We start from the raw sequence: 72,089 nt of genomic DNA, 5'->3' as shown, positions 1-72,089 counted from the left end.
CGCGTCTGGAGCTTGTGCTCTGCAACAAGTGAGGCCACGACAGTGAGAGGCCCGCGCACCGCGATGAAGAGTGGCCCCCGTTTGCCGCAACTAGAGAAAGCCCTCACACAGAAACGAAGACCCAACACAGCCAAAAATAAAATAAATAAATAAATAAAATTTTTTTTAAATAGTAAATATATATTAATATTAAAAAAAAAAAAAGAGACCAGTCAGCAAGGTGATGTTTTTCTCCAGACCTGTTCAGTCGTATGATGGTAGGTCCTAATAAATGAGAGTTGGCTTCAACCAGCATTGGGATTAACAAAATAGGAAAATGCTCACAACTTTGTAAAAAAGAAAAACAGGAGATTTTATAGAGAGTATGATTATAGCACTTCTATAGGAACAAAACAGACTGAAAGGAAATGTTTACATTGGGTATGACTTTACAGGCAATTTGAATTTCTTACATATTCTCTAAATTTTTTTGCAAAAATCAAAGCTCACTCAATCTATCTTAAACAAGCTAGTATTCGGGACCATCGCATATAACCAAAGACAGAAAGCAGGGCCAGGTCTCACAAGAAATTTAAATCTGAAAGCAATAAAACAGGACAACAATTCTTTTTGTCCCTGCTCTCACTGAGCACATCACCTCTTACTCTCTTACGCTTCCTTCTGGGAATCTGAATCATTCCTTTGATTTCCTCTGCTTGTGGATCAATGCACAGGATCCCAATGTGGCTGCTTTTGTCTCAGCCCGTAGTTCCAGAGACCACCATCACCTGACTGTTTGTCTCCCTCAGATACACAATAGGCAAGCTGATTGGCTCAGCTTGAATTAGGGCTCCGTGTTTGGTTCAATCAGCTGGGACCAGGAATGGGAAGTCAGCTGTTCAAAATAAGACGGGCACCCAACCCCTTTCTTCCAAATGTCAGGAACAGAGGTAACTCCAATAAAACAGGCCAAGCAGGACCCCAAATATATCTCTAAGAAAGCACATATGACTTTAATAAGAAAAATACTTTAAAATAAATACTTCTAAAGAAGAGATCAGGGCTTCCCTGGTGGCGCAGTGGTTGAGAATCTGCCTGCCAATGCAGGGGACATGGGTTCGAGCCCTGCTCTGGGAAGATCCCACGTGCCGTGGAGCAGCTGGGCCCGTGAGCCACAATTACTGAGCCTGCGCGTCTGGAGCCTGTGCTCCGCATCAAGAGAGGCCGCGATAGTGAGAGGCCCGCGCACCGCGATGAAGAGTGGCCCCCGCTTGCCACAACTAAAGAAAGCCCTCGCACAGAAACGAAGACCCAACACAGGCATAAATAAATAAATAAATAAATAAATAAATACATACATACATACATACATACATACATACATACATACATACATACATACTTAAAAAAAAAAAAACCACTACCCCAACCCTGGGTCTCCTCCTCCAGGGTTCCCTCCATGACTAACTGCCATCAACCTCCACCCTTTTAAAAAAAAAAAAAGAGAGATCAAAAGGAGATATTAAATATTAAACACTTAGTTTCCCCTTTTTTTGTCAAATATTCCTTCTCTGTTTCAGGTAGGTTTTTCATCATTGTAACATCCAAAAAGTTTCTATTGAGTGCTTATTAGCACAAGGCACCATGTCCTCCACTGCACAGAATGAGTCTGACAGGCATAAAATCATATTTAACAGTAAAATTTAATTTTTGAAGAAAACATTGAGAACCTGGAATGCATCCCTAACTACAAAATGGAACTGTTGATAACATCAAATATTCTGAAGGTTCCCTTCCTTCATCATTATTTTCCTGCAGTTATTAGATTTGAATGTTATACTGGAGGTGAAAATAGCAGAATAAAACTGAAATGTAAGTCTATTTGTGGCATTCTAGCCTAAGGTTATTTTTAGATATTTTTATGCATATTTAGTTATTTTTAGTTGCACAAATTATACACGATACATGTTTGTGTATATAAAATTCAAGTAAATACAGAAGCATATAGAGACAAAGAAAAGGCTTCTTTGTCTTCCCTCTCTCACCCCTGAGTAACCCCAATTCCATAGCCCTTTGCAGAGGAAAACACAGGTAACAGTATTCTTTCAATTGTTTTTCAAGGTTCGTTTTATTACTATTTTGTTATTAAGCCTTTTCTTTTTCATTTTTAAACTTGCCTTTCTTTCTTTATGCAGATGACTTCCTGTCAGTATTCCTGGTAAGTTATATACCCCAGTGGCCTTGCATCCAGGTTCTATAAAGACATTTTTAATAATATCCCAATGATCTAATCTTTTAAGGCTCTAATATTTCACCCGTTTTTTTAAAAGCAGACATTTTATGGACTGGTGAAGAGCAGTCATTAGAAACATACATCTCTGAAGCCATAATAGTTTTATAATTTGTTCTGCCTCACAAATAACCACAGCCAGTCTTCCAAGAGCACAATCCTTTAAACCAAATCTCTAACATTACAGCGGCTTATGGCTATTTCAGATAATGGGAGCTGTCCAGTGTGTGATGTGTTCAGTCTCTTCCATTTAGGGAGGGTCTGTTGTACTAATAATCAACTTGAAAATGAGCTCTGCACTAGAAATTCAGCAGTGAATAATGGAAATAAGTGAGCTTACAAAATTTATTGGAAATTTTTTTCTGAAGGTCAGAGAACATATCAAGCACAACAGCAAATGTGCATTTTTAATAGTATATCATATTCTTACGAGACTCTGCTGTAAAGCTTATTGTACTTCCCTGTCAAAAAAACTGGTTAGGGACTTCCCTGGTGGTCCAGTGGGACCTGGGCTCCCAATGCAGGGGGCCCAGGTTCGATCCCTGGTCAGGGAACTAGATCCCGCATGCTGCAACTGAAGATCCCACACGCGGCAACAAAGATCCGACATGCTGCAACTAAGACCTGGTTCAGCCAAGATAAATAAATTAATTTAAAAAAAAAAAACTGGTTAAAGAGACTTTAATCAACACCTACTTTGTAGATTTGTCTAAATTTCTGGAATAATAAATTAGATGTAATAAAAGAAAAAAATCTCTGGATTTTTTTCCCTAAAAAAAGAAAAATCTCCCAAAATATGTCCTTTGTGGACCTTGTCATGAGTCATATGTGTATAGAAACACACTTTATCACTTAAAAGCTATGTCATCTTGAACAGGAATGAGAATTTGTCTGATTCTCGGTTTCCCCATTTTTAAACTGGAAATAATAATGTCTATTTCGCAAGTATTATATAATGCATGCATAGCAGAGGCTTTGCCATGTGCCTGGTCCATCACTGATTCCAACTGGTGGTAGATAATTCCCATGCTGATGGCAAAACTCTACCCCAAGTGTCTGTCTTATTTCTCAACTTTTCTGCCTCAGGACTTGTTCTGAAGATGTAAAATTTTTCATCCTTCTGAGAACATTCCAGAAACATGGAGCAGTTAACAACCAGAGCGGCAACCCTCAACCAATGAGGAATGGGAGTCAGTGGATAAATGCCTCAGTCTTCCATTTTTGAAGGGACAATTCTGAAGCCCATTCTATACAGTTGTTTGGAGGGTCCGCAGTAGAATTGAGCACCAGTTGCCCATAGCAAAACTGGCTCAATAATGTACCCTTAATTAGCTTCCTGGAGTCATCTCTCTAATAGATTACCTTCTCCCAAATGCTTATCTCAGACTCCGCTTTGAGGAAAAAAGAAAATGAACTAGAGGGCTTTTAACAGTGCAAGTACATAATATGTGGTTGGTACATGATGGTTCCCTTCCCTGCATCTCTTCTTAAATGCCATTCACTCTACTGATGAATCAGTTTTCCAGTCCTTATCAAGGACTTACTCTTGGCAAAATAATGCTCTAGACACAACTATCCAATATGGCAACCGCTAGTGACACATGGCTATGGAGGACTTAAAACGTGGGTAGTCCAAATTAAGAGGTGCTGACAGTGTAAGCTATACAACAGATTTTGAAAACTTAGAATCAAAAAAGAATGTAAACTATCTTATTAATAATTGTATGTTGATTAGTTGAAATCATAGTATTTTCACACACTGAGTTAAATAAAATGTATTATTAACATTAATTTCATGTTTGCTTTTACTTTTTATAATGTAGCCACATTACTAAAATTTTTTAATTACATTAGTAATTCAGCCTGCCTGAATTAGAAAAAGTGCATAGAGGTATGAAACCTATCAAAGTAATAAGCACTCCCACTGTTTCCTTAGTTTCTTGTTGGTCACAGTTCTTCTCATTAAGAATCTTTCACCATTGTAAAGCAATTATACTCCAATAAAGATGTTAAAAAAAAAAAAAAAAGAATCTTTCAGTCTGAGTGAAATCTTTCGCCCATTTCCCAGTGTCCAGAACATAGTAAGTATTCAGTGTTTTCTTCTGCACAAATAGAGATTTCATTACAAGAAGAAATAGGAGGTGAATTTTATAAAATAGGTTGGTGTTGGACTATACAGGATGTCGATGTAATTTATTTCAGAGGCAATATAACATCCTTGAAGGTTTTGGTACTATTTATTAGAAAGATTCATGTGGAATCAGTATGTAGGATGCAAAAGACAGTCAGACTAAAGCCTAGCTGGAAGGCTATTGCAAAATGCTGGAGAGGCCACTAGAAGGGAGTAGCCATGGCAATGGAAGAGAATCAGATCATAAGATAAAATTAAGAAAATGCTAGAACCTGATTGGTTCTTGGTGGAGAAAGAAGAGAGGAAGGAATGTTTTCATGTCTTCATTGCAGTATGAAATCCATTAAAAATCCATGCTCTATAATTACTATTGTAAAAAAAAAAAAGTTGCCCCAAGAACTTTCCCTCACTCTATTCATTCTAAGGCATCTTCTAACTCAGGAAAAGAAAAATTACTGCAGAACAGCAGAAAAGGATGTCATATTCTTTACTTTTAGCTTCAAAAGCAGTGTTCCAGGACAACAAAGACATTGCAAAAGTACTTGCAGAAAGAGACTACATCATTCCTCTCCACTGAAGCTTCCATGCCCAGAAGATAAGAGCCTTCTGATTAGGAAGTCATGAGGGAGAAGCAAAGGGGTTAAACCCACACATGAGGAGCACTGGAACAGGATCTTCTTTCCCAAGTGTGTAGCTTAGGGAGACAGAAGGTTGGAGAAAAGTGTGGTGTTCTAGATCTACCACTTCAATTTGGTACCCCAGGACAGAAATGATGGTGTGGGTCTCTCTACACCATAATGACATCAAGCCAACAATTACACACAGCTGGGTATGACATAAGGGAACAATGAGGCTCTGATTCTACCTTAAACTCGCCACCGAGAAGTGGACAAATAAACTTTCCCCACTTCCCCAAGAAGGGCTCAGATGTTTGTTGAAGGAGACAGCTGAGGGCCAAAGGGGCTTAAATTTGTAACCCAAATGCCAGTGTGAATCATGGAACTGAGGTTTTTACAAGCGCAGAGATTTCAGAAGGTGACCTTAGGAAGAGTGACAAATACTATGACCACCAAAGAGCAGATACTCTCTCTCCCTGACTTCCCACCTCAACTTCAATCCTGTCATTATCATAAATATGCCTTGGAACAGGAGTGCCACCCTAAAGAGAAGGAGAGGAAGGTAAAATCCAGAACTGACACAATTTTAAGCTTGACTGAAAAAGTACGACAAAGACTGAGTTCACCTGGAAACGACTAGATATAGTTTTATAGCATCAGGAGAAATCAGGCATATAATAGAAACTAAATGTAAAAATGGGAAAATAAAATGTTACCTGTTTTGCATATATGATTTCAGGGCCCACGAAAATTATACTTACAGCAGGTATAAAGGAATTTACTGCATTCTTAAGAGGATTAACAACTCTCTTTGGGGAACTATAACATATTTTATAAAAAAAAAAAACAATAAATCATTGACTGAAATGCTTTGACACTAAATTGAAATTAACAAAGTGAACTGCTATCTTCCTCATGCCTGGTCTTCCCTCTGAGGCATGGTCTGATTCTAATTTAGTGCTAAGTTTGAATAACTAAGGTGATAAGGGTCACTAACCAGTATTCTTAAGTACAGGGTATTCCAAAGATTTCCAGGCCATTCTTGGATCAAAGTCTAAAGGACTCCAAAAAAAAAAAAATGCATTAGGTATTGAAGGTAACCTGATAGTTAAGATAAACTCTAGAGAAGTGGTTCTTAATGGAGAAGATGGGGGAGAGGCAGCAGGTAGTTGGTGGGGGAGGGGGGAAGGAGGAAGGGGGTGGCACTCCATGGGACAGTTGGCAATGTCTAGAGATAGTTTTGGTTGTCATAACTGAGGGTGGTGCCACGGGCACCTAGTGGGTAGAGGCCAGAGATGCTGCTAAACATCCTACAATGCATAGACAGTCCCCACAACAATCAATAGTCAAAATGTCAATAATGTCAAGGTTGAGAGACCTGCTCTAGAGGTGAGTGAGAAGCCTAACCATGCTGAGGATCCTGGCAGCTTCATAAAGTTGACCTATCACTTTGAATTGTTAATATAAAAACTTTATTGTTCACCAGATCTTTTGTTCTGGGAAGAGCTTGGACAGAACTTCTAGAATTTTTACAAAAAATACTTTTTCTTTTAAAGGGCTCTTGATGATGACCATGATAAAATTCAGGTGAACTTAGTTCTAGTCATAGTTCAGAGCAAGAAAGACACAGATAACAATCTACTCATCTGTCTATTTTGGATTCTATATTCTGGGCACTTAAATACAGGTATCAGGGGAAGGACAGAAAAGAGGGAAAGGAAGAAGTCTGTAAGAGAAAGAAGCTCAATATTATCATTTCTATTATACTGGGGAATGAATAACTAGGTCATTTAGTAATATTAGCTTTGAAAAATATAAACTTCAAATTTTAAAACGGTCATTAGATTGTTTTAAGAAATATTTTAAATTCTAAATAAAAATAAAAATAGTCTTTAAATACTTTCCTCCTTTGACTGTAGAATTCAATTAATCAATAAATAAATACATCACCTCCCTCTTAATTTCAGCAATCTGTTCTTGAATAGTTCAGTAAAAAATACTTACTGTGAACCTAATTACCATGATTTTAACGGGAAAAATTATAATGTATATGTCAACCACAAACCCACAGCCAATTTCCTAAAACGCAGTAAAAGACCCCTAAAAAATTAACGAACTATCACGTTAGAACATAAAATGCTTAAAACATTACTTCCCAATAACCAATAAATCAATATAGCTAATAATTTAGCAATATACTGAACATCTTGTCTCTGAAGACTCAAGAGCTTTTCAAATATCAACATGTGGGTCTGATGTTGCGGCTGAAATAACTCAAAAACACTCCTATACATTGTTTCATTGGAAATATTTTGTTGATTTTTCATTTCACTGACAATTAACAGTGCTATGTACTTTTTCATGTACTTACAGGGTATTTGTATATCTTCCTTTGTTAAATTCTGTTCAAGTATTTTAGCTGTTTCTTTTATTTAATTGTATGTATTTTTACTATTGAGATATAAGAGTTGCGTATATATTCAAGTCCTTTGTCAAATATAGGTACTGTGAATATTTTTCCCCAGTTTATAGTTTGCTTTTCATTTTTTAAGTATCTTTCAAAGAGCAGAAGCTTTTAATGAATCCAATTATTTAATTTTTACTTTTATGGTTAGTGGTTTTTATAAGAAATTTTTACCTACCTCTAGGTCACAAAGATATTCTCATGTTTCTTTCTTCCAGAAGCTTTATACATACTAGAATGGCTGAAAATAAAGGTTGACAACACCTAACATAGGCAAGGATGTGGAGCAACCAGATCTTTCATAAATTGCTGCTGAGAATGCAAAATGGAACGAGTACTTTGGAAAATTGCTTGGCAGGTTCTTAGGTTGTGAAACTGTTCAACGTATACCTACTCTATGACCCAGCAATTCTAGGTATTTACTCAAGAGAAGTGAAAACAAGTCCATCAAAAGTTTATACAGAAACACTTACAGCGACCATATTCATAATAGCTTAGAACTGGAAGCCACACAATTGTCCAACAAGAGGTAGCAGAAAAACATATTGCAGTACTGTATATTCATACAATGATAAATGAACTACTGCTACAAACAATAATATAGATGAATCTCAAAAATATGATGAGCAAAAGAAGCCAGACACAAAAGAGTTCATACTTTATGGTTCCACTTATATGAATTTCAAAACAGGTAAAACTAATTGATATTGATAGAAATTAGAATAGTGATTGCCTTGGGGTAGGGGGAAAGATAGGGGATTGAACAGGAAGGGATACAAGGGAACTTTCTAAGGTAGTGAAAATGTTTTATATTTTGACAGTGGTGTGGATTGCCTGGGTGTATTGATTTATTATTGACTTGTGTACTTGAAATTTGTGTGTGCATTTCACCACATGTAAATTACACCGAAAAAATATAGAGCATATTATATTTTAGAAGCACAAGTATAAATTTTTCTTACAGCTGAGATACGTATACTTTATGACATATTAAAAGTCACAGGCATTCTACTAGAAAAATGTTAAACTAGGAGAAATCCTGTTGGGGTATGCCTGTATTTCCTACATGCCTGGGAAGATCTGTCTTTGTCTATGCCCTTTTAGATGTATTAAGTAGAGAGTCAGATTATGTGCTGAAGGTTGTTTCACTCTGGATTACAACATTTTAACTCAGTGGGAACTCCTAACAGTGGGGCTGTGTTCTCCACTACGTTTGATCTGTACTACTGGGCAAGTGCCAAGAGTTAATTCAATCTCTACCGAAAGTTGTAAATACAAAACATGGAATAACAGGGTTTTATTTATAAAATAACAAGGTTGGAAAATATTTTTGTTAGCTATAAAATTACACGTAACCCACTCCAGCTTTTCAAGAACCAGGGTGAGTGTACACTTGATCAGTGACCAAGATCTGCTAAGACTCCAACTCAGTCTTAATAGTCCAGAAGAGACTACATAACTGCAGGTAAAGCATTAACAAAACCTCTTGTCCTTTATGAGCAAACTTGACCCTGGTTAACTTTACAGCACTGTTTCCCTGGAAACCTGAAAAAGGTAGAATGGAAGTGGTGCTACTAGGCAATATTTCTTATGATAAAAAAATTATAAATTGCATCTGGCAGGAGAGAAACTATACATGAACTATAAAAACCTGGTGGGAAACCACAGTTTGGGGCTCCCTGCATGTGATGACTCTCATAACTATGTAGGCCCCTTGCAGGGACTCTAGAATTTATGATTGGGAAATTCACTGCTGTTAGACTCATTCTCATCTCTGTCCCACAGATAAGTCATTCTTCAAGGCCACAACATAAAGTGGAGATAGCATCTGCTCCTGTACAACAGTAGGAATGTCATGAACATGAAATAATATATGAAATACTTTGACCTCCTCAGAAGAAAATCAAAACATGTTTTGGTACAGGCATAGCTGCTAGCCTTATGTCCCCGGACATTTTTGACAATATTCTATTTTTTGTTTTCCTCTCAGATATATACATAAGCAGTTCCTCTTTTTAAAATACGAAGTTTATGTGTATCAAAGATGAAAATTATAATCTCTCCCCTACATCTGGTTAACTGAACCTAACCATTAAATATCACAAAGAAGAAGCAAACAAAGGGAAGAGTCAAATACCATTAGAGAAGTTAGTGACCAGAGAGTAGACAGAAACAAAGAATGGAAATCCCCAAACGATTCTAAAGCAGACAGAAAAAAATTAAGGATATTTAGACTTAAAGGTACTTGATACAAACTTTAAATAAATAAACTAAGAGTAGCTTCTGAACAGTTTCCCATGAGCATATAAATTAATCTATCTGTTAAGTCTATCAGAAATCAGTATAATACTCTAAGTCACTACCTTTTTTAGAGTTTTGCTATATAAACCTTTTTCCTACAGAAACTTTTAATGAGCCCAACATAAAAAGTAAGCCAATGAACCTAATATTATGATGCACTGTAGAGAGACTGAGACTCATCCTGAGAAAACATGAATTTGTCATTTGAACTTTAATTATGAAAAAGAGCTGGATATAGTCTTCTCTTACTGAGTTCCAGATAGAAAGCCCACATCCTCATTTGTCAGCTAACATTACCATTTGCACATATTGAATGACTTTGCAAAAAAAAAAAAGTTCAATGTATCAATGACTAGATAGCTACTTTGGGCGGATAAAGCTGCAGGGCTTTTTTTGTTTTGTTTTATTTTTGAAGACAAAAAACCACTACAGTTTTCCAGATGATTAAACTGAAATATTTAACAATCTGAAATTCTAATTTATTTTCTAGGCATACATGCAAATTTTACCAATAGCCTGTAGCAAAGTACTTAAGCTGCCACAAATTGATCAACACATTCTAGCCAGAGTCAGTTCCATTCTCCTGGGTGTTTAAGAAGTATCTAGGGGTAGAGATGGAGGAGAAAGAGGAAAACTAACCCACCGAACTCCTTAACCCTATAATCTTCTCCACCAATGAGTTTATGTCTGAGTGGATAAGAAATAAACAATATGGCCAAAATTGTCTACACTGGTGTCACTCCTTCTATGGCAATAGAAAAGAGCCTCTCTCAAATGGTGCCTTATAGTAGAATCCACGTGGGCCCATTGCAGAGATGACAGGATAGACTACCTCTATCCAACTAGGAGTGCCTAAAAGACTAACCAGTTCCACTAGTTATACTGAATTTGAATGCTAATCAGCACTTGCTCTGTGATAATAGTGTGCTAGATAGATGACTCTGTGATTATTCATTTGTACCCTTATTGTCAATTCCTCAAGGATCTGCATGAACAGAATAGTGGTCAGTTAGTCTCAGCAGCTACTGAAGATACTGCTACTCTATCAATTAGGATGTTTTCAGCTACAATCAACAAGTAACAGAATAGCAGACCAAAAATGGATTAAATGAAGTTGACATTATTATCTTATTTTAAAAAAGGTGAATCCAAGGTTGCTGCAGTGATTCAATTATGTCACATGGGTCCAGGTCCTTTCTATCTCTCCACTCTTCTAACCTCAGTATGTTAGCAATGTCTGCCTTCATGGTCACAAGATGGCAGGTAAAGCTTCAACATCACATCAACACAAGAGTAAAGAATAGCCAAAGCAAAAAGAAGGGGGTGAGCAGAATTTTTTTTTTATTTCCAGAGGTTTTTCCATTCTACCACATTTTTGCTTACCTCTCACTTGCCAAGACTGAAACTTGTCCATTGTTAGACTAGATGAAGAAGAATGGAATTTCCATAACTGGCATAGAAGAGTTCTCTATGGCTAGAGAACAGAGAACAAAGATGGATCCTCCCTGCCCTATTCTACCAATGAACAAAATGAGGATTCTGTTTACATGGAAGAGGAGGAAATGGCTATAACCAGCAGTATCTGCATAGCTCATTAACAAAATAGTATACAGCAGATCCTGAAAAGTCAGCACACTCTCAAATCATTCATTCATTCATTTATTCATTCAACAAATATTTGGCAGGCACTATTGTCTGTCCCTGAGATATATGAGAGAAGAAAATATAACTTCCAAACCTCATGGAATTTACATGCTAGAGGAGGAAGACAGACAATAAACAATAAGTATGATAAACACGATAAATGTATCTCATATATACATATTTCATATATACATGAAAGTAATGATTTTTTTTAAAGATTGGGGCAAGGTGGGACTGAGTGGAAGCTTTAAGTAGGGTGATCAGAGAAGGCCTCCGAAGGGAGTGATAGTGATTAAACAGCAAAAGGTCAGACTGTTGCCTTCCCAGTCCACCCTAATTTTTCAGATGGCCTCAAGATAACTGCGACTAAATTAAAAGAACATGTCAGAGGAAGAAGAAGAAAGCAAAAACTGAAGTACCGTATAGAATATATCCAGAAAAAAATTTGATTGTGCTTACAGACATATTGGAAGCAAATAAACTAAGAGCTTACTAAGATTGCGGAAATTGTGTTGGTAAAGAATCTATAAGCCTGAGAACCAAAGAGCCATCTGACTCTGAGCCTTAAAATAACCTATAGGCTTACAAACAGCTGCAAAATACACACAGCCCCTAAGGAGAACATATTCCCACAACCCATTTCAGATGTGGCCAAGAAGAATAATAGATGAGGAAGGTTCTTCCAGAAGGTAGCGCAAGGGACCATAGAGAGCAATGGTTAAGAATTCCCTCCCAGAAAGCAAAAACAGGATGCAATCAAGGAACTTCCACCACTGCCAGAGCAGAGGTCTTTGAGACACCTGCCCAGCTGGTCTCCATCAGTGCTATGGACCAATGACTGCTGTGTCTCTCATTGTTTTCTTACCTGAATAGGGGTTTTAATTTTTTGGGCGCCCTGACCTACCTGAGTTACATCTGGACCTGAGCGAAAAGACTAAACATCACTCAGAAATCCTTGGATTTGAGCTGGATACAGTAAGTAGATGGAACTTTGTGCAGTCTCCCTTGGGAAAGGGGTGAGTGTGCTCTATGTGTCTTGCATAGAGAAAGGATGAATGTGAGAAGGACATACACAAACACTTGGCAGCCAGAATTGCAGGTTATGTGAGAAACAGCTAGCTGCCCACAAATATTCATCCACTCCTTATTCCTAGCACATAATTAGGTCACATTTCCCAGTCTCCCTTGCAGACTGATGTAACCATGTGACTAAAATCTCAGCTATGATATGTGAGTAGCTGTGATATGCACCTGCCTCTTCAGGACTCCAGCCTTTAAGAGAGGTGTGCCTCATCCACACTGTTCCCCTCTCCACTGGTTGAACCTGAGGTGGTGAACAAGCCTTGACCTGATGACAAGGTTTCAGAGGATAAAAGAGTCACAAGATGACAAGATGGGAGAATCCGGGTCCCTGAATCACCATGTGGAAGAGAGTTGCTACCAACCTGGAGCACCCTCGATTATTCCATGAGGGAGAAATAACCTTCTTGTTCATTAAGTCACTGATTTTCTAAGTCTATTTTTACTACAACTTAGTCTACTCTAACACAGAAATTTAACTCCCCAGCTAATGTAGAAATTATCTTCTATATAGTTTAAGATGGCAAAAAAAAACATAATGTTGATACATTTTTGAAAACTTTTGCCTTAGTTAGTTTGGGCTGCTATTACCCATACCATAGAACACCATAGACTAGGTGGCTTATAAACAACACAAATTTATTTCTCACAGTTCTGGAGGCTGGAAGTCCAAAATTGAGGTGCTGGCAGATTCAGTGTCTGGTGAGATCCTACTTCCTGGTTCATAGACAGCCACCTTTTCACTGAGTCCTCATGTGGCAGAAGGGAAAGGGAGCCCTCTAAGGTCTCTTTTAGAAGGGCACTAATCCTATTCATGAGGGCTCCACCCTAATGACCAAATCACCTCCCAAGGCCTCACCTCCAAATACCATCACACTGGTGGTTAGGATTTCAACATATGAATTTGGGGAGAACATTCAGTCTATTGCAGCTTTCTTTCAAAATAGCTAAAATTTTTAAAGTTTTAAAAACTATCATTTTCCAGTTATTTTGGGAAAAAAAAACTGTGGTGGAACCCCTCATTTCCTACAGATTATAGATAAGTGAATCATTACTGTACTTAACATGTAAAATTTATCAGAATAATGAAAAAAAAAGCAGAATACAAAAATATATGCCAATGTGGTACTTAGACATCTTTATAGTGCTATGGCAATTAAAATGCAAATATATTTCAATGCCATTAAAAACTCCATTCCAAAAGCAATTACTTAATGCCTGTCCCTTGCATCAGTGGTAAATTTCTCAAGAGTAGGCACTCTCTTGCTCTCTACTGTATAACTAATACCTGGAAAAGTATCTCAAATATAAAGAGCATTTAATAAGAAATTGTTAAATGAACAAATAATGAATGATTAAATGAATGAAAAAAAGTATTTTAAAAATTGAATTAGTTTTAACTTTTGTGAAAAAGTACACGTTTAGTAGAAATTCCAAAAACAAAAAAGTTGTATTCTTTTTCACTTACCATTAATGCTATCATCTCCCATCCACAAACCTCTCTGAATTAAAGAAAATCCTGAAATTTTTAAATTTAAAATTCTGAAATTTAAAATTCTCTATCTAACTCAATAGGTGCACTAATAGTTAACTCAGAAATATGTCGGGATTTCAATTTCTAGCTTGAGTATTCCACACCCAGACATCTGATATTTATACAATGAAATATAAAAATAAACCTCTGGTAAAATATTGTGAAACAGACTGTTTTCTAACTTCAGACATCAATCTCAAACTTTCCTTTTATCACCTTGAATTTAACAGCGGGAATTGTGCACATTACTAAAGACTGGATTTGAACCACAGTGGAAAAAAAAAAAATCAATAGCTTAGTAGTTAACTCCCAATCTTCTCCCAGCAATGCCAACAGTGAATTCATCTACAGACTGGAAATAGGTTTGGTTTGTTCTGCTTGCACAACAGGACAATGGATCAACAGACAGCTTACCCATAAAGTCAGCGTTACTGAAACTATAGGTGGTAAATCCCTTTAATGCAAATATTTGTAGCCCAAACTTTCGAAGGGATGCTGGTCTAAGCTTAAGAGGACCCATAATTTTAAGAGAGACATTTTCTTCAGAGTTAAGAATTCCAATAGAGCAGCACTAAACTTTGTCTATAATCCTATAAAACTTAGACTTTTAGAAAATGGATCAACAACACTGAAATAAGCCTACCACACTGTTCAATTTGAGTGTAAAGCAAAAATAATTCTAAAACAGTCAATTTTTGCTTTCTTGCTTGCTAAAAATGAGAAGTAGGATAGGTATTTTACCTCAAATAGGTTATTTAAGCCAGCATTGAATCTAAGATTGAAAATTTAGTCTTCAGAGTTTATTGACCAATTTTAATTTTTAATATATGATTCATTCACTTAACACATTCATTCAAGAAATATCTATTGAGTACTGTGCCAGAGATTGCTTGTTGACTATTCTAATATACACTGTCCCTGTTTAGCAGCCCTGATTTTTAGCTGGGCACACGGATGCTGGAATAAAGGTCTGATCCCAAGTCTCCCTTTCATCCAGGCTCTTACCACTGGAAGGGTGGGAGGTAACCAGAAATGTTTTGTAGCAGCTTCTCAGAAATATCCTTAAAAAGCAACTGGTATATATTCTTTGCCCTGTCTTCTCATCTTCCTCCACCCTACTGTTTAACATTTGTCTCTAACGAAAGGGGCTATCTCTTGCACAAAAAGATAAGCCCACGTCCTAGGGATGACAGAGTAGAAAACTAGGAGCAGCATGCGTTCCTGAGGACTTTGTGGGTCAGAGCCACCACACCCACCCTAGACTGCACATCTCCAGACTTTAATGTAAGAGAAAAAATAAAGTCCTATCTTTTAAAGTTACTTGTATTCAGGGTTTTTATATTACTGCAGTGAAACCTAATCCTAACTGATACAAGCACAATCTGTAAGGTAGTGTTGAAATACAAGATGACTAAAGCAGGGTTCCTTGCAAACAACCGGCTTAAATTCTAGCAATGAATATTGAAATATAAAGAACACCAGAGTGAATTACAATAGTTTTTGCCTGTTTGTTATATTTTCAAACCAACTCCCTTCTTCTGGTAACAACAACCACTTTTCTTTGGAGAAGTCCTTCTCCCATATTATGAGATCAAATTTTAATCCCTGCAGCCCCATTCCTGAGCCAACCTGTTTTCTGGGGAGGGGTGAGTTGGGAGAGGTGGGAATGTAATCCAAGCCTGGCCAATTAAAATATTGGTTTGGGGCTTCCCTGGTGGCGCAGCGGTTGAGAATCTGCCTGCCAATGCAGGGGACACGGGTTCGAGCCCTGGTCTGGGGAGATCCCACGTGCCGCGGAGCAACTAGGCCCGTGAGCCACAACTACTGAGCCTGCGCGTCTGGAGCCTGTGCTCCGCAACAAGAGAGGCCACGACAGTGAGAGGCCCGCGCACCGCGATGAAGAGCGGCCCCCGCTTGCCGCAACTAGAGAAAGCCCTCACACAGAAACGAAGACCCAACACAGACAAAAATAAAAATATATAAATAAATTAATTAATTAAATTTTAAAAAAATTATAAAAAAAAAAAAATATATATATATATATATATATATATATATTGGTTTGGCCAAAAAGTTCATTCGGCTTTTCCATAACATCTTAATGGAAAACCCAAATGAACTTTTTGGCCATCCCAATACTAGCCACTATAATTGATTCAGAAATGAGCATATGAATTAAACTTGGCCATTTAGAATCCTGCTGTATTAACAACCATCACTACAATATGCTGCATAACAAAACAACCCACAACTCAGTGCTTATAACAACAAGCATCTATCACAGGTCTGTAGGTCAGGTAGGCCTCCCTAGCTTTAGGCTGCTGACTGGACGCAGGTCTTCTCCACATCTCTCATCCTCCTTGCACTGGCAACTATCTGGGCGAAATTCTCTTAGTGATATATGACAGAGGCACAAGAAGCCAAGCTAAATCACACAGCACATTTAAGGTCTCTGCTCACGTCATGTTCATTAATATTCCAACAGGGTGGGGAAATATATTCTGCCCACTACAGTGAGCTATGAAGTCACATGGCAGAGGGAGGGTATGAAGAAGTGGAAATAATAATGCAATTGATTATGCACACATCTTGAGTTTCTGGGTCCTTTAGGGTCATGGTACTAGAAGGCTCTAAGCCTGGGGCTGCATGCGTCAATCTTCCAGGCTAAATGGATGAAGCACATCTCCAACAGCAGAGAACGAATTAACACATAAAGAGAAGCAAAGACAGCAAAGGTAATAGATGGATGAATAGATACACTAAGTATACTGAATCCTTTACTTTAAAATAGGAACATGCCAGAAAAAATACCAAGAATAGCAGTGGCATGAAGAAGAGTTGTGGGGATTCAGAAAAGCGAGAAGATTAGAGAAATTTTTATAGCAGACATTCATTGGAATGATGAGCGAGGGTCATTTGCACCAGAGCAGACATAAAAATGATATTCAGAAAAGAAAATTATGTAAACTTTCTAGCAGTCATTGTTGGTTTATATACCTAACTTCTTTTCCTTGCCTTCTGTTATAGAGGTTGAAAAAACTAAATACTCACTTCCCTAGAATCCATTGTTGTCATATAATTTCTAGTGATTAGATATAAGCAGAAATCTACTGGAGTCTCTCAGGAAAGCTTTTCCTTCCTCGCAAAAATGAAAGAGGCAGCTTTCCCTCCCACTTCTCCCTACATCTTCCATTTCTATCCTCTTGCCTGGAAGATAATATGTTGCTTAACTGTAGGGCAGCCATTCTGCTCTTGAAAGGGAAAGCCAGAATAGATGCAGAGAGGGTAGTCCTGATATAATGAGCCAGTGAACCACTGCCGGGAGATGGTTCCTCAGATCTTGTTCGGTGAAACAAATAAAACCTTACCTGATTCAGACACTGTTAATCAGGTTTTCTGTTACTTTCATCTGAAAGGATTCCTAACTGATTTAAGCCTAAAGTCAAGGTAATGTCTGTTTTAGGTCAAGAACAAATTATACAACTAATCTTTGTATAGCCCCTTACAGTTTGTAACACATTTTTGCACACTTTACTCAGTTACTAAATTAGAAAGGATTGCAGTTAATTAAAAATAAAATCCTTGGGCTTCCCTGGTGGCACAGTGGTTGAGAATCTGCCTGCCAATGCAGGGGACACGGGTTCGAGCCCTCATCTGGGAAGATCCCACATGCCGCGGAGCAACTAGGCCCGTGAGCCACAATTACTGAGCCTGCGCGTCTGGAGCCTGTGCTCCGCAACAAGAGAGGCCGCGATAGTGAGAGGCCCGTGCACCGCGATGAAGAGTGGCCCCCACTTGCCGCAACTAGAGAAAGCCCTCACACAGAAACGAAGACCCAACACAGCCATAAATAAAAATAAATAAATAATTAATTAATTAAAAAAAATAAATAAATACATAAAAATAATATCCTTGACTATCCAAGTACATGTTAGGTTTTATCAAATGAGACAGTAAACTGGAAATCCCATTGTAACTGTCTAAATGCTGAATAGATTCATGTATTACTGTTATGAGAAAGGCAAGATGCCATGACAAGTTTTTGAGAAGGGGAGTTCACCTGTGTTTATTTCATAACGGACTGTGAAAGATGGAGTGAAAAAAACTAGATCAGAAGCAAAGAGACCTGGGAAGAAGCTCTTATTTGATGAATGAAGGATCCACCGCCAAAATAACAAGGGATTCTAGCCAGGATGGAGTAAGGAGTACCAGAATAGCTCTTCAAAGTTAGAAAACAGGGCAAAATTTATGAAATATTTATTTTCAGACACTGAAACACACGCAGAGCAAACATGTCATCCCAGAAAGAAAGGAAACAAATGAGGTGAGCTCTACAATTGCCCTGGTTTTATGCCTGGAGGTACTTTCAAACCATGGTCCACAAGAGGAGATCCAAGCAAAGCTGGGATGAGGAGACAAAGATTGAGTCTGGGGAGTACAAGATGTCTGGAATTTGTAATCAGGAATGCTAGAAAGGAAGAGCTATACACAGAAAGAGTTTCAGAATACGCTTTAAGTCTTCGCCTGAATACTAAGCTGTGCACGTACAGGGTGAAGCTCCAAGAGGCTAGGCAAAAATTAATTACCAGGGAAAAAAGAATTACTTGGGAACTACAATATGAACAACTACTGGAACTCATAGGGAAAGTAATAATTTGAGTTTTCTCCAAGTAGAGTACAGAAACTTTATTAAAGACCTGTGACATACAATAGAAAGCCTAAGCCACTCCTTAAGAGAGAACTAGAAATTCTTATAGCAAAAGGATAGTCTAGAGTCTCACAAAGTTTAATATGCTACTAGAGTAACAGACTCCCAAATAAAGCCCAACACTCTTTAAAAATCTAGACACTCAATGTATTAGTTTTATAATGCTGCCATAACAAATTAACACAAATTTAATGGCTTAAGACAATACCATTTACTATCTCACAGTTCTGTAGGTAAGAAGTCCAGGTACAATGGATTTCTAATCCTCCATTTAGAATTTCACAAGGCTAAAATCAAGAGGTCAGCCAGGTACTGGATGAACTTCCAAATCCATTCAGTTTTTTGGCTGACTTCAGTTTCTCCAAGTTTTAGGACTGAAGTCCCCATTTCCTTGCTGGCTGTCAGCTGGGATCCAGTCTTTGCTCCTACAGCAATGCTAACTCAAAGTTTCCAATCACTTTGACTTCCTCTTCTGCTGCATCTCTCTGACTTTAGTTGGAGAAAGTTCTTTGCTTTTAAGGGTTCATGTGATTAAACTGGGATCACCCCCCAATAATCTAGGATAATCTCCCTTGTAAAGTCCACAACCTTAATTATATCTGCAAAATCTCTTTTGCTATGTTACATACATATTCAAAGGATGCAGGGATTAGGGTGTGAACATCTTTGGGAGCTATTCTGCCTACTACACTCAACAATATCACTTTTACATTGTTCAGCAACCAATCAATGCATATCATATAAGAAGCAAGAAAATATGACGTACCCAGCAGGGGAAAAAATAGTCTGTTAATAGAAACAGGCAGCACATTAATATAAAGACATAGAGGGGTTAAAAATAAAAAGAGGAGAAAAGAAACACATGGAAACACTAATCATAAGAGAGCAGGAGTGGCTATATTGATATCGGATAAAGTAGATTTCAGGAGAAGAAATACCACCAGAGATAAAAATACCACCAGTGATAAAAGGGTCAAATCATCAAGAAAACAAAACAGTCCTAACTATGTAAAATGGCATAACCACATGGGAAAGCAGTTTGGCAATTTCTTTTAAAATTAAAAGTAAGTGTACACTTACCATACGACTCAGCAATTCCACTCCTAGTTATTTACCTAAGAGAAAGAAAACATAAACACACAAAGAGACTTTTACATTAATACTTATAGCAGCTTTATAATAGTCTCCAAACTAGAAACAATTCAAGTATTCATCAATATGTGAATGGATAAACAAGTTGTGGAATATTATTCAGCAATAAAAAGGAACTACTATTACAAAACATTGTGAATCTCAAAAACATGCTGAATGAGAGCAATCACAAAAGAATACATACCATTTATTCCCATGTACATAAAGTCCTAGAGCAGGTAAAACGTGTCTTTAGTGATATAAATTATATCAGATGTTGGTGGGAGGCTTGACTGAGAAGGGGCATAGGGAATTCTGGGGTCGTGGAAATGTTCTGTATCTTAACTGGGGTGGTGGACACACTATTGTATACATTTGACAAAACTCAGCAACTGTACTTTTAAAACGGGAACATTTTATTTCTGTAAGTTAAACCCCAATGTGTAGACTTTTAAAAATAATTTAAAAATAAAAAACAAGGTGAAAGTTTTAAGGAGAGTTAAAAAGGCAAAATGCCACAGAAAGAGAGAGAACCCTGAGAAATGAAAAGAACTTGTTCGATACAAGAAAATCGTTAAGCCACAGCACACAGACAGGATCTTCGTTGTGGCATGCATGTGGGATCTAGTCCCCTGACCAGGGGTCGAACCCAGGCCCCCTGCTTTGGGAGCCCAGAGTCTTACCCACTGGACCACCAGGGAAGCCCCTCATTAGTGATTTTAGAAAGCACTTTCATTGAAAAGATGGGTAGAATCCAAGATGTAAGACATTTTAGTCATATTTACTTAGAATGTGAAATTCAAGTAGAAAACGCATAGACTTTTCTATTTCAATTAGTGCTTCTCAAACTTTCATCTGCATAGGAATCACCTGGGGGGTCTTGTTAAAATGCAGGTTCTGATTCAGGAAGTCTTGGGTGAGACTCGATAGTCTACATTTCTGACAAGATACCAGGCAGGTGAGGCCGATGTTGCTGGTTCATCTCCTACACTTCAAGTAGTAAAAACACAGACCACTTGTCTGGGGCACTGATGGTTTATATCAAGTGCCAATTCGGTCTAGAAGTTCCCAAGATCTATGGAATCCATTCCTACCACCGGTTACATGTAGACTGACAACCTAGTCCCCTTTCTCTTTGTTGGTGTAACCAGGACAGCTGTTTATGATCCTCTGGAAAACAGCAGCGATTTTACGTCAGCAGCCTTGGGTTCAAGTCCCAGCTCTGTTTCTAACCAACAGATAATCTGGGTTAGTCATTTTTCGAATGCAAAAGAAGAGAACTCTTTTCGTTTCTCTTCTCTGGCTGTTTTGAGGATTACAATAGAAAATGTAAGTGAAAGTGTTACATGAATTATAACCTTAAAAAAAAATGGTTTAAAATGTCAAGCAAAGTGGGCAAAAAGAGATCATCTTTTTAAAGAGGCAGGACCTAAAGTAAGAGGTGGGGCTCCGGGATTAGACTCGTGGGCGTGTAAGGAATGCGCCATATTACAGGGGAGGGGCGCCCCATTTCTAAGACAATCTGTAAAAAATAAGCTTCTGTATTTAAGATTATCCCTAAATTATGAAACTTAAAAACGAACTTTTCCCTCATTAAATACTTCAACTGACACCTAACTCAAAGTTCAATGATACTATTTTGCTTCAGTCTACCGATTTCACACGAAGTTCCACCCACGCATCTCTGGCCCTCTCACCCATCCACTCGTCACTTTTCTGCCCCCGCCCCCTGCGGCCCCCGCCCGGGGGCAGTAGTTTCCACTACGCTGAAGGGGGAGGTGGTAACGGACTCCTCTATCTACTTGCCTAGAGGAGGGGGCGTGTGAGGAGCTACCTTCCACAGAACAGCAAGAGACCCCGGCCAAGAGGCGCGGAATCAAGAGAAAATCCGAGTTGAGGCCGCGGCGTCGGTGCAGCAGGGGAGCGGCGGTGCCCGCGGCCGCCGAGCGAGCGCGCGGCTTCGCTATCAGCCGCGCCGTCCCCCATCCCCCCCAGAGCCTCCGAGGGATGGCACCGGCGGGAGGGGGCGGGGCCGGCGCACGGCAGCCTTCTCCGCGGCGGCCGCCTGCGCTGCGGCCAGAAACAATAGTGGAGGACCCTGTGCCGCGCGGATCGGCTGCGGCGGCGCACGAAGCGGACGGTAAAGCCCCAGCTCCCCTGCCCACGACTGCTTGCGCCCCGGTCCCCACCCCCTCGGTCCCGCCGCCTTTGCACTCTGAGCCCCGCGGCCCCTGGCGCTGTTCCGCGCGGGCTGCCCCGACGGACGGTCGGAGAGAATGACACGGGTCCGCGGCACCCTGAGGGGCAAGCGCGCGCTCCCAACGCCGGGGACCCGGCTCCCAGAGGCGCTGAGTCCAGATGGACCAGCTGCCGTGGCCCTCGAACGCCTTCTTCCTGGGTGGGAGGAAGCCCGGGGCGAGGGGACGCGGCGCTCCCGCCGGCCGGGCTCCGGGATCCCCAGCCTGCCTTGGCCACCCCGCCTCCGGCCGTGCCCGGGCCGCACAGCGGAGCCGCTGCCCGACCTTCCGTGAGGATGCTTTGTAAACGGCCGGGCCCCCATCCCTAGTGTTCACTTTTCCATGTGCATTTTCCTGCCCCGGATCTCGAATAGGAAACCTCGCTACGCCGAGCTAGCGAAACGCATCTAAGGTTCCCACGATGAAGTTAGCAAAGCAGTGTCCCGAGCAGATCGTTCGTCCTACCTTTAACAGCGTTAAGTAGGTTGACAGACCCCGGTAGCTGAATAGGTGTCGCTGCTAAGCTCCTTCTACACCTGGTCGGGGATGGGGGTGGGCTAGAATACCCGAAAACTGCTTTCCGTCAGAGCCCCTCCACTAAGTAAAACACAGGACCAAAAAAGGCGCTTAGGCGTAGTGTCACTTACGGCTAGGCTTTAAGTTTTACTAGCTTTGTGTCTTTGCACAATAAAAGTATAATATTGAAGTACAAGTGTGGCAGTGCTTGTTTGATGGGGCTGTTGCATTAGATAACCTGAACAGCATCCTTCTGTCTTCCTAGAAGTTCCTAATATTGCCGTAATGGCAAGTTCTTGAAATCGTATAACTTTCTTTTTCTGTTTCTTAATAGGGGCACTATGAACGAAGAGGAGCAATTTGTAAGCATTGATTTGAATGATGACAACATCTGCAGTGTTTGTAAACTGGGAACAGACAAAGAAACACTCTCCTTCTGCCACGTTTGTTTTGAGCTAAATATTGATGGTAAGGACACAGTGTAGATTAATTTTATGGCGTGAACTTTACAGAACTACTTTATGCTGAACTAGTTACAAGGTAAAACTAAAATTTCTTGAACGATTGTAAATTGTGTCAAGTATGAAGTGGAGATCTGTTAAAGATAAGGGTTTCTGGAAATGAAACTGAAGGTAGCACAGCTATGAATTTAAGAGAAACTTTTTTTTTTTTTTTAACTCCCACGGCATTAATCCCAATTTTACTAATATAAAAATGAGGAATGAGTATTGACTAGTAAACTTTGCTGGTTTGAGAGCTTATTAAGTTGTCAGATTTTAACACATGTGTGTGTGTTTTGTTTTGTTTTAATATTATGAAATAACATAACCAAACATTTACATTGATAGGCGAATGTAATTTTATTCTTTTGGCCTACCGTGCTAGTACCTAACTGAGGTGAGCTATAACTTTTTTCCCCAGTGCTATCTTATTATCTGCAACACATTTAAAAATTTTTAGATAACCTCTTTTCAATGATCACACACACCTTTGATAATTTTTTTAAACTAAAAAGGAAGGCTTTTAAAATTTCTCAGTAGTATCTTTAAGAGTATACGAAAAAGAGTTCTCCAAATACTTAAAAAAAAATCTCTATTAAAGTATTTGGGTTGGTGCACAGTTAATGTGTCTGTGGGTATCAGTAGTTTGTCCCTGAGAAACATGTGGGATATGTTTCCTTAATCTTGATGTTACCATGATAAATTCTGATTTTTTTTTTAATATTTGAGTCACACTAAAAAAGAATCTTAATATTCTGGCAGTAAAAAAAGTTGGCCTGCCATTTGAATTTTGAATTGTAACATTTCAGTAGAGAGATTTTGTTAGATCTTTAGATTAATTTGTATTATCTCTACTTGTTCTATTTATTAAATAAGAAATATCAAATGTTCGTGCCATTAAAAAAAAAATAGGATTATCTACCTTGAGATTCCTATTAAGACTTGTTTTTCAGAAATTGTTGTAGGCACCAAATTAATATATTTAGACACTCTGTAGTAAAAGTCAAAATTATAACCATAAGTAGACTACTAAAAACATGTAGAGTTAATTATATGACATTCATTTTCCATTTAAGATCATATTGGTTTTGACAGTTTTGCCATTGTACTCTCAGAACTGTAGTTGCTAAACATGATAATAGATGGAAGATCATGGATTTCCTGTGGGTTGCATAGAACGCATAAAACTGTGGCTTTAGTAAATGTAGCATTATAACTAATTTCAAAGGGATGACTTAAAAACATGATTCTTCTGTAGCACTTAAATTACCATGTCCTTAATCATGCTAGAGTGAAAGATATAAATGTATGTTCTTTAGAAATAGAGTTGGCCCTATATATTCTTTTACATTGTAGATTTTAGTTTTAGATGGGCAAAGGCATTACAAATGACTCAGCCAAACCTGTATTTACATTGAGGAAAACTGACAACCAGGTAGTTGGACTGTTCAAGGTTGCTCTAGCAGTGATGGCAAGCTGTTGTTATGTGCCAGGCATTGTACTAAGCACCTTACATGGATTATCTTATTCAGCTCAAAATAGCTCTGGGATGGCTACTATTATCCATTTTAAAGTTGATGGAGTCTAACCTTCAAGACCTAAAAAATGCACTTTGAAGCTGCTCAGCAATGAATGACAGTGCTGGGCTTTGAAGCCTGCCAATCTAGTTCTAGTATATGTGATTTTAATTCCATTGATCTACTGTCAGTAGTTATTTTAGTTGATAGGGCTAATATTAGAAACCTGTTTTCCTGAGTCCTAATTGCTCTCCTTGATATTCGGTCAGCCAACTTTTCCTTATCAGTGCTTCCTGCTAAATCATTAGTGTTGTTCATGCTGTGATAGGATTTTTCTACCAAAATGTAAACTTTCATATTTGCTTTTCTAGCCTGTTTTTAATGCCTTTTAACTGGTTCTTCATCATTGTATATAGAATATACAAGTATTCCTCAGGTACCATCTTATAAATATTTCATCTCTGATAACATTTATCTCAGTATATAAGCTTGTCATAAGCCCTACGTGTTGAAATAAGAGCTGTCTTTAACTTAAAAGACGAAAATAATTCTCAACTTGTATTAGAACTGTTTCCCTCTATATTCTTTGTACACTCAAGGTTTTATATTTTTAAATGCCAATTAAATCTTCATAAGAAAAATTACTTTAGAATTTTCTTCTCAATTTATCTTAAGTCAATTCCTAGATCTCACAAATACATTTTATATTCACTACAGTGATGAGCTTGTGCGTATAACCATTTTAATGTCATGAGATTTTTTTCTAAGTATTAGGAATTTTAGGGGAAAAGGAGGGAAATGAGAACCCTGAATTTCTCAAAATTTCGATTTTTATATCAGTATACAGGTTTTTAAAAAATCAATGGAAAAAAGTGATAATAAAGTAATCACATACCTGAAAAATAACAAAGTATATTCTTTGTCTATGTCAGTAAACCTTTTAAAATGTTTTTGAAGTTTTCTTTCCCCTACCAAATTCTCAGCACAGTGCCAGTCAATAAATAGATAAGTAAGAGGGACTTTAAAAAAATATGACATTTAACTTTACTGTTTTTGGTATAACTTTTTTGTAGTATGGTAATGTTTCTGTTACTTGGTTTCTTAGCTTTCTAATTGCTGAGTTTGCTCTAAAGCCTTCTATTCTTTTCTCAGCTAAGAGGCTAGATAAACAAAAGACAGTCTAATCTTGTAGGAGAGATTTCATATTCTGAGCTTGGCTCTAAGTTGCCTTTTTTTCTGTCACTTTACAGTACTTAAAAGTAAACGAGTACCTACATTTCATATACTTTCAACCCATAGGTGATATACTTCAAGGACCTAAGAAATGCACTTTAAGGAGATTGATTGGGGGGCACTTATAATTCACCATTAGAATTACTTGTCTACTTCTAGGATTAGGAGATAGATGCTTAAACTTCTTAATACTGATGGCCTGTCCTTGACACTAAGACGCTATATGCATGTATGATCAAATGCATTAATATGCCTCATGGTTCATGGTGCTAAAATCTCTAAAGTTATTTACTGACTACCAATCCCTAGGCTATTAAGTCTGGGAGGAAGGTAGCCCAGAGTGGTCAGGAGCCAGTAATGAAACTCAACTGTAATATAAGAAAGTCAGAAATGAAACTACAGGTGGGGGATGGGAGAGAGATCCAGGGCTGCAATCTATTACTTCATACTGTCAGTTTTCATTTTGTACCAAACTACTGTGCAAATAATTAGTATTTTTACCTTCCTTTAATAATTGACTTCCTTTCTATTCTACAGAGAGAAACTTTTTTATAAGACAAGATCAGTTCCTCTTATGCCAAAGTTTTCAGTGTGAGTTGATCTTGCTAGTTGATTAGGAAGCATTTTTAATGCTTACTAGTCCATCTTGCACCGTAAAATCCATCTCAGACTTCATTCTCCTCTAATTTGTTGAACTTCCCAGGAACTTTTCTAGAAACAGACCCTAATGCAGATCCTTAGTAATCTTTCCAGCCAGAAAAGTCTATAGGTGTTTTCTGTTGGTTAAGGCACCGGTGAACCCAATGCTCACTTTTTTTTTTTTTTAAATTATTTGTTTATTTATTTATTTATGGCTGTGTTGGGTCTTAATTTCTGTGCGAGGGCTTTCTCTAGTTGCGGCAAGTGGGGACCTCTCTTCATCGTGGTGCGCGGGCCTCTCACCATCGCGGCCTCTCTTGTTGCGGAGCACAGGCTCCAGACGCGCAGGCTCAGTAGTTGTGGCTCACGGGCCCAGCCGCTCCGCGGCATGTGGGATCTTCCCAGACCAGGGCTCGAACCCGTGTCCCCTGCATTGGCAGGCAGATTCTCAACCACTGCGCCACCAGGGAAGCCCCCAATGCTCACTTTTAATCTCATTCTTCCTTGATTCTCTGTGTCTTTGACCAAAACATGGTTCACATGGTCAGTAGTCAGGAAGCAGTTTGAATCTCAATATTAAATCTTGACTTAGCTTGGAAGTCAAGACTGATTATTAACTACTCAAAGCCTGTCAACAGCTCTTCCTTTGACTTGCTTCTGGCACATCAGCATCTTTCCACTTAAGTAAAAGCCCACCACTTTACTTGTGATAAGGAGACTGTAGATTGCTAACTCAATCTGGCATTAACCTCTTTCTCTTGTTTCCCGTAATGACAAACATCATGCCTTGCTATTAACTAAAAGAGCACTTTTAAATATAAAGCCTAATATACCTTTTGAACTTTAGCTTGGCTATCTTTGATATACTTAGAAATACAGATGAAAGGTTAATTTTTTTTTTCTTTAACTGCCTTTTAATTCCATTTTAAATAAATCTGAACACTTTTTAAATGGCTCTGATAGTAAAATCTAATTATTTGGACAGGAGTAGGGAGGGATAGAAGTGAAATGTAGGTTTAATTGGTGATAACTTTAAATTTTAGAATATTTTTAAAAAATAAAACTAGGCTAACAACATCTGGTAAAGACTTGTGACTTAACTCACAACCCACATCTGAGGAGCCAGGTTCCAGATTTTTATCCCAGTCCTAATAATGGTGGCCTCCTTTTAGTTACTCCCAACTTTCTCTCCTTTTAACTTTAAGCTTTCTAATTGTAAAGTCTAGGATGAATTTAAAATTGAGATCGTACATGAATTTCAGTTGGAATGGTATATTCCATTAGGAGTTAGGTCTGGCTGTATGTAATAGAAAATCCAAATAATAATGATGCAATAAAATGGAATGGATATTTATATGTCTCGTATTAAAAGAAGTTGAATCTGGAGTTGGTATGGTAGCTCCATGAGGAGAAAGGCTCAAGCTGCTTCTGTTTTTCTAATCCACTTTCCTTAACACATATTTGCCATCGTCAGTCATCTCACGAGCCAGGGTGGATGCTAGAACTCCAGCCATTGCTTCCTTATTCTCAGACAGAAAAGAAAGGACATCGGACAAAAGATACATGTTAGCATTCTCTCCTGCATCTAAAAAGGAGCTTTTCCTAAAGTCCCACCTAACAGTTTCTTCTGCATTCCACTGCCCTTTCACGAGAGGCTGCTCCAAATAAAATCAGTGTTTTCCAAAGAAAGGGACAACGGACACTGAGTATGCACCTAGCAAAATCGGCCATAGAGAGGCCTTTCTAGTAATTAAAGGTTACCACATTGAAGACAAACTACTTGAGCTAAAACTAAGACCAACAAGGAATGCTCTGGTGATTCTTCTAAGCCAGGAGTTTGAACTAGAAGGGATTTTTACAGAACGAGGCATTGTATTCTGAGGATAGGCATGCAGCCAGATCTCACTGTGAACTTGTTGCCAAAAAAGCTTACAAGAAGTTTCAAGTTTCTGACCCATCTCGGTACATAAAATGTGATGATTAATGCTACTGCTCAGTATAGGTATGTTAGATATTATAAACTTAGGAAAACTACTTCCTGCTTTCTCCCAGCCTCTGTTCATGATAGACTAACGTGGTAATTCCACCTTCCTCATACCTTCACAGGGAAGATTGCTTTTCTACAGCTGGATACATCTGCTACTGCTTCACTTCTGCTCTAGTGATTAAGCATGTGGGCCTTGGACTCAGACCTTGAATCTTGACCCTGCCACTTACTAGTTGGGTTTTCTTGGCAAGATACCTAAGTTTATTGTGTCATACTGGTTCTCAAATGTTACCAGTAAGAGCAGTTTTATATTTTTATTTCTTAATCTTGAAATTATTGTGCCAGAATCTAATTCAAAAGGCTGAACTCCAGTTGCTGACATTTGTTCCAAGAATACTTGGCAGTATAAGCAGTGGAGCTCAGACTTATTTGTTTGCCCTTGATGCTCACGATGAAGCTGCAGAGTAATTGTAGTGTGGTGATTAGGAGCACAGGTTCCTAATGCTGTGCCACTGAGGTCCAGAAACTCCTGGTGGGGGCACTCACTCCAGAGCCTGACTCTCTGGATTGGAATCCACATTTAGTAGCTGTGAGACCAGAGGCAAGTTACTTCTGGTTTTGTTTTTTTTTGGGGGGTAGGGGTGGGCACGCCACTCAGCACGCGGGATCTTAGTTCCCTGACCGGGGATCGACCTGTGCCCCCTTCAGTGGAAACGCGGAGCCCTAACCACTGGACCTCCAGGGAATTCCCACTGCGTATATTACTATTCTGTCAGTTCAGCTACAGGTATATGCCCATGTATGTTTTAAATAGGAAATGATTAATATTTATTTTCTCCTATTTAGTGATACAGTATATGGCTAAAATGCTTGTAGAAGTGACTAGGCTGGTTGTAAACCCTTACTTTACCAACTGATTTTTAAGCATAATGGAGCATTTATTGCAGCTAATGTTTATAGAGGTCTCTCATCAGGACTAAGAGGTAAATAGTAGTACCCTCAATTATATGTGGCAAAATGAAGGTTCTGAGGTCAAATAAAGTTACCCTAAAATCATATAGATAGTAATTGACACAGAAGGGATTCAGATCAGGTCTCTGGTGTCAGAGCAGTTGTAACCACTGTGAGAAATGGACATTGACCTTTGCCATATTTTAAGTTTTAAATTGCAGACCAGCCCTGCTGTGTTGATGGCATTCACTTATTGGTTTTCCTAATGCCTCTGATTAGTCCTGATAATCTTTGTAGTGTCTTTTTTGTCGTTGTTGTTTTTTATGTTGGCATGCTCTGTCCTAGACCTTCCATGGTCGCTCTGTCTGGGCTTTCATGGCCTTTTATGTGTTGATAACTAGCAGATCTCCTCCTACCTCTTTCTCCCCAGCCCCAAGCTACACATCTATATATGCAACTAGTTTGTAGACATCTTCACTTGTATAGCCTGTAAGTACTTCCGACTACATGTCTAAAGTTAAACTATTATTCCTGTACCACGTGTATCTCCTTTCAAAATGAATGAGTAAATTAAATAAGTGAATTCCCCTCCACCCTTGCAATCAGAAGCGTTGGGGTTGGAAGCGCACTGTGGAGAAGGTACAGACTTACATGCCTGGCAAAAATGCGTGCGAGGCAGCGCCACAGGAAAGAACCTGCCTGCCGTGGCGCTTGGAAAGGTGCTTCTCAAAGCGGCCTTCCCTGCCCTAGCACTTCTTCCCGCCCCTGCCACCGCTGTCAGCCCCAACCTGCTTGTCCTCATAGCGCCCTTTCCTTCATGGCACTTGCTATAATTTGTTGCTGTAACTATTTGCTTATGTGTTTGTTTAATGCGCCACCCCTCCCCCATTTCTAATTGCATAAAGACATGGATTAGAGTCTTTTATTTACTAGTATATTATCAGCAGTAGTACAAGGACTGACAAGAAGTTATGAATGAGTATGTGATTGATGAGTGAATCAGTCTAAAGGAGACTTGAGAGAACTGTCTTTTTTTATATTTTGCCCTTAAACTGGCCCACAGTGAAACTCTTCTGCTATTTTTCTGCCCTTTCACAGAATTGCCTGAGATCTTTCTGGAGTCTCCTGAAAGTTTTACAAATCTTACTAATAGAAGAATTTTGTATCATATTCAGAAGAAAAATGTAGCGAATAATACTAAGAGTGATAATCTGGTTATCTTTTTCAATCAGGAAGATAGAAAACAGACATAGTATTTTTCTCCAAACACAGAGCAAGAAGTCTTAAACAGAGCTGTGTTTAGAGTGGGAGTTTCTGCATTCATTTACACACTGCAACTCTTGTTACTCAGAACACCTCAGCATAGTGATGTTTGCTCATTATGATGACCCCCAAGGCATTTGATGATCCAGAGTGCTTTTTAAATCAGTAATAATAAAAGTATGTTCTTTAAATCAGTGATTTAAAGTTGAAAACAAAGAAACAGTATACAACCCAGAATATCTTATTAATAGAAACATCATAATTATAAATAAAGGATTTGTTAGATAAAAATGACATTCTGATTCAAATTCATAATTCATTCCTTCCAGTGTGTTGACAAAGATGAAAAGAAATGTTTTATGAGTTATACGGAAACAAATTAAATCTAGATTGAAAATCTTTTAATACTTAGGTCAAAAATATTAATATCTATTCTCAGAAAAGGGATACACTTTTCATGACTGAAATAATTTGAATAACTGTTACTGGAGAGTTAATAAAGAGAAATTAGCTTCCCAGAAATAAAGAGTAATTTTTCTGTTGCATGCAAAATAATGCCTGTGAAGAAAGAAGACAAAGATAAGTTTCTCTCTCTACTCTGGAAGAAGTGAAATAATCACTCTCTAGTTGGGAGAAGCTAGTCCAACTGTCAGATACTTCTGACAGTTGATTTACACTTTTAGGTAAGTGACTTACCTAAATAATAGTCAGGTATTGTTTGTCAGGTATTCTGTGTTACATGCATTATTTCGTTCTTAATACAACTATATGAGCTAGGTGCTAGGTTATCCCAATTTGATGAATGAGGGAAATGAGTAGAGAGTCTGGGAAACTAGTCCAAAATCACACAGCGTGGAAGTCCAAACCTAAGGTATCTGATTCCAAAAAGTCCAAGTGCCTAAAATCATTTCTCCTTCCAAAAAAAATTACGTGAACTCTTAAGAATCTAGGAGATATGAAGTAACTTTCAGGCAAAGTTACAGATGAATTACACAAATGTGAATGTTCAAGCAAGGAACAAAATTTGGGTCCCAAGAAATGCTTGCTTTTTAAAAGTTATTTCTACCTATGATATTATTTGATTAATACACATTTGGTGGAATATCCAAAAATAGACATTTCTCATGACCTAATAGAGTGGGATGATGCAATCTCCATATAGATTACAATCTAAATAGTCTGTCAAGAAAATGTGGTCTTTTAGAACTCTTGGATTAGATTGATGATTATCAGAGAGGAGGAAAGAACTAGGAAGAAGAGGCACACACATGACAGTCTTGCTAGTCCCTGCCTAGAAGGGACAAGGAAGTTGAGCTGTACACTGACATTTGCTACAGAATCATACAGGTGTCAGCTGGTGATGAGGCAGTTCTTCTAACACTGCTCTCCGTCCTTCCAACCATTCAAGTAATAGAGGCTAACATACTTATCCTGATTAGTCTTCCTCTGAAGAGGGAATAGGGTTCTAAGTAAGTGGAGGCAGACAGTGCAAACAACAGTGAAAAGATTAGCACCAATCCTGGAATTAGCACGCTATCTCCCTTTTGCTCATCTGCCCCGGTAGTCGCCTGGAACACTTTTCCAGAAAGAGAGAGAAGAAACAGGTGGTAAGACAACATAACTTTATAAGGCACTGTAGATGTTCAAAGGTGCTTTTACAGCATCTTAAATTTAATCTCCATATTATAAAGGATATTAACATTGTGAATTTCAGATAAGGTGTTACACGCAAAATATATAAATGATTGAAATCAAAGTGGCTAAGTAACATTGCAGAATTATCAAAATGTTATCAACTATAGTTCTAGTTAGAGTGGATTTAAATTATTCTAATCCAGTTTGGCACACATTAGGATTTAGAAAAGGGGAATAAACCCATTAAACACTGAGGCTTGGATTTATAGTTTGTAATAAAGGGGAACAGTGTCTGTTTATTTACAAAAAATTTTAAACTAGTGTGTCTATTTCTGTTAGCTTTTTGGCATTACTGTCTCAACTGTATAACAGTAAGGCAAAATAATGGTTTGTGTGTACCCATCAAAATCTGAATCTCAGAGTTAAAGCTATGTTCATAGCAATTTTTATACACATTGATTAAGTAAATATTAATTGAGCAACTGCTGTGTGCCAGAAATTGTTCTGGTAGCTAAGGATAAGGCAGTTAACAAAACAAACATAAACTTGTGAAGCTTACATGAGAGGACGGCAAAGACATTAGAATAAGTTATATGGTACACTGGAAGGCGATATAGGATTATGTGCCTTTTATGAAGAATAAATTCAATCGCTGATACATTTTTCCATGTATTACCTTATTTAAAATTCACACTTAGTGTTTATTTCCTATATAAGGTGGAGATTAAATTTAATAGACAGTAAAAACGCCTTCCAACCTCTAAAGTGTTATACAGATATACTTAAATGACATCTTTAATATCTAAAACTCATGATAACTGGTGGAATAATATCTACAATGAATTTAGTGAATGATAATTCCTAGTCTGTTTTGAAAACAGAGTTCACATGTTGAAGTTTGTTGTTATTGGAGGGGAAGTGTTTCAAAATTAACATGAAGTCCTCTTTTATTCATACTTCCAGATTTTTATCTTCAAATATTAAAGAGGATCTTTAGTATCTTTAAGTGTTGGGAAAGATTTTAAAGGTTTTGTATTCTTACTACTTCCTCACTAACACTGTTCCTAGTATCTGCCCTGAGCACATTTCTGTTATTTAGTATTAAAGTATCCTTCATAATCTTGACCAAATCTCACCAGAATAATTTCAATATATCAACAATCAAGTTTCAATTCAATGTCAATCAACAATTTGGCTATATTTCTACTACAAAGTAGAATAAATACAATATAATAAAATATAATTCCTATATAGTAAATCAGACAGTTCTCCAGAAAACTCAGCCTTAGATTACCAGTGTATTTACTAACCAAATGAAATAGCAGTCATAAGTATCTGCGGAAAGAAAATATCACAATTCTCGGTAGAGACTAATTACAGAACAATTTAATTTCATGCTTCTTACATTCTGTCTCTCTTTTCTACCACCCACTCTTCATTCATTTATCCTCTCCTTCATTTGTTTTATCGTATACTGACACATCATCTTGCCTACCTACAGTTATCTTCTCCGTCGTAACCTGGCAGATTGACCAAAAAGATGATTAGAATGGCAGAAATGCTCATGTCGCCCATGTCTAAAAAAAAAGAAAAAATCAAGGGAAAAAGCTTTCCTCTCTTTCCCTTAAGCCATAGTTCTTGAAAGAGCGGTGTTCATGCATTGTCTCCCTCTGTCTCTCCTCCCAAATTAATCTTCCGTGCCCCTGTAACTGGCATACCTCCTTTGCTTTCACCAGTGACTTCCTAGTTATCAACACAATAAATAGGTTCATGTTCCTGCCGTTTTCAAAATCTGACATTTAACATTTCCCTCTTTTTTGAAACACTCAGCTCCCTGGGTTCTGTGATAAAATATCTCGGGCCTCTTATTTCTGCCCTCTTTTCTTCCTAGGGTCACTGCTTATTACAGGTCCCTGACATACTAGTGTTTCATTGAATTCTGTCCTTGTCTTTCTTTTTTTCTCATATTGCACTCATCTGTTTCTTTCACTGCATTGGCTTCAGCTATACCTCTGTAAGCTAATGGAACTCCACAAACATATCACAGGCCAAATCTGTCTTTTAAGCACCAGACCTATCAATATATATCCAGCCACCTGCTGGACCTCTCCATTTAGATATTCTACAGCTGTCTTGAATTTAAGTTTCTCAAACTAAATTTCTCTCCTTATTTCCATATACACATGCATTTTTATTTCCTTCATCTTTGGTTCACATGGAATTCCAGGCCCTACACCCCAGAAATTTTGTTACAGTAGGTCTACCGTTGAGTCTAGGAATTTGCATTTTAATAAGAATCCCAGCCGACTCTTATGCAGGTGGTTTCAGGACCAAACTTTGAAAAACTGCCCTTAGCGAATGAATGGTTCCAGTTTCTTCAGGACTGTCCATATAAAGTTGTGTAGATGCAGTGATGAATTATGGCTGAAATCTTACCTAAGCTCTGCTTTTCAAGCCATGCACCCTGGCAGGGATGGTTTTTCAGTTCTCAAAGGCAAATTGGCCTGTGGCCTTGCAGCAACCCTACCCTGTTCCCTCACTGCTTCCCTCCCACCCACCCTCTCCATGCAGTCTGTCCCTGAGTACTGTTGATTCTCCCCAATCTGTTCCTGACTTTTCATTCCCACTGCTACACCTTTGACCAGGCCTTTATTCCTTCTCACCAATACTACTTCAAGACCCACTTAATCAGTTTCATAGACTTTATCCCCCTTTCCCGATCACTACCGCACACCCCTAGTTCTCTCTCAGTATCACCAGAAAGGTCTTTAAAATGCAAATCTGATCATGCTGTTCATTTTCCTAGAACTCTTCGATTCCTTACTATTTTCTTCTGGTTAGGCTGTTAACTCCCTAACATGACACGTAGGATATTTCATGACCAGGTATCTGCTTAACTGTCTACCTTGATCTTTCATTACCCTTCAAAGGCACTCTACAAGCCAATCATTTGCGCATGCTCTCTCTCCCTTCCTCTCTTTTCCTCCATTTCTTTCTCACTTGCACACTTTTGTTTATCTAGTTCCCCCTGTCTTGAACCATTGACTTCTTCCTCCTAGTATGCAACTGCTTAACTTTTGGAGCACATGTATTAAATAGAGGTGGTGATAAATTACACTGTTGCCTGTGTTCACAGTGCTGCTGCGAGGATCACAGAAAGATGATGAATGTAGGAGCTCTTTGGTAAAATATAGTATGTGATGCAAATGTTCGTGTCGATTTAAATTGAAATATAGCAGGGTTTTGTTTTCATCTCATCTGAAAAGATGAAATTCTACTGAAAAGATTACTATGATTTGTTTGTATATTGAACAACTCCTCCATTGCCAAAATAATTCATTTCTTTATGTACATTGAGGAGGTTTGACTTTATCCTGAGTTTACCTTTTTATGATTTGGCTTTCAGTAGATTTTTCTGCTCTAGCTGCCGTAATTTCCTTCACATAGGAGCTGCCCAGCCAATCCTTTCCCCACAGTGTCTTTCAACAGTATGAATTCTGTTCATGTATCAGTGTCTTTTTCCCTCACTCCCTTTGAAGCCTTCCGGGCCTCCAACAAGGATTGCCAGATAAAACTATACTGTCGTTATAATCTTACTTTGGGGGAGGGGGACTTCTTTCATTTGAAGGTTATCCTTTGATAGATACATTGTTAGCCTAAGGAAACTCTCAGTTTAAAAAAAAAAATCAGAATATTGGGATATTTTAGGTATGTGTATCTTTACCATTTCAGTTGTAAATTTTTTGTTTTACTTAGTTCCTTGAAACATACAGTACAAAACCTAATTTGTCTCGGACTAAGGAACACTATTTCCTTTCCCAAACCAAAATGTTTCTTTATGGGCATTTTTTTTAATGTTTTAAATTTTCACTATTTAAAATGAGAAAAGATTTTCTTTCTCCCATAATAAAGTATTTTTTCCCATTAAAAAAGCAAACTATGCCTATTACAGAAAAATCAAAATACAGGAAGCAAGAAGAATTTTAAGATTTATAATCCCACCTATCTACCAATAATCTCTTAATATTTTTGGTATGTTGTTTTTCTGAATTATTTTCTGCAGTAGAGTATGCATGTGTGCGTGGTAAATTGTGCTTAAAAAATGAAATCAGGCTATATATACTATTTATAACCAGTCTTTTAATTTAATATATCAGAAACATCTTTTTCGTGTCAATAGGTAAAATTCTACTATGCTGATATTTTTGTAAAAGGTTGCATTGCATTGGACCGTAATTTTTAAAACTTTGTTTCATCATGGAATGATTTTATTGTACACTAGTTCTCCAAACCCTTTGTTCTAATCAAAGTTCTTTTTACTCTAGAATTGCTATGATTCAATTATAATACATAGTCACAACTTTTTTTTACTATTTTGCAGTATGATTCATCAGGTATCGCCTTTTTTTAATCTTTAGTTTTTCTAATCAAATGGTTGGTGAATAGTAGTGATTGTTTCCCATCAGTCTTAATTTTTACCATTTACTACCTATAGTAGTAATTGAATTATAAATGCCTTGAAATTCACTTGCTAGTAAATCTCTAATTAATAGATACTGCTATAAAGCATTTATATAAGGAATAGTCAACTAGAATTTCAGGAACAGTGATTCAAATATAAGCCAGAGAAGTTGAGATGCAAAACAGATGTTTTCTAAATAGCTGCAGGACAGCTTTTTATTTTGTTTTTCTTATTTGTAAGAAAATAAATCAGTCAAAACCTTAACTGGGCAGATGGCAGGCAGTTCAGGAGATAAAGGGCAGAGTGCATATGGCTATCACATTTCTTGCTTTTGAACCCATAAATTTCCTTTGTCTTAATGGTTTATCCTCTTTCATCCGGTGTTACTATGAAAGCCTTTTTTCCAGACTGTCTTTTGTTTAGGTAATGTGTATCTTTTTAACCTTGCCTATTTTTAGGGAAGTTTTATTTAGGAGAAAAATGGAACAAGTAGAGGGTTACTTGGGTCAACTGGATTATTGACTTAAAATTTTTTATAATATAACTTTTAATTCTTTGTGCCACTTAAAAATTATAGTCTAAATATAATAGATTTTAAGGTGCTAGAAAAACAATTTTAGCTTTTTATATTCTGTGCTGCTGTGAGCTTAGTATCCTGAACATGGATAGCTTCCATTCATATTTTTTTCCAGTACCCTTTTACTTCATCAATTACCTATGGACAAGCTGCCCTGTCCAATATGGTAACCTAACCACAATTTGGTTATTTAAATTTAATTAAAATTAAAGTTAAAACTTTAGTTCCTGGGTCATACTAGCTACATTTCAAAGGCTCAGTAGCCACATGTAGCTAGTGGCTATCGTATGGTATAGCACAGATGGAGAACGTGTCCATCTTCACAGAGAGTTCTGTTGGACCTTTCTCGTTAAAACAGGTAGCTAAGTTTGAGACCAGAATTGAGTTTGGATTGTTATTTTTTTGTACCCTGTTAGTAATAAACAGTTGTTATGTAGGTGTGTTTCCCCAGTTTCCCAACCATTATAATGAAAAAGTAAAATTCACTGAGAAAGGTTTTCTTTTTGACAAATCATTTGCAGTTTATACATCCATCAATACAAGAACTCAGTTCTACTGTGGCTACCTTGGTTATTTGAGGTTGAGATTTATCTTTTAACATCATCTCTCTGAACACTTTGCTGATTGAAATTTGCCCTTATAATTCCTTTATTGGATTAAGCTGCTTTGACCAACTGCTTAATCCTCTTAGCACACACAAAAATTTTAAAATGGCATAAACATCTCCTAAACAGAAATATGCTCTCTAAAGACCACCTGTTGGTATGTCTTTCTTTAAGGCAGTGATTCTCAAAACGTGGAAGAAGCAAGTTGCTGAACCCATCTGTATACCGGCTTAGTACAGTTGCCAGTAATTCCATCTGCTTCCAATGCGGACATAAGCAATTACCTATTACTTTTAAACACTATGTTGGGTATTTGAATACGGCACACTGTAAGTGGCATGAGGGGGTGGGGAAAGGAGCACTGTTTGTCATAGTACTCACTGAGGCACATAGGACAACTGGTAAAATTTTCCAAGAGGTAGAAGCCTGTCCTGTTGTGGGTTTCAGGAAGGAAGTAGGTGCTCCAACTATCCATCCTCGCCTTCCCACCTTCGGGCTGATCTGCCTTTTGTCAGTGACGGGATAGACAACCTGAGCATCCTCCCACTGCGTGTGTGACTGGCGTAATAATCGTAATAACTCTTCTTGAATCATGGCTTGGCTGCTGCTTGATCATCAAATGCAGAGTAGCCTGGTCGCTTTGGGTGTCAAAGCATCATTGGGACAGCCATTATTTACACAGAAGCAATCCAGACCTATGTCATCACAGAGTCTGAGTATAGTATGAGAGTCACTAACCAACATGGCCGCGGAGCTTGCTAGGTGACAAGTACCTGCACACTCACGAAAGGAAGGATAAGGACTGTTTGAACTGGAGAGCACTTACCCAGTTTTCAGGCAGTAGCTGCTTCTCATTACCAGCCAGTTGCTGTCAGATCTTCTGATTTTGTTTTTAAGAGAAACCAAGAAATTGAAAATTGTAAGTGAATCTTTTTTTAAAAAAAAACACTTGTAGGCTAAACTTAACTTGCTGCAGTATGGATCCAGACTGCAGGCTGTGGGTGTGCCACCTCTACTTACAGAACTTTTCCTCTAGTCCTTTTATCAGAAATGGGAACCTGATCCTCAAAAACAAAGGCGTAGCAGCTCAGTCCTTCCATTCGTAGTACAACAAAGTTTAGCTCTCCCTCCATCTTTACAATTAACACTTACTTAAAGAAGCACATAAACATGGCTTAATATGGGCAACACGTAAACATGCAGGTGCTTGTTCTCCCTTTCCTAGCAACCAAGATAAGATCATCATAAAAAGAAAACACCTTAACTCTTGGAAAAGTCTTTACTCTGGGCAAAATGTGAGCCTCCATAAAAAAGATTTTGAAGCAGTACTGCGTGAATGGTTGCACAAACGTTGGTCACGTCTAAAGGCAGTGTGCTTAAAATTTCTTCACAGCCTGTTAACAACCTGGAACTTAAATCGTAACTAAATTATCTTGTCTTATTTAAAAATTAAGAGAGAACACACAAACCCACCATTTGGAAAACGAATACAGCCAGTTCTCTAATTCTGGTTCTTTTAAGTTTGTAGTAAAAGTCGAAGTGCTTACTCCCTTAGAGCTTTCCAGCCTCCTACTGATATGGTAACATGTATTACAGCTTTACGTCCAACTATTGGTTGTATTATATTTGCTCTACCTATGGAATACCAAATTATATGAAGCCAGTCCTTTGAGAAATGAAATATAGTAGTCAGATTCAGAAGGAAGGCTAACTGACAGAGAGTAAACATGCATGAGGCAGTCAGTCAGATGATATGACATTTGAGAACGTGTGAAATAAAAGGCATGTAGCATCAGTGTAGTCGGCTGAGAGATGGTACTGTTTGACAGGACCAGCTAGGGAACCATCGGGGAAAGACTGCTTAGCTTACCTAATTACCACCAAATCATAAATAAGATCTTCTTCAAGAGGCTGGGGGTAAAAGCAGAAGGTAATGGGACACGTCATAGAACTCTTAAGTGTTTTGGGTTTTGTGGCTATTTCTTAGTGCCATTTGGAGTATCATCCTGTGAGAGGAAAAATTATGTTACTACAATAGGCATATTAAATATATGCATAGAAATATCTTTATTTTAAAAGGGTGACAGTGATAGGCAGACAGGAAGATCTACATTTGAGTGGCTCTTGCTCTTTTATGAGTTTAACCGAGTTTTCTTAAAGCAAATTGATCCTAAAGAAGAATTTAAAGAATAAAAATGGGGATAGCATGCCAGATGGGTTAGTGGGAGGGTTTTCAAAGTATGTGAGAATGGTGTAACAAAATCAGAAATGAAAGTGGGAAGACTTTAAAAAGAAAACTATTGAATAGAAACAGCTTAACTTTTTAAAATACCACTGTTCATACAGAAACGTACTGCCTAGGGGCTTCCCTGGTGGCGCAGTGGTTAAGAATCTGCCTGCCAATGCAGGGGACACGGGTTCGAGCCCTGGTACAGGAAGATCCCACATGCTGCGGAGCAACTAAGACCGTGTGCCACAACTACTGAGCCCACGTGCCTAGAGCCCGTGCTCAGCAACAAGAGAAGCCACTGCAATGAGAAGACTTCGCACCACAACGAAGAGTAGCCCCCGCTCGCCGCAACTAGAGAAAGCCCACGCGCACCAACAAAGACCCACCAGAGCCAAAAATAAATAAATAAATAAAAAAGAAATGCACTGCCTATATAAATTTCTAAACAGCCTCTATCCAGAAGAAACTAGTACATACTTCTTAAAAATATTAGCAATTATAGTTGCCAAGTAAGGTCTTGGTTCTCTAATAATCATGAACTCAAGACACAGAGTTACATGGACATCTTTGTGATATGTTTTAAAGATTTTATGATAGTTAAGATGTCAATGATATTGGCCCTCAGAATTTTTATTAGTAAGGAAGTTTTAGTGCAATTTTTGTTGAACTGGTTTGGAAATTACTTATAACTCAGTTTCTCAAAAGTATCAACTTATTTAATTGCATTTAGATTCATTCCCTTTCAAAAGCTGCTGAAGAAATAAGTGGTGCTCAGAGCTGTTTACACTTGTAAATGCAATTAAAATTGTAAGGTCAGTTGGGAAACTCACTGGGATCTCTGATAATAGCAGTGGTTGTTTCTCTTACATTCTAACTGATAAAGTGGAAAAAACAAAATCACTTCAGGAGTTCATACAATTACACCTATATTGCTGATACAAATTAAGTGGGCTACTCACATTCTTTTCTAGATTAAAAAGTAATTTGTTCAAGTATACGAAGTAGTCCGTGTATTAAATTTTTTGTTTCTTCTGCTACTGCATGGGATATTTTAAACTATGTTTATAAGACAAACATTTTCAAATTGAACTTTAAAACTGATTCAAGTTTTAAATGTTTAGTGAGCTAAAGAAGTTACAGGTACAGATCTGATGAATGAGCTACAGTTTACATAAAATAGCCTTCTTGTATATTCACTGTATGTACATTTCTAATAAAAATATGTAATTGAGTAGAAGTTCCTGATTTTGTTTGGCAGATTGAATGATGCCACAGGAATGCCATTTCTGTATCAGTGCCACTCATTAGTTATTGGGACTAATGGCACGTTAAACTATAAACATAGGAGTAACTTCACTGGAAGATGCCTTTAACTTCTGAGAGCCTGGCCTATCTGCACATCCTAGTTACCTTGCTAGGATGGGCAAAACTTCATGGCAGTAGACCTCAAATAATAACTGGTAATAAGTTTTAGGTTTGTTTTTTAATATAATTTTAATTTTCCTTTATTCATTTCATTTTTCTTGAGTGTTCGCTATGTGCCAGGCACTAGGACAGTAAGGATGCATATAAAACAGATGGTCCCCTTTCTCACAGAACTGACCTTCTAGCAGGAGATAAAGGCCAGTGAAGAAGCAACTGTAAAATCTGCTGTGATCAACTCAGACGTTACTGGTTAGAAAAGCCTTCTTTACAGGAAGTGAGAACTAGACGGGATGGTGAGGAAGACCCAGATAATGTAGTGGGAGTAGTAATGGAGTGAAGGAGGATTTAATATGCTGCACTGCTAGACTTCAGGGGGAACAAAATCTGTTAAGATGGACAGTAAAACATCTGGGATGGGGGTGCAGGGAAGAACTGTCAAGGAGGACACCCAGGTTTCTTCCTTGAGCAGGTGGTGGTACCAGACTCAGGAAGAGGATTGGGTTTGGGTGGTAAAAATGGAGCAAGAGGAGTGTCATTTAGGCAAGGTGAATTTAAGGAGCCTATGGGACATCTAAGTAGAAATATTTCCCACATTCAGAACTCTTCCTGCCATGACTTTTTTTATGTCTTTTATAGGGGATTTTTCACCTGAGTGTCTGAATCGGAAATTTATTTTACATTTATGTATTTTCACAGTAAATTGAATATTGTAGTTCTCTGACTTGCTGTTTATCTCAGCAGATTACCAATATGCATATAATCATGTGCTTACTGGGTTCCAAGCATTCATTTGGGGATTTAAGTAAAAGTTAAAAAATTATTTCTGGAGGACAAAAAGTTATATTACATGAATTACTAAGAAGCAACGTTGGGTAAAAATATCTTTAAAAGCCCACATTATTCTTCAAATAAACATCTATTATATTGATTTGTTGTTGAAGCTCTGGGGTACATCAGGAAATTTGTTGTTTCATATAATTTTTTATCTTTTTTTAATACAATTTCTGAACATTCCAAATAGAATTTTAAAAACCCAAAAAAACAAAATATAACAGCAAAAAATAATGCCTTTCTGTAGCCTAGTTTAGAACCCTTTTTATATGCTGAAGGATTTCCTTTCATACATAGTAAAGGAGAAACAATTTACAGCGTTCAGATTCAGCTAAATCATTGCTACATGATTGGTGCTGTGGCGGTGGACCGAGTGAGAATGAGACTGTTTACTGTTTCAGGGATTGGCTAGCCGTCTGCCTCATCTTAGGGCAGTGAGCCCTAGGAGAGTTTATAAAGAGTAAGGAAGCTCTTTGATGAATCTTCCAAAGTTAGTAAAGTAAGCAAGCTATCAGGTTCTCTCTGCCTAGCAGTAAGTATTAGAATCAAACAGCAGAATGGAGGTATTTCTTATTTTGTCTGTAATTGATACTAACTACCTTTTTGTCTTATTTATGATAAGAAACATGCATAATAACAATACATTTAATATTTTCATTCTAATCAAGGTTTGTGAACTTCCTTTTTATGTTAATTTACCAGGTTTTGAAATACAGCTGTGAGGTTTTGCGCCTAAATATTTTAATTCTGCTGGAAATTGGACCCAACCAGACAATAACTGGTAAAAAATATATACACACACAGTTGCAGTACAAGTACCAAAGGGGTAAATAAAACATGTATGAAATTCTGTTTAAGTTTTTATACTCAGTGGAAGAAACAAGGCTGAGATAGTTGAATTTACCTGGTGAGAGTCGTTGGCTCTCGTCTGCTTAAACTGTTAGTGTTTGGGAGGTGCGCCCCATAGCTTACTTGTGAGGGAACTGACAGCCCAGTTAGCACTGGTTTTGGCAGTCTTAGCAGGACCCACCATTGGCTGATGTTATGTCATTTTGGAACAAGTTAGTATTCACAAGCACTTTTATACCTGATTTAATGCCGTTAAAGTACAAATACTTCGGGGCTTCCCTGGTGGCGCAGTGGTTGAGAGTCTGCCTGCCAATGCAGGGTTCACGGGTTCGAGCCCTGGTCTGGGAGGATCCCACATGCCACGGAGCAACTAAGCCCGTGCGCCACAACTGCTGAGCCTGTGCGTCTGGAGCCTGTGCTCCGCAACAAGAGAGGCCGCGATAGTGAGAGGCCCGCGCACCATGATGAAGAGTGGCCCCCACTTGCCGCAACTAGAGAAAGCCCTCGCACAGAAACGAAGACCCAACACAGCCAATAAATAAATAAATAAATTTTAAAAAAAAAAAGTACAAATACTTCATTATCTTAGTATTAGCCAGCGTTTGCAGTTCAGTTAATAAAATTGTTACGACTTCAATTTTTAAAACAAGGGGTGAATACAGAATGTAATTTTTTCTGACGAGTCAGCTAAAACATTTTTTTTAACCTAGCACCTGAGTGGCTCTCCACTTACTCTGTTTTCAAAGCTAAGCAGATTTAGACTGCTTAATTATGGCAGGCATTAATTTTCAGTTCCAGTTTTCGAAAGTTTCAGTATAAAAGCACTGCTGTTTGACCTTAAATGGTTTGAACTTATGAAAACGTATGAATGTATTCTATATTTCGAAGTGTGCTGTGTATTTGAAAAGGCATTCTGTATTTTAAAAAGCAATTGAGATAGTATGCTTAAGCCGTACTAAAAAGTTGGGAAATATAAACATGTAATACGAATATTTCCATTATTTATGGTGCATAATGAACACTTGTGAGTTGAAGAATTATACTGGCTATTGTATTTTGGTAGACTGAATGTGTTGCTGTATGAGTAATAATTGTGTGTAATGCATTTCTTCTAGAGATAAAATTATCTTGATAAAGTTTTAATAAGTATCAAACATGTGAAAACATTTTAGATGCTTTTCTTACTCAAAAAATTAAACAGTTCATCGACTTTTTGAGGCTTTTATTAATGTGTATTTTTCTGGTTCTGGTTTATCTTTCCCCAGTAAAAACATAACTAATAACTGAAGTTCATGATTTACTGTGTTTTTTTGTTGGGAAAAAAATTGTCAAGCATTTCTGTTACTGAGCCTATAACAGAAATTTTTTGCAAGTGTGTACTTCAGGAGGATTAGTGAAGAAAGCACTATAATATCAAGGCCAAGATTCTGTAAATGTAAACTGCTGGTTCAGTAGTATTTTTTAATATTATGCAACAACATGCCTCTGGGCTGAGGTTGAAATTGAATCATTAAGCCCTTAGAAAGGCTTTACTATTCATAAGAATTTAATATTTCTGCTATGCAGAATTTACTGAACAGTTAAATTGAAGCATAAATTATTAGGCTGTATTTTATATTAATACCAATATTCTTCAGCATTTTTCCTCTGATTTACAAATTATCAGTGACTGTGTTTTACTAAGATTTGTATTTCTTAATGCACCTTATAAAAAACAAAACTGTCTCAAGTTTTCTGTTTCTTTTTTTTCTTTAGGAATACCAAAATCTAATCTCTTGCACACCAAATCATTAAGGGGCCATAAAGACTGCTTTGAAAAATACCATTTGATTGCAAACCAGGATTGTCCTCGATCTAAGCTTTCAAAAAGTACTTACGAAGAAGTTAAAACCATTTTGAGTAAGAAGATAAACTGGATTGTACAATATGCACAAAATAAGGATCTGGATTCAGATTCCGAATGTTCTAAAAATCCCCAGCATCACCTGTTTAATTTCAGGCATAAGCCAGATAAAAAGTTACTCCCACAGTTTGACTCCCAAGTACCAAAGTATTCTGCAAAGTGGATAGATGGAAATGCAGGTGGCCTCTCAAACTGTACACAAAGAATATTGGAACAGAGGGAAAATACGGACTTTGGGCTCGCTGTGTTACAAGATTCAGGTGCCACTTTATGCCACAATAGTGAATTGTGGCCTCAGAGTCACAACCAGGAACAGAAGAAAGAAGAGACAGTCTCTAATCCAGAGGCTAATGTCCATACCCAGCATCCACATTACAGCAGAGAAGAATGTAAGTAAAAATAGGAAGAAAAGGTAAAGGTTGGAGTTCTGTTGGGTTTTTTTATGTTTTATAGATGTGATGTGTCAAGAATTTTGCTGTGATATTATAGATTTGGTAAATACAGTATTTAAATGACAGGTTCACCCTAGCAAAAATGAGATGTCTTAAAACTCTTCGTCATTTCTGTGGAATATTCCTTAGTATGTCCTAAACCATTGGAATTCTGCAGTCCCATCATTTGTATTGCCACTTTAAATTATTAACGGAATGGAATCAACAACTGTGAATTGGAAAGTTCAGGGTTCATATAGTTTAGAAGTACAGCCTCAACCATTGACAAACACACACTGGCACATTGCTAATCCCTACAAGACTAATTGGGGGTGGCATTTCAAAAGCAGAAATCTGACATTTTACTAAAGGCCAAAGGTAATGTGTGCACTTGGAAAAAGTGACTGATTCAGTCTGCATATATTTCTTCAAAAACTCATAGGAGCTAAGATAATTTTAATTGACTTAAAATCAAGTGATCTTAGAGCTAGAAGGGCCCTTGGGTGTATTTTTATAAAACTCCATGATTCTACACATGAATTATCTAAGGCTATATAGCTAGGTAGACAAATTGATTTTTCAAACTATTTCCACAGCACTTTAGTGTTTTTCAAGCTACACATCATGAAGCATGTAGTGCTTAAGCAAAATCAATTTGATGGGTAGTGACTAGCACTTTTTAAAAACTGAAACAGAATGAGAAATATCAGAATCCACTGGACCTAATGCTAAGAATTTTTCAGTGAACCTTTTATTACAGGTGGAGGTAGACTGGGAGTGAAATGTTTCTTACTGTGGGTTGTGGTCAGAACTTGAAAACTCAACACTTTAGGAGTTAATGAATGAATCTTGGGGCCCTGCCGAATGTTATGTGGGAAGATAAGTGCAAATATTTCTTTTAAATAGGATATTGTGTTGGTGGTGTAGATAACTTCTTTTCCCAGGTCGTCATGGTAATAATGAATATATTTTCATGTTTCAGTGAATTCGATGACTCTTGGTGAGGTAAAGCAACTGAATGCAGAGCTCCGACAACAAATACAGGGTAAAGACTCAGTGTCAGTGCTTTTTCCATGTGCAAATTTTGATACAGAAAATCCCGTTAGCTTCATCTGCATTTAAATTATGGGATTAGAACCTGTTAAGAGTTTCCAGAGCAAAAAGAATTCTTATTCTTCTTTATGAACTGCAGGTGAAATAGGGTCTTTTTTAGGTGAAAACGGAGACAACAACTTAATCTCTACCTCTTACTAACGTGTTTTTGACTACCTACTATTGTGCCAGGCACTGTGCAGGTGTGCTCCTTAGCAGTTCTTTTAGGCAGGTGGTATTGGCCCTGTTTTTTTTTTAATTATTATTAAATTTTCCAAACACAAAAGTAATCAGAATAGTATAGTGGAACCGTTGACCCATCTTTCCCAGTTTCAACTATAATCAAAAGCGTAGCTAATTTTCCTTCATCTCTGCGTGCACCCATTCCCCTCGACCCATCCCTACCTCCAGCATGGATTATTTTAAAACAAATCCCAGACAACATTTTGTTTTGTCCGTAAATAGTGTAGGATTTTCTCAAAAAAATAACATCATTTTTTAGGCAATCACAACCTCTATCACATCTTTAAAAGAAAATGGCTAGTAATTTGTTAACATCATCAAATAGGATGCTGAAACAGTGTTCACATTCCCCAACTGTTTTTTGTTTTTTTTTTTTCCCTACAATTGATTGCCATTTAGGCGAGGAAACTAACTGCGCTTCAGAGACATTAAGTTGCTTACAGTTGCTTTAGTTGCTTCCAGAGATCATGCATTCAGTCAGTAACAGATTAAGGATTCTAACCCCTGTCTTTTTAACTCCAAAACTAGTAGTCTTTCTTGACCACACACCCTCTCAGAATAAGAAGATAATAATAATAGCACCTTATATTTATCAAGTACTTACTCTGCGGTAAGTACTTTACAAGTATGATCTTATTTAATACTCACAATAACCCTGTGAGGTGCTTACTTTCATTATCGAGGTTATGTATAAGAAATTAAAACATAGTTTAGGACTTCCCTGGTGGCGCAGTGGTTAAGAATCCGCCTGCCATTGCCGGGGACATGGGTTCGAGCCCTGGTCCGGGAAGATCCCACATGCCGCGGAGCAGCTAAGCCCATGTGCCACAACTACTGAAGCCCGTGCGCCTAGAGCCGCGCTCCGCAACAAGAGAAGCCACTGCAATGAGAAGCCTGAGCACTGCAACGAAGCGCTCACCGAAACTAGAGAAAGCCCGCGCGCAGCAACGAAGACCCAAAAACAAATAAATAAATAAATAAATTTATTTTAAAAAAAAAAAATACATAGTTTAAGTTACTTGCCTGAGACTCATGAGAGTCGGAACAAGGATTCAAAACTCCGGTAGTCTGATTCCAAAGCCTCTTAGGGGGGTTCCAGACCTGGGTACTAATGGGCACTTTACTGTCCATAAGTCATATTAGAAATTGATTGAACCTGTTGATCTGTTCAGATTGAGAAAAGTGTCTCAGAGCTAGTTGTAACTGCCATTTCTGCTATGCATCTCTAAGTCATTGCTTGACTCTCAAATTTCATTTGATGGAGAAAAGGAAAACAGTATTCCAGTTGGCTATGCAAAGCATACAACTTCCTAGGATGATCAAAACACAACCGTTTCCTTGATTTCAAACTACTTTCATTGCAAACATTTGCCCAGTGCATTCATTTTAAAGTACTTGAAATATAAATCATAGATTAGCTTTCTGTGTACTAAAAATGGAACTACTTTTTAAATCTTTTCAGAAGTTTTTGAAGAGTTAGCCCACCAAGTGCAAGAAAAAGATTCTTTGGCCTCAGAGCTCCATGTCCGCCACATTGCCATCGAACAGCTTCTCAAGAACTATTCCAAGTTACCGTGTCTGCAAATGGGACGAACAGGAATGAAGTCACACCTACCCATAAACAACTGAACTCTACACTTACACATCCTTCCTATGGCCTGCCGTTTTTTTGGCCTGCCGGGCATGCACACTTTGAAGAAGCTGAAGAAAGTTATGGTCAATTATTTTATGGTCATTAAATTTGCAAAACTTAAGGCAGTGTTTATCATCTTTGTCAAATAAAGCAGATCATTACACTTTAGTCTTCTAGGGTTAATCATTTTGGTTCATTTGGGAAATCTTTTTTCCCATAATTACTAAACAGCCCTCCCTAACTTTTACCACATGTGACTACTTAAATATACCGTTAGAGTGTGACTTTGTTAAACATGGTTTAATGTAATTCACCTGTCAGAACAACAGAAGGTTAACAAAGTTCTTAGGTTAGTCTAAACTACTAAAGATAACATTTAAGAGGTAAATGGAATTCATAATATCACCTCTTATTTATTGAGCAATATTTTAATATGAAAATTTTATATATAAAAATAGTATTTTAGGTACCTTTTCATTCTGTTTATAAATGTGTATTTGAATGGCTCTGTATATTATATTTACACTTTCATGTGTGAATGTTACCCATATTTCAGATCACTGCATTTTATTCTCTTAATAATGTTTTTACAGCTGTTACCTTATTTTCCAAAGATAAATGTATTTTGGCATAGAAATCTATCTAGTTGAATTGTTTTGACTTCTAATAACTCTTATGAAAGAGGAATTAATAACTTTTTAAAGCAAGTATACAGGAAAATAAAAGACATTATTTTTTTCTAACAAAAACAGTTATGAGTTCAAGAAGAAAATGCTAATCTAGTTTCCGTATGTCAGCTTGTCTCCATAGAAGTAAAAGCCTATTCTACGTCATTATTACTTTCATTGTAATGACTTTGATGTGTTAGATTTGGACAGAATTTAAGTCAAGTCTCACTTCCAAGTCAAATGTAATGTCTATCTTCAAATATAATATGCCATGAAATTGTGGTCCTATCTTTGAAAAAAATTAAAATCATTTTGTGTGCCACTTCAGATAAAAGTTCAAGAATCCTTCAACTGTCCAAATTCTGTTATCAACATCACTGAAAGTAGTGCCCAAAGAAAGCATTTTCTAAACTTTAGAACCTAAAGGAAAAGAGAAGATTGCTAGTCACAGAAAAACAGAACTCTAATTCAAAAAAAGTCCGTTTTTGAGAGGATACTCTTTTTGCCTATCATGTTTCCAAAGAGTTCCGAACTAATAGTTTGTCTCAAACAGCTAGATAAGTTTTCAAATAATATAGTAAAAGCTAAAACCAATGCAGAATTAAAATGGGCTCTAAATTCTGTTTTCAACTGGTACTTAGAATGTATTTATGAGGTAGGATCCTTTGCTTGAAAGAATCCACAGAAAAGCCCATTAACTTGGCAGTTTCACGCATAAAGATATGAATAACTTCTGCCTTAAATTTGGCAGCCTGCCCTGGTTTGGGTCAGATTTTAGTCTTGAACACAAAGAGTATTTGACTAAGCAAAGAAACACCTCAATCTAGTAGAAAACAACTTTTTGTAATGCTAAAATGTGTTAAATTTGCCTGAGGATATCAATTGATATCTCACTGATTTTGTTTTCATTGAAGTATGACATAACTGCTTTTCGGAGGGAGCTTTTGAAAGACGTTTTCAATTTCTCTCAATCCGTTGAGTCACCCAGAATGAATTGAAAATCCAGGGAGTGGGGATGCATTGCCTTAGTTTAGATAAGCTTTAATTGAATGGGTGCAATATCCAAATCTCTGTAAATTATAAGCTGGATAAAGACATTTCCTGATGAAGCTGATTAAGTATCTCAGTGCTTCGTTGTTATGGTCAGATTTTCAAATTTGACTTTACTCTTTTTTGGCATAATTCATTAAGAATCTTCCCAGCCAGGGTGCTTGTACACATTTGTGGTTCTATTTAGATCACTTAGGGACAGTCGTAAAAGTTTGGGATGTGTTGCCTTTGATGTAAGTAGTAGCTTGTTGCCAGAACATGAGCCATATGGTGCAGTCCCAAATACAACAGTGTTATCCAAAGAAAGTGTTTGCTTATTTCTTAGAGTTTCTGGCAAATTTATAGCGTTACTAATGAGTTTGGCACAATTGGATGGGAGCGTATATACGAAGGTCTTAATTGAGGACTCTAATTTATTCCATTTAGATATTTCTACTTAAGCCCTTCAAAGGCAAGGTGCTCTTAAAAAATACCTGCGGTGCTGGTACTCGCACTAGTACTTAATTTGGAAGGGTATCCTAGTTAAAAAAAATTTTTGACAAAAGTATTTTGCACAGCAGTTTATCCAAATATTTGGTCAACTTATTTTATATTCCTATGTTAGTTTTCTTGAATATGCAATTATTGTATATGCTAAAATAAGGATAAGGGATAGAGTTGAGTTTTCAGAGAACATGAAATACCGCAAATATTGGTTACCATACTAGGCTATTTTTCTGCAGAGTTGTTAGTACTTTTTGAGGAAGTTTAGAAGAAAACCTCACATATACCTTTAGTTTCAAAAATGGTAAAAAAGAGACTGCTAATCAGCCATTATTGACATTTTCACAGCTTATATAATTAAAGGGAGTGAAATAAGACTAATATTTTTTCACTTTAGATTTCATAATTAGACAAGTTGAATTAAGTTTAAAAAATCAGTTTGAAGTTTAAAGTTATTTTGACCACACAAGATTGTTCTCTTTAAAGATTTAAAATGCTTACAGCCTTTTATTTAAGCTAAAAACCTATTTACTTTGCAATTATTATCCTTTGATCCTAGTATTTAGTATCCAAATTAGTCTTTTTTTTTTTTTTTCTTAAAGGCATGCACTTAAGAGACCAATAATAGGTGATGCATGCAGGCAGCAGGATAGTGTTTCTTTCCATTATGTAGTTGCTTACACACAGTGTTGGAGCAGAGAAATGTTGTTAGTTTTTCAAATTATATGTTCATTTCACCACAAAGTGCCCATTTTTATATGCATTTGAGGATTATTTTTAAAATAAATTCATGTTGGAAAGTGATTTCAGTAATATAGTCAAAATATATTGTTTTGTTGGCATCTTGACAAGCATCTTGAGATTTCTCGGGTTTTTTATTTTACTGTATTCTTTACCACTGAAAATGGTTTAAAGTTCATTCTTTTTTGTTTATATATTTTTTTACCTAGGTGTTTACAATGTTGAGGCTTTCGGTCAGTTTTTGCTGCATTTTTTTTTTTTTTTTAATATTTTGGGATGGATGTCTGTGTGTTAATGTTTACCAGTTTTGGCTTTATTTTGTTTTGTTTTGGAAGAAATCTGCTAGTGTTATTAATGTTGTAAAATGTAATGGAAAATGTGTATGCTCAAAACTTCAGTAGGAACTTTTAAAGAAATTATTTGTGTAGCTTAGTAGGAGGTTCAGGTTAGTGACCATAAAATTAAGTTACGTGACATAAAAAACTTTCAAATGGTACAGTGTAAAGTTCTTGTAGCGTTATTTTTATGCTAAAGTAAGATATGTGAGTAATTTTAAGTACTTAATAAAAAGTTTAGTACTCTACAAATAGATTTTTTTAAAAATCTTTTGTTCAGATGTGGCTGTAAAGCAAAGATAATTGATTTCATTTCAGTGTTCAATTGCATTTTTAACTTTAGGTTGGTGGAAATAATTATTTGAGGACTGTGGTGGTGGGGTGGGAGAGAGTTTATTTACCAAAATAATAAGGTAATAAGGCTCTGGCACAAGTAAAGGTATCTTGGAGGAGGGCTGTAATACTGTGCTTGGAATAACAACATTCCGTCCAGCGTCTTAAATATTTTCATTCACTTCATCCTTTCATAACTGCCCTTATGATAATGTAGTCTAACCTATTAAGCAGCTTGGTCACCTTGCTATGAACCATATCATAGCAAGTCTCTAGCGTTGAGATTTCTTGAGCACCTAGTTTGTAACATACGCTTTTCCTATTCTCTTTAGTTTAAAATAATCCAGATTACTAATGCATTTCAGTGATGTTGAATTAGTCCACAATTTTAACCTTACCAAATTAAAAACAAATTTAAAAATCATGAAGATGAGTATTGCCCTCCACCCTCCCTTCAGAAAAAGTGTTAGTTGAACTTCCCTCAACTGCACAGAAAGCAAAGGGAATTTTTAGTAAATGTGTATTTCTTCTTTCAAACGTGTAGAATGTTTATTTCCATTCTACTGCCTCCAAAAGAGGCATTTTAGAAAGTGTTCAGTAGTGACTTCTGTTAAATGCCATTCATACTTTTACAATTTGTGTGTGTGTTAATCTTGCTTTAAACTTGAGTAGAAATTTGTACAGAATTGTCTAAGACCTTTGAGAAAAGAAAATGAAGCTGCAGTGATGAAAACCAAGTTGGTTTCAAAAAAGTTTAGTTAGACATTACTTGGCTGTTATATTTTCCTTTTAAAACTGCAATAATTTATATATTTGTATTGCTCTGCTTTGGAACTGTAACTACATATGCTTGTCTACTATTTTTAATTTTACAACAATAAAATAAATATTTTATTATCTGCTAGCTTCAGTGGATATTTTTGTGTCCGTATATTTTCTTTAAATTATTGACCTAAATGAAAAGTTTTGTTTTTCACGATTAGGGAGTCTATACTTAGAATTGTTATCTAACAATTTCTTAATTTTTTTGTGAGAATCTTTCTTTGATACTTAATATTCCCTCTGTCCCAAGAGTTCAGAAGCAGAAAATAAGATTCCTGTGGCTTTCTAGATGTCTATACAACTTTTTAATTTGGAGTGTACTTTACATACAATAAATACACAGATTTTAAGTGGGTTGTTTGAGTTTTAATAAGTGTATACAACTGTGTAACCATCCCCTCTTTGGGCCCCTTTCTAATCTCTTCACTCGCCATTTCCTTTCCACTGTTCTGATCTCTATCACCGTAATTTGCATTTGCCTGCCTTAGAACTTGACATAAATGTTATTCCACAGGATGTGCTCATTTGCTTCTGGCTTTTTTCACTCAGCCGGCTGCTCTGAAATTCATCTATATTAATGCAAGCGTCAGTAGTTCATTCCCTCTTTTCTAGCTGACTAGTCTTTTGTGTGTATTATAATTTGTTTATCCATTCATCCTGTTGATGGACTTTTGAGTTGTTTCCAGTTTAAGGTTATATGAATAAAGCTGTTGTGAATATTTTTAAGTTGGCTTTTAAAAGGGTATTAAAATAATAAAGTATTCAAAATTACTCATGGTTAGCACTATGAATCTGAATTTTTTTTAATTATCATTTTTCCCACAAATGACTTTTAAAGTAATTTATATACCTTGTGGTAATAATTTGAAACCAGGAAACAGTTGTTCAAGAGATAAGAGGGAGATTACAAAATAAGGGATGTTTGAGAATTGAAACATTTAATGGGTTGCAAAGAATATTGATCGTCCTTGAAGGCCTCTTCAAAGTCTAACAACAGTCTGAGACCACTTTTTGTTCTCCAGAAGAGGCAATGAAGATCAAGAGAGTCTGGTTTGGAGAAAGTACTGGAAAGAGCACCAGACCACAAATGAAGCTGTTCTCCTATTTAGCTTTAACTGCTTTGTGACGTTAAGGGAAATTAATCACTTAAACTTTTCTAAGCCTGAATTCACTAAGCTAGAGCCAACAGTTGGTAAAATGTAAGTCTTCTGCTTCATCATCTTTGTTCCTGCACAGGTTCTGAGCCTCCTTAAGAATTTTCAAAGTACTTGTAAAATGATTGGTTCGCCCTCATTTTTAAATGTCATTATAGGACCCAGAATTCTCTGTAGGTGTCTTAGAGACTGGTAAGGAGGTGTGAGTATGATGAATAGAAACGAGGGGGAGCTGCAGGCAGAACGCCTTTTAAATCATTTATATATTGGTGTTCTAAATTATTAATTAAAAGGTTTTAAAAGGTTTTATCTTTGGAATCTGATCTAGATGATGTCTTAGATCCCTTCTAAAGTTCCACACGACTTGCAAGTTTACATCAGTGGATTTTTCTTTGGGGGGGAGGGGCGGCATGTGCTCTGCATCTGAATCCCATTCCAGTGTTCAAATGGCACAGACCACTTCTTTTACCTGTGGAAGCAAAAACTTCACCCAACCTCCCTTGCAACTGGGACACTGCACCCTAATTGGCGAAGCAAAGAAACTGGGTAGGAGAGGATCCACGCTGAGAGCAGCAGCGTCTAACTATCACTAGGGGAAACATCTGGTATATCCAATGGGGACAACAGGTAAGCTCCTAGCATCTGGTGTTGAGTAGCCATTGCTCTGAGAATTTGGCCATGAACCTAGTAGCTGAAGAATCACCTCTGTCGCTGCCTGGTTTCCAAGCTTCCTGGGCAATCTCTACCCATTGAATAAATTCCTTTTCCGCCTAAATCAACCAGTTGCCTTCTCTGGCTTGCAACTGAGAACCCTGTGACACCTCATTTCAGTGCTCTCCCGCTCTGAGATCTTACAGAACTGGTTTCTAAAAGTGAACTGCTGAGAGCCACCACATAGCGGAACTATCCCTCAGGACCACATGGTCTGCCTTGGGTCAGCTGAAACTGATGCAAAGGTTCTAAAGAGAAATTAAATCGTTTGGTAATGTAGATGTCTGTTTTCCTGTTAAAAGTGTTCATTGTTCATAGGTGGGGTGACTTTGGAGCACTTTTCTCTGTCCTCCACGAATTAACTGTTAAGTGCTCACAGTTTGTATCTACCAGCATCTTGCAGGAAGTGATCTAATACAAACCAGTGATGGTCATAACTTTAGCTCTGAGCTTGGCCTGTGTTCTCCCTGGTCATACTAAATGACCCCAACACAGTAAGCATATGTTGAATGAAGGAGCGAATAAGACTTCAGAGGCAGCACCAGGACTGCATGTTCTCTCTGTCAGTAGCTACAAAAAAAAAAAAAATGCCTAAGGCCCTCATCCAGTGACTGAATACTGCACATTCTCTTCACATACCCCACTCTCCACAACATTTCTGTGACTCTATTTTAGGCCTTTGATGACTAGTACTTATTCTGTCTCTGTTTCTCCTCCAAACCAGTAGTTCTCTAACTTTGAGCTTCATGACACATACGTCACGTGGCTGCACATCCAAAGCCTCTGAATCAGTAGATCAGGGTGGGACCCAAGAATTTCATCTAATGAATGCCCAGTTGATGCTGGCCCTGCTGCCCTGCACAGCACTTTGCAAACCGCTGCTCCAAACCATCCACTGCCCCAGCGTTTACTTCCCAAAAGATGTGATATTACTATTGTACTTCCTTCCTCAGACTCTTACAGATTACCACTGCCTAGAGAATAAAAATCAATCCTCACAGCTCAGCATTAAAAGCCTTCACCATTTGGTTCCCACCTATTTTCCATTTTAATTATTTCATCAAATTGAGATTGTGTTCCAGGAACTCTTAACAAACCCTGTAGGCTTTGGGTCTAAGAGATATAAAAGCCAACAGAGCTATATTGGCCAACTGAAAAGGATTCTGCCCAGCAATTAAAGGAGGATTGAAAAAGGTCCACTGGATTTAGCAACTAGGAATTCAATGAGAATAGTTTTACTGGACCTATGGGAGCAAAAGTAGATCATAATGATTTGAAGTGTGTGTGGGCAAGTAGGATAGTGGATTTGGGGTATGGGCTCTAAAAAGTCTAACCATAAAACAAAGTTGAGGAAGTCAGGATTGTGGGTCCAAGGTTTTTGTTTTGTTTCAAGTTGGGGAGTATCAATACTTAAACATGAGTAAATTCTGAGAAGACAGATCTAGTGGAAAGGCTAAAGATGGAGAGGCAGCAATAATCAAAGGAGTAAAGTACTGAAGAGGCAGAACAATGTGGCACACCTAGAATGAATTGTCTTTGAAGAGGTCCAGGATCATCTCAGGCTTTGATATTGGAGAGAAGGTAAAACCGCAGATGAAAGTATTTGAAGGAGATTCATTGGAGGGTAAGTTGAGAAAGTGCCTACCTGGCTGTTTCTGTTCTCCATGAAAGAAAAGGAAAAGATGATGGGGTCAGAAGCTCAAGCGAAGGGGTGAATGAACAGCTGCTTCTTGAGAAATGAGAAAAGTCCTGGGTACAAGTGGAAGGGTTGCCGGACTGTTTAGATGAGGTGGAGATTGGCACCCATGACTCACCATTGATTGAATTTCTCTGAATTTGCATTCAGAGTTTGTTACTGTAAATACCTACAGAGAAGGAGTATTTTTGCAATTGGAGTAAACTAAACTGAGAGCACTACTGAAAATAAATCAGAATCTGAAACTCAGATAAATTTGTGGCTCAAAAATTCACAAAACCCTACCCACCAGATAAAATTTCAAGTGTGTGGAAAATGAGAAATTTGAAAAGTTCCTATAAATAGTATGTAGGAAACATAATGAATTCTGTAGCTTTAATTTAAGCAATAATTTCCAAGCAATTATTTTCACTTGTCCTCTCGGTAATTGGTCCTACAGGCAAGAGTGGACTAAGGCTGTTTTGAAGGACAAGCCCTTATAGGTCAGTTGGTATCAAGCTTCAGCAGAGGAAAGTGGGGAAATGTGAAACCTAGATAAAAGGAGGTTTATGAGAGGCCATCCGTACACAGAATGTGGAAGAAAGCCAAGGCACAGCTAAACACTGAGTGTCAGATCTGTAACTTCAAAGCAAAGAAAAGGAGAGGTAAAGGGAGAAGGGCTCTTCTGGGGGAAAGAGTCAACTGAAATGAAAGTGATGAAGGCAGAAGAGGAAGTTTTTTTTTTTTTTTCACACACACACACACTGTATTTTATTTTTACACGAGATAAATAGACTGACACCAAGCATTGTACATGGATGACCACAACAAAAGCTACAATGATTGCAATTACCAAACATGAAACACGCTCATACTATGTCATAATATTGACATTCAGTCCAGTAATCCTCCACTGTAACAGCTCCTTTACTTTGCAGTGAAAATTGATTTGTATATTCTTTGCCTAGAAGAGGAAGTTTTAATGAGCAAGGCCATTGCTGTACTGAAATTCGAGAACTTGGGGTCTAACCCTCCTCTGCCACTCCTGGGCTCCACTCCACCTCTCTTAGCCTCTGTTATCTCGCCTGTCAAAAGTAGACTTGAACATTGTGATCTTTAGGGGAACTTCCAGCTCTTACACTCTGTAAGGATAATGAATTTTAAGAAACTTGCAATGGAAAATTTCCTCCGCCTCTGCATGAACAGCAGAACTGAGCTGAAAGGACATAAAGGAAGCGTGGTTTCATTAAGAAGAAACAGTGAGGTGCTTTTTCAACAAGATATTTCTATGACCATCTGAAAACAAAGAGAAGAGACGGCAGAATGCACATGGCTCATAAACAACTCTACAATTCTCTAGGTACTGTTTGTGGAAAGGAAAAAAGGACAGTAAGTCTTGACACCTCATTACTTTCCCACATTCTCTTATCAGGGAAAAGTATTTGGGGAGACTTCTCTTAGGAGTGACAGTGGGGCTGTTCTCCCACACAGTCAGAAGCTGGGTCACCCAGAGCACAACTCCTAAAGACTGGCTCAGACATTTCCACCTGTGAATGGAAAATGAGAAATGTAAAGTCAGTGCAGTAAGCTGTTTGGTAGGACATGATTTCTTCAATTAATAGAACTGTCCTTTAATCTGAGATTACTTCTTTCCTATGATGGGAGCAGAAAATTGTTCTTTCCTTCGTGAAGTGATAACAGTAGATGGTTGGTTTTCATTTTTATTTATTCGCTTGGTTTTGAGTCCTTACTTGGTAAAAATTAAAACCACAATCCTATATTGGTGCGTTATTCAGAGCTCTGCAGAGAAACAAAACCAATACGGATAGGTAGATAGGTAGGTAGGTAGGTAGATAGATAGGTAGGTAGGTAGGTGGACAGACAGAGAGATGGGGTGGGGAAGGGGTTGACTGACTTTAGGGAATCGGCTTACCCAGTTGTGGGTGCTGTAGGCTGGAAACCCTGGCAAGAGTCGATGTTGCAGTCTTGGACCTAAAAGCAGTCTGGAGGCAGAATCCCTTCCCCTTCAGGGAAACTTAGTCTTTTCTCTTAAGGCCTTCAATTGGTTGGATGAGGCCCACCCACATTATGGAGATTATGGAGCTTAATCTGCTTCCTACAAAGTCTACTGACTTAAATATTAATCATATCTAAAAAATATTTTCACAGCAACATCTAGACTGGTGTTGAAACAACTGGGCACAAAAGCCAAGGCCAGTTAGCACATAAAATTAATCATCACAATTGATTTCTATGTTTATTTTAATATTCCATGAATTTAATACGTCTGGAAACCATGGATCCGGCGTTACCTCATCCAGGCAGCTGCCTCTAAGCAGCACCACCTCCAGCCCCTCAGCTCAGGTCTCTATGATTTCCAGAGAAGGAAATGTACTCAAGAGGTTCTTATACTATTCTGAATTTTTCCATGTGTTCTAAGAGGGCTTAGAGGAACAGCTTTTCATTGTTTCTTAAATAATCCTTTGTGTAACAAAGACAGTTATCTAATACGCTTTTTTTCTCTTAACATGGTGTTGGTCTTCAATTATTTGAAGACTGAGTTGTATACAAAAAGTAAAAGATGTATATGGCCCCTAGTAGAGTCAATACCCAGTAATTTTAGATAAATCGTTGAAGGTTTTATAACATTGAATGTTTGCTGTACCGCTCTTATCCTCCTTGCTCTCTCCTACCTCCACCCCACAAATAACTCTCCAGACAGTTATTCTGCATCAGAGAAAGATATCACTCAATCTCAACCACCACCAGCCCAAAGAGCACATTCTTGAGGTAAATGTACACAGTGCTGGGTGGGAGAAGAGCTCTGCAGTGCCCCACGACTAACCAGGTAAATAACTAAACTGCTGGCTAGCTCGCGACGGGGAGTTTGCTCCCTTTGTCCTGATCAGATAGCTCAGAGACTAGGAAGGGCAGCATCTGGGCCCCCTGCTGAGTTTCTCCCCACCGTTGCTGCCACACTACTTCTCACAAACGCACCCCAAAAAATGTGGGGTCCTGGGCACTGCTGCTGCCCTACAGAGATCGGGGAGCTTCCCTCACTTAACAGAAAAGGCTGGAGGAGTCGAACTAGTGACATGCAAAACCACATTTCCTTTGCTTCTTCCACCTCTTCTCATCCTCATACCTGTTCAAACAAAGTCCAAGCCAGCAGATTTCATGTCCTGCGGGGCTCTGCTGCCCTTCATCAGAGTACAGATGGAATTTCTCTCCCAGATCGACACAGATGGGGCTCATCTCGGAGAACAAGTGAACCAGCATGTAAGATACATAAATGTCATAGGAGACCACTAAATATGTGGTGCTAAAGGGGACTTTGAGAGTCTCATAGGTTTTATTTGATTTGCTCTTGTTTTATTTTACAAGAATGCTTTTCTTCAAAAAAAAAAAATCCTTCAAGAACAACTAAGGTGTAACGTATATGAAAGTTGAGCTGCTGCTGCCCTAAGTGAAAGGCAATGGAGATTATCACAGCACAGCCCACTTTACATCCTTCTCAGTGACTGTCACCCCAGTTCCCCAAAACTGCTACCATGAACCCCGAAAGCAGCTCTGAGTGACCTACAGGCCCTGGGTATCCACAAAGTGCCGATTAGAAACTGCTGATCTAGTCTCATCCCCTTAGCTGGCCTAAATTGCTTAAGAAACTTGCAAACATTCTACAGAACTTTTTAGCCACAGAGGCAAAGACTGAACCCCAAATCTCCTGATTTCATTTCCAGAGCTCCCATGATATGATACCACCTCTGTCTGGACTCCTAGTTTTTATTTCTCTCACACAAGATCTTCTGTCTAAAGGAATTGTAGGACATTTATCCACACTCTGAGGGCCCACAGAAACAGCCAGGAGAGGAAAACAGAGGGACAAGAAAAGGCAGGGTAAGTTTCTCCTGCTAGGCAATGCAAGATTTAGTCTGAACCAGGACAACTGCTAGTGAACCCAGAGAGTGCCTTATCTGTCCTCATTCTGGAAGGCAACCAGGATAGGCTACAAGAATAGTTCCCATCAGAACCTGAAGATAGCAAGTGCCTTTCTTATATCAAAAAGCCAGTTTTAGCAGAACTCATTGCTAGGAAATGTCAAAGCTTATAAATGCCCACTGCTTTACCTAGAAAATAAGGGGAAAAACACATACTCCACAGCTCCTGACTGGTTCTTCAAAGCAGAGGCGATAAAGTCAAATATGATCACAGTCATATATATTCAAGGGACTGTGCACAGCGTGGGTGGGATTTCCTCTGTCAACAGAAGGAAACGGCAGCAGTGTGTACAAAGCCCCAAATGTCCTATATTATATTATATTATATTATATTATTATTACATTATATTACATTATATTACATTACATTATATTACATTACATTACATTACATTAATCTCTTGTAGAAATGACGTATTTCTGTACCATACCCTAGAACCAGTGAGAAGACGGCTAACATAGGGGGACCAGCAAGGAAGCTCATTACGAAGCCTAATTCCAAATCATTCCAATCTCATACCTAAGTGAGTTGGAAATGGAAACCTAGTTAGCTACAAAGAAACTTTAGAACAAGATCTGAAACTGTCAGTTAAATAACCCTCTTCTTAGTCATTACCAGTAACTTAATGCTCATTAGAAGTAAAAGCAGGACCTATCCAATTACTCACTGCTTGGGACTGCTGGAAAGCAAGAATTCGTGCCTGCTGTAGCCTGCAGCTTGGCCACATGTCTGGGTGTGCCGAGTTCTTCTGATCAGTCAACTTAGGTAAACTCTCATGACTGGAGGTACTAGAAATAGCACCAGCAAAATGACCTAAGAACATGTACAAAGTTTATGTTGCCCTTTTTCCTTTCCTTCTGGAACAATTCAGTCTGAGAGATATTAGATGGGACAAACAAGGGTGGTGTCCACAGGGGTGTAGAGGGGTAGGGCTGCTGGTATGGGGTGTTAGAGTTGGAGCAGGTGGGGGGTTGCTCGTGCAGGCTCTCAGGCTGCCAGAGGGGTAAGGAGGGCACCCATGGGGGCGTCAGCAGAGATAAGAGCCTGGATGTGGGGTGTCAGAGCCCCAGTGGGCTGAAGAGGGCACCTGCAGGGGGAAGAGTGGCAATGGGAAATTGGTAACACACAGAGATTGATCAGATAAGTAAATATATTAAGGATAATGGGAGCCTGGTTTCTCATTCCCGAACGAGTTACAAGTTGGAAAGGGAAAAAACTAGAAGGAACCCTGTGGGTTTGACTAGAATTGAAGATAATGAGGTAAACTCATCATTTTCAAATAGATACATACATACATATATACATACATACATGCACATACAAACATACCCATGTGTGCTTGTCCACGGAGAGGGTCTGGGAGAGTGACCTCCGACAAAAGCAGTGGGTACATATAGAACTCAGATCTTAGTTTCTAAAACCATTCTCCACTAAATCAGCACCCTTTAGGGAAATGATTGATTTTAGTGCTGAGGCAGGGAAAGAACAAGATGAGTCTTTTTGTCCCCAAAAAGTCCTCAAAAAATGATGTGGACATGCCAAAAGAAAACAGAAGCTATGTTGAAGGGGCTCCATTGACCAAATGGGAGACAATTTAAGTATCAAAATAATTAGTGAATTAGTTGAATAAAATTTAAAAATATGTGTCCATACTGATTTTTAAAAATGAATAAATGGAGAGTTTGTCATGAGAGGTGGGAGAGTTATTAATGCCAAAAACTCAGCTCCTGTTCACCAGTGCCAAATCGGATCTCGGAGACAGAGTTTTGGGTTAAGTAGAAAAGAAGAGCTTTATTGCTTTGCCAGGCAAAGGGGGACACAGAGGGCTCATGCCTGGAAAACGGCGTGTCCCAACCTGGGAGGATTTGGTGAAGAGTTTTATAGCAACGGCTCATGGGCGGGGCTGCTGATAAGATTTGAGTGTGTGCAGGGCCTGCACTCCTTTAATCTGGTCTCAGGTCATCTCTTGATGAGCTTCTCTGGTTCCTTTAATCTGGCCTCAGGTGGTCTTCTCTGGAATGAAGAATGCTAACTCCATTTGCTGGGGAGTTTTAGTTCTGTAAAGACCTCAAAGATATTGTTACGTGTATCCCTTAAGACAGAACCAGAACCTTGCCCCAAGAATGCACTATTGTTTCCTTGCTGCTCCTCCCTTGTCTTGCATTCCCTCCCTCCCCTGATTAGCAACTGTTCGAACCTGCCCTTTGGGACTCAGGGAAGGTCATGGAGGCTGGAGTCTGTTTCCTACAAACAAAGAATGGAGGACACAGAAAGGTTTCCGTGCCCTGGAGCCCCACAGGGTCCTGCTCAGTTTCATTACCTCATCTCAAATTATCTCCCCCTAAATAATTATTATTTACAAAGAAGAAACAGAAAATCTTTAAGGCTCCACCTTAATCAAGTGATAAAGCAATGTCAGGAAAGGAGGCAAGAACATACAATGGAGAAAAGACAGCTTCTTCAACAAGTGGTGCTGGGAAAACTGGACAGCTACATGTAAAAGAACGAAATTAGAACACTCCCTAACACCATACACAAAAGTAAACTCAAAATGCATTAAAGAGCTAAATGTAAGGCCAGACACTATAAAACTCTTAGAGGAAAACATAGGCAGAACACTCTATGACATAAGTCACAGCGAGATCCTTTTTGACCCACCTCCTAGAGAAATGGAAATAAAAAGAATAATAAGCAAATGGGACCTAATGAAATTTAAAAGCTCTTGCACAGCAAACGAAACCACGAACAAGATGAAAAGACAGCCCTCAGAATGGGAGAAAATATTTGCAAACAAAGCAACTGACAAAGGACTAATCTCCAAAATATACAAGCAGCTCATGCAGCTCAATATCAAAAACACAGGGCTTCCCTGGTGGCGCAGTGGTTGAGAATCTGCCTGCCAATGCAGGGGACACGGGTTCGAGCCCTGGTCTGGGAAGATTCCACATGCCGCGGAGCAACTAGGCCCGTGAGCCACAACTACTGAGCCTGCGCATCTGGAGCCTGTGCTCTGCAACAAGAGAGGCCGCGATAGTGAGAAGGCCCGCGCACCGCGATGAAGAGTGGCCCCTGCTCGCCGCAACTAGAGAAAGCCCTCGCACAGAAACGAAGACCCAACACAGCCAAAAACAATAAATAAATAAATTAAAACAAACAAACAACCCAATCCAAAAATGGGTGGAAGACCTAAATAGACATTTCTCCAAAGAAGATACACAGATCGCCAACAAACACATGAAAGGATGCTCAACGTCACTAATCATTAGAGACATACAAATCAAAACCACAATGAGGTATCACCTCCCACCAGTCATAATGGCCATCATCAAGAAATCTAGAAAACAATAAATGCTGGAGAGGGTGTGGAGAAAAGGGAACCCTCTTGCACTGTTGGTGGGAATGTAAATTGATACAGCCACTATGGAGAACAGTATGGAGGTTCCTTAAAAAACTAAAAATAGAACTACCATATGACCCAGCAATCCCACTACTGGGCATATACCCTGAGAAAACCATAATTCATAAAGAGACATTTACCACAATATTCATTGCAGCACTATTTACAATAGCCAGGACATGGAAGCAACCTAAATGTCCATCAACAGATGAATAGATAAAGAAGATGTGGCACACATATACAATGGAATATTACTCAGCCATAAAAAGAAACAAAATTGAGTTATTTGTAGTGAGGTGGATGGACCTAGAGTCTGTCATACAGAGTGAAGTAAGTCAGAAAAAGAAAAACAAATACCGTATGCTAACACATATATATGGAATCTAAAAAAAAAAAAAATTGTTCTTATGAACCTAGTGGCAGGACAGGAATAAAGACGCAGACATAGAGAATGGACTTGAGGACACAGGAGTCGGGGGCGGGGGGGAAGGGGAAGCTGGGACGAAGTGAGAGAGTGGCATGGACATATATACACTACCAAATGGAAAACAGATAGCTAGTGGGAAGCAGTTGCATAGCACAGGGAGATCAGCTCGGTGCTTTGTGACCACCTAGAGGGTGGGATAGGGATGGTGGGAAGGAGGCTCAAGAGGAAGGGGATATGGGGATATATGTATACATATAGCTGATTCACTTTGTTATACAGCAGAAACGAACACAACATTGTAAAGCAATTATACTCCAATAAAGATGTTAAAAAAAAAAAAAAAGCGGTATCAGGGAGTGAGGGTAAGGGTGGGGTGGGAAGAGGCATGAGACTGCTATTTCTTATAAGAACATACAGTTGACCTTTTTTAATGATATAAATGTGTAACTATGATAAAAATATTAAATTGGAAAAAATTTAGCAAAAATTCTTACCTGTTATTCTTAGGTCTTATTCACTGAAACCTAGAAGATAAACAACAAATATTATAAATTAAGACTATTCAATGATAACATAGTATTTGAAACAAAAAAGCACATGAAAAAGTTTTTACAAAGGAAAAAATCATTTAATGTCTTTTAACACAAGTCCTGATCTTTAGAGTTTGAAATGTTACCAATTTGAATGAAGCAATTCAAAAAGTTTAGTGAACACTATTGTGAGTTATGGTTGGTAATAAATACTCTCTAGCTAACATTTGTAGAGTCTTACTGAAGGGCAAAAACTGTTCTTAGTGCTTTATACCCATTATCATGTTTAACTTTCACAATTTCTCTATGATGTAGGTACAGTTAATATTCCCATTCTACAGATGAGGAAACTGAGGTACAGAGACTTTAAGAACCTAGCCCCACATCACACAGAGGGGTGAACTCAGAGAGTGTCACTCTAGTGCCTATGTATTTAATCATTACACTGACAGTTTTAATTCTTTAGTTTTATTCCTCCTCAAGTTTAATCAGTCAGCTAAGATCTAGTAATGTTGTACCTCAAAACATCTCTAAGAGCTATCTCTGCCACCATGACTATCTCAACCTTAATTCTAACCCTGCTATTTAATTCCTTGGTTATTACGGAGACTTCTAATTCCTCTCTGTTATGCACTGAATGTTTGTGTCCCCCCAAATGTCACATGTTGAGGCTCTAACCCTCAATGTGATGGTGTTAGGATGTGGGGCCTTTGAGAGGTACTTAGGTTTAGATAAGGTCAAGAGGGTGGGGCCCATGATGGGATTCTCTCTCTCTGCCTTGTGAGGACACAGCGAGAAAGCAGTCATCTGTAAGCCAGGAAGAGAGCCCTCACCAGGAACCGAATGGCCAGCAACTGATTTTGGCCTTTCCAGCCTCCAGCACTATGAGAAATAAATACCTGTTGTTTAAGCCACCCAGTCTATGGTATTTGTTACAGCAGCCCGAGCTAATATACTCTCCCTATACCTACTGCTATACAGACTCTCCCCATACTGATCCATACTCAAGGCTATCTCCCAAGTAAGCTTTCAAAGACAGATTTATCCATGTCACTCTCCTACTTAAAAATATGTGAGGGTATGGTGCCTGAGGGAAGGTTCAAATCCATCAGGAGGGTATTTGAAGCTTGTACCATTGGACTCAATTACTTTCACTAACTTTTTTTTAAAATTTTTATTTATTTATTTTTGAATTTTTGAATCTTATTTATATTTTTATACAGCAGGTTCTTATTAGTTATCCATTTTATACATGTGTATATATGTGTATATATGTGTATATATGTCAATTGGGAGATTGGGAGATTGGGATTGACATATACTTTTTTTTTTTTTTTTTAATGACATATACTTTTACTAACTTTATTTCTCACTACACTTTTCTATGAAATGTTCCCTCCAGCCAGTTCCCCAAACACATCCAAACAAATGTTTGGATATACATCCTATATCTCTCTGCCTTTATATATGCTCTCTGGCCGTTTCTGGAATGCCGTGCCCCTATTCTCTCTCCAGAAACTTCTTTTTACCTTTTAAGACACACTCTAAGAGTCCAATCTTCTGAAAAGATTTCTCCAAATCTCTGTGCTCCCATAATACTTTGCTTATAGCTCTATTTTGGCAAGCATTTATTTAGGGTCGGTCTCCACCAAAGACTGAAAATGCCCTATGGGCAAGGACAGTATCTCCTTGTCTTTGTATCCTCATCCCTTGCACATAAGTAGACTCTCATTAAATTAATGTTGAGGGAATGAATTGAATCTAAGAATATACTCCTTCCAAATTTTGATGGCCATTAACTTTGGCCAGAATAGTAGATAATTTTAACAAGTAGAGGTTAAGTTTAGAGATAATCTTGCTTATCTAATTTCCTAACATTGCAAATTTCCTGCAGTTCCACATCCAGTTCACTGATCAACTATCAAACTGAAGGATAGCTTGTCATTACATCTGCAGTGAGTCACTTGCCTGGGGAAAAGTACATGTCACACATTTACATTTTGGCCTTAAGGTAAAAGCACTTTTTTGTTTTCTGAACAGAGGAAGAGTCTTGAAGCCTAAAACAGTAAATTCAGTGCTGATTGTGGTTAGCAATGAAAACTACTTATAAAAATATAGTTTTTTGGAGGCATGTCCCTGGTCTCGAGCTGGTATTTGTGCCCATTATCAGCACTGATGAGTTACCAAATTCCAAAGTCCCACACAGACGACTTGTGCAAACAGAGCCTGTAACAAGCTATTCAGCCAAAACGTTTCTTTGGGAAGGTTTTTAACTGCTAACTAGCACTGGTGACCTTAAAACTTCCACTGGAAGGAAAGGCCTAACATTTACATGAAAGGTCATTCTGGGGCAGGGTGGTAAGAGAGATGGCTAAGGAGAGATCACTTAGGAGGCACCTGCAATAGCCTAGATGGAAGGAGACAAAGACATTTCTTTGAAGTACTCTGATGTACTATTATTTGAAGTATAGACTGCCATATCTAGAGACACACATGCACGCACACACACTCTTTCAGCGTCTGTGTTTACCAGCACATTTGAACCTACAGATTATGTTCTTTTCTGGGTAGCAGTAGTATAAAAGAAAGAACACTAGACTAAAAAATCAGGATATCTGACCAGAGGAACTTGGTATCAATGATAATAACAAATAATGATCACAAAAAGTGATATAATAATCACTAATGATTTCCATATATTAAATGAGTTAGTCCTCTTAATAAACCTAAGAGGAGGGGACTTTTACTTTATAGGTAGGAAACTGAGACACAACAAGATTGAGCTGACCACATCATACAGTTGTACATAGTGAAGCTGGGATTTGAGACCAGGCACTCTGGTTAACTGTGTCTGGGCTTGTAGCCACTAGCTCCAACGTTAAGCAATTCTAGTATCTATTTACAAAATACACTGCTCTTATCACTCATGAGTTTTCCCACTTGTTTGGGTTTCTAAGCATCGGGAGATTTGTCTCCAAACAGCCCTTATGCTAAAGAGTATCTATATGAAAGGAGAAATTAGACATTCAAATAGTCATGCAATATTAATTAAATGGACTATATCATAGGTGATCTTTTAGTTTACAAAGTAGGAGACAACTAATAAAGAATGCTGTTTCTTCAACCATCATTCACCTGCCTATTCATAAACTTACCCTTAGGTCATAAAAACTCCCATTTTGTAACAGGCACATAAAAAGACACCTCCTATAATTCAGTGATTTTATACCCCATCACCTCCTGCATCTGCTTCAATCCCACAAAGTGAAAAATGCTTCTTTTAAAAAACAGAAAGTAAAAACCACATCGAAATCACTGTAGATTTAATCCTTCTGGTACCCAAGAGTGTTTTCTCTGGAAAACCTCTAGAAGCACTATTCAACTCAATCCTAACTCTGGCAATATTGTATCACCTGAAACTAACAACACCAATTCGTGTTCAGAAATCAAACCAAGTGAGAGCATTTGAGTGTGCTGGATGAGATAGGCACCTGGGAGGTCTGCAGTGCTTGAGTGGCTAGCAACCTCATCTCAGCAAAAATGTCTGAAAACTCAATTTGCCTTATAATTTCCCAACTCCACTTCCACCAAGATTAAACTTCAGGATTTTCTTTCTTTACCCAGAGCAGGAACATATCTGACCGTGGCTGTTTCTCAGCCCGCCAGTTTTATGGGGGCAGTGAAATAGAGTATATTGTGTTATTAAACCATAACCAGGCAGTAAATTACAGGGAGGAAAACAAAAGCAAATTCTGCTGAGCAGGGTGGGGTTTTTTGTTTGTTTGTTTTTTAAGTGGATGACTTTACCTTAGTGTGAATGAGCAAATAGTACAACGTTTCTTAGGAATTTGTTATCATACTTCATCTTTATTTTGTCTTTAGCAACAGAAGCAATATTTGAAAGAAACAGTTTCCACATGGGTGAAGGTAAGCTGAGAGGATACTGGTGCCCTAGCAGTTGTGACAGTTACTAAGTAACCCTGTTTCAGTAACTCTTAGGATTTTGCTTTTGAATCTGCGGACAAACACACAGCGGAGAAGATCAAACTCAAATATTTCAACCTTCTCAGCTTTCCTTGAAATGCTGAGGGCTGACAGCAGCATATTTTGCTCACGGAGATCAAAATTTTTAAGGAGGAGTCAATGGGGAAAGAAGGAAACAGAGCAATGTCATAAAATACACAAAAACCAGTCTTTGCCCCAATAGTGTAAAGACTATGGGGGCCTGGATAGGGGTGTGGTGAATGGTGGTTCTTGGGTAGGCTGAAAGTGTTGGCCTCCCATCAAACCTATTTCTATCTAATTTTTCAAACCACTCCCACCCCCAGGGCTGGAGCAGAATTTGGGAGATGAAGGCCACAGCAACTTTGTACCAAATAGCAAAGCACAAAACTTAGTAGCTTCTCTGCTTGCTTCAATATTCCCTGCTTCCTCCAATAATGACACAAGCAATCAAAGGATCCTTATTAAACACTATGTGTGTCACACTATAAAAGCAAAAAAAAAAAAAAACACCCATACATGAATGTTCTCCACCTATCCACACCAACCCCCCATTATTCAAAACAACACTGAGGGAATAAAATTGAAGTGACATCATCATGCATCATAGGATGGAAGTTAATGTTTTTATTTGGTAGATAGAGAACCTGAAGTTCTAAGAATCTGCTGTCTTTCTCAAGCCCACAAAGCTTCAAAATTCTGTTGTAACGATTTTGAGAACAGAGAGAGAGAGGTTCAAGGTCCAAACTGCCCATAGCAGGGGCTCTGGATCTTTGGCAGCCTCCCTTTTTAACAAGGTCTCAGATTCTAAAGAATTGGGAGGATTAAACTTTATACCTTATTTTTTTTTTTTAAGATGGTAATAACCTCACAATATGATGAGGTAACTTAGATTTATTTTGTTTAAATAAATTGGTAGACTATATTTAGAGTAGTTTTTTTTTTTTTATAGTCACATATTTTATTTTTTACAATAAAAATCATCCAGGTTGAGATTAGAAAATGGCAAAATAGTTGAGGGCGATGGAAATGTTAGAAAGGAAGTGATTGGAAAGAAATATAGGAGGTACAACTGAAATAACTTGAACAAATAGATATTAGGCAAAAATGAGAGGAAGATGTTAAGGTTTCCCAAATCTTGTAGTTTGTGCAACACTGGGCTAAAGAAATTCTTTTAATTGAATTTTTTTTTTGAATTTTAGATTTCAAAAATAACATTTTTGTCTTGGTATCATTCTTTTCCTTATTTTTTTTTAAGTCAAGTGAAAATGTTTCCTTAATATAGTCGCAAAATTCTTAAATCTTACATAGTTTCTTTAGAAACAGATTCCCTTCCACTGTCTGGAGAGTTAGGGAAGCTGTTTGCATAACAAATAACAATGAGCAAAAATTTTCATCAGAAGACAAGAGACTCTTACTAGAAGTTCAAGAGGTCTATGAGTTTTGAGGATGATTCACCTTTAATCTTGCTGAGAAAACTAATTAGCTCTTGCTCAAGAGGGTTCTGTAAAACAAGGCTTTTTCAAGGATCTCTGAAAAAACAAGAAAGTAGAGGGAAAAAAATGAAACCAGTATGTGGGGGTGGTGAGGACAGAAATTATGCTCCTTAATAAAAATATGGGGCTTCCCTGGTGGCGCAGTGGTTAAGAATCTGCCTGCCAATGCAGGGGACACGGGTTCAAGCCCTGGTCCGGGAAGATCTCACATGCTGTGGAGCAACTAAGCCCGTGCGCCGCAACTACTGAGCCCACGTGCTGCATCTACTGAAGCCCGTGCGCTCTACAGCCCGTGCTCCGCAACAAGAGAAGCCACCGCAATGAGAAGCCCGTGCACCACAACGAAGAGTAGCCCCCCCGCTCGCTGCAACTAGAGAAAGCCTGTGCACAGCAACAAAGACCCAACACAGCCAAAAATAATAAATAAATAAATTTATAAAATAAAAATAAATAAATAAAATAAAAATATGAAAGAGCAGTCTGCTCACTACAGCAAACAGAACCGTGTAGTCCAAACAGTTATGTCTTGGAATAGGAGATAGCCAGTGCTTGAGAGAAAAAATAAGAGCATACAGAAACAAGTATTGTACTACTCTCGAACATCTTTCAGGCTACCTCTTAGATCCTAGCACAGTATTCCCCCTTTATACATGGTTTTGCTTTCCATGATCTCAGTTACACTTGGTCAACTGCGGTCCAAATATATTAAATGGAAATTTCCAGAAATAAACAATGCGTAAGTTTTAAATAGCAAGCCCCTTCTGAGTGGCATGAGGAAGGAACTCTTGCGTGCTCCTGTTCCCTCCAGCCAGGGATCTGAATCACTCAGTTATCAGACTGACTGTCACTATATCATAGTGCTTGTGTTCAAGGAACCCTTGTTTTACTTAATAATGGTCCCAAAGTGAAAGAGTAGTGATGCTGGCAATTTGAATATGCCAAAGGGGAAGCCATAAAGGGCTTCCTTTAAGTGAAAAGGTGAAAGTTCTCAACTTAAGGAAAGGAAAAAATTGTATGCTGAGGTTGCTAAGACCTATGTAAGAAAGAATCTTCTATCCATGAAATTATGAAGAAGGAAAAAGAAATTTGTGCTGTTGTTTTCCTGCCGTACTTCAAACTGCAAAAGTTACGGCCACAGTGCAGGAGAAGTGGTTAGTGAAGGTGGAAAAGGCATTAAATTTGTACAATAATAGATTTTGAGAGAGAAAGACCATATTCACAAAACTTTTATTACAGTATATTATTATAATTGTTCTATTTTATTATTAGTTATTGTTGTTACTCTCTTACTGTGCCTAATTTATAAGTTAAACTTTATCATAGGTGTGTATGGGTGTATAGGAAAAAACATAGTATATACAGGGTGTTTGGTACTATCTGTGGTTTTAGGCACCCACTGGGGGTCTTGGAATATATTCCCCACAGATAAGCTGGGACTACTGTATCTTAATATGGTAGCCCTGGAAGGAGCTTTAGAGACTCTTCTATTCTGACAAACTTAAAAGGAAAAATTTGAGGCCATTTCTGGGGCACTCATCCACCACTTCTGGAGACACTCCTCAGGTGCACTTCCCTTTGTGAAATCTGTCTTAACTCCCCAAGCAGAGAGAGGGGGCTCCTTTTCTAGG

At 38.1% G+C, this 72,089-nt stretch overlaps 1 protein-coding gene across 1 annotated transcript; it reads left to right on the top strand.

Annotated features, from left to right (window-relative positions):
* The first annotated feature begins 21,939 nt into the window (after positions 1-21,939).
* Positions 21,940-49,051, top strand: C6H21orf91 (chromosome 6 C21orf91 homolog). The gene is made up of 5 exons (XM_068545720.1): positions 21,940-22,019; positions 22,967-23,100; positions 45,092-45,628; positions 46,653-46,715; positions 48,468-49,051. Exons 2-5 carry the CDS (start codon positions 22,974-22,976, stop codon positions 48,632-48,634), a joined length of 894 nt encoding a protein of 297 aa, XP_068401821.1. The 5' UTR covers positions 21,940-22,019; positions 22,967-22,973; the 3' UTR covers positions 48,635-49,051.
* The last annotated feature ends 23,038 nt before the right edge of the window (positions 49,052-72,089 follow it).

Source organism: Eschrichtius robustus, chromosome 6 (assembly GCF_028021215.1).
Source record: "Eschrichtius robustus isolate mEscRob2 chromosome 6, mEscRob2.pri, whole genome shotgun sequence".
In the NCBI taxonomy this organism is placed as follows: domain Eukaryota; kingdom Metazoa; phylum Chordata; class Mammalia; order Artiodactyla; family Eschrichtiidae; genus Eschrichtius; species Eschrichtius robustus.
This window is presented reverse-complemented; position numbering and strand designations above follow the sequence as displayed.

Coding starts and splice junctions, on each gene's coding strand:
- C6H21orf91 (XM_068545720.1), top strand. CDS start 22,974: ATGAACGAAGAGGAGCAATTTGTAAGCATTGATTTGAATGATGACAAC. Junction 23,101..45,091: donor TTTTGAGCTAAATATTGATG/GTAAGGACACAG, acceptor TTTTTTCTTTAG/GAATACCAAAATCTAATCTC. Junction 46,716..48,467: donor GCTCCGACAACAAATACAGG/GTAAAGACTCAG, acceptor AAATCTTTTCAG/AAGTTTTTGAAGAGTTAGCC.